This window comes from Peromyscus eremicus, chromosome 23 (assembly GCF_949786415.1).
Source record: "Peromyscus eremicus chromosome 23, PerEre_H2_v1, whole genome shotgun sequence".
In the NCBI taxonomy this organism is placed as follows: Eukaryota; Metazoa; Chordata; class Mammalia; order Rodentia; family Cricetidae; genus Peromyscus; species Peromyscus eremicus.
The window spans coordinates 16,180,826-16,252,914 of NC_081438.1; the positions used below are offsets into that span (position 1 = coordinate 16,180,826).

Here is a 72,089-nt window from a genome sequence, read left to right on the forward strand (position 1 = left end):
AGAGACACGCGCTCATTTGTGGCCCCTTATATGACACCGTACCTTTGGATATGTTTTTTCATGACTTGTTATTTACTATCTTGCAGTTAGAACAGAACTTTTATTTAATAAAATTGTCTTCTGACATACCCATTTAATTTAAATGTGTGTTTTTAGAGCAAATGGTTACTATACTGTCCATGGAAAGTCCCTCCCATTTTCTGTAAGAATATGCACACATCATCACCAGTCCTGGCAAGTCACTGTGCCTGGATTCTTCTTGTCTGTTTGTCTTGGTTTTTCTTTCTTTTCCTTTTTTGTTTGCTTGTTTGCTGTTGTTTTTTCTTTGAGACAAAATTTCACCATGTATCTTCAATGGTCTGGAATTAACTATGTGACCCTGGCTGTCCTGGAACTCACTCTGTAAACCAGGCTGGCCTTGAACTAACAGAGATCTGCCTGCCTCTGCCTACTAAGTGCTGGGATTAAAGACATGCTTGGCTCTTATTCTGTGTTTTAGAGACAGTCTCACACTGTAGCCTAGGCTGGCCTCAAATCACATCCATCCTCTTGCCTCAGCCTGGAATTAATATACATCTGAATACTTATTTTTGAATTTAAAATTTATTTTCTAATTGATTAATAATCATTGTGCATACACCCATGGGCCACAGTGTAATATTTTGGCATATGTCATATAATACATTTTAAATTTATTTTAGTTTTATTTGTGTGTGTGTGTGTGTGTGTGTGTGTGTGTACACATGAATGAAGGTACTGGCAGAGGCCAGAAGATGGCATCAGATCCCCTGGAGCTGTATGTATTCATAGGCGGTTGTGAACTGCCTGGCATAGGTGTTAGCCACCGAGTCACCTTTCTAGCCACCCCACCCCCAACCCCATGATACATGTTGTAATGATGAACTCAGAATCCTCTTAAACATCATTTATCACTTGTTTGTGGTGAGAGCATCCATGGTCTTCTACATATTTCTATTAGTATGGTTGTGTTCTCGTGTGTGTGTGTGTGTGTGTGTGTGTGTGTGTGTGTGTGTGTGTTGTGTGCATGTGAACCATTAGCCACTCTACAGTACCCACTAACCAATGCCTCCCTTTCATTCCCCAACCCCCACAGGCTTCTTAATCCCTGATAACAACAATTCTACTCCACTCCAAAGACTCAATTGTGTAAATTACCCACACAATTAAATTAAATCACTTAGTGGCACTGCTCCCCCACTCCCGCCCCACTGTCTGCACGTGGTCTATTTCAAATGGCACCCGTAGTCCATTAACGTTACAAATGATAGGATTTCTCCTCTATTATTTTCACTGCTGACTAGCATCCCATTGTGTGTTGTACTGTCTTCCCCTTCCATCCATTCTGTTGATAAGTGGCTTCATTCCACTTCTCTGCTGCTGTGAATAGTGTTGCAAGAAGCATGATGAGAGTGTGGGTGATTTTTAAATAAAGTTTTATTGATTCTTTGAGAATTTCATGCAATGTATTTTGGTCCTATTTGTCTCCCCTCACTTAATTCCTCCCAGATACACCTCCACCTCCCTCTCCACACAGCTTCAAGTTTCCTTCACCCACCCCTCTTCCTCCTCCTTTCCCTCCTTCTCCTTCCAAGCCATGGAGTCCAGTTGGTGTTTCCTAACTACTCTTGTGTGGGGGGCCTGCCTTGGAGACTGCTTGACCTATCAGGTGTCACATCATAAAAAAACAAAAACAAAAACAAAAACAAAAAACAAAAACAAAAAAAAAACCTAACTCTTTCTCCTCCAGAAGCTATCAAATGCCAAATCCCCTCAGCTAGGGCTGGGACTCGATGCCCATCTCCCCCTCCATACTGGAATTTTGTCTGGCTTGAGCTTGTGCAGGCCTTGTGCGCACTGTCACAACCATTGTATGTTCCTGTGGTGGCTGCCCTGTTGTGTTCAGAAGACCTTGTTTTCTTGTCATCATCTACCACCTCCAGATCTTAGGTTCTTCCCACCCTCTCCTGAGAAGAACCCAGAACTTTGTGGGGTGGTCAGGTGTCTTTTTAAAGTTATTTTGTATTATTTTGTATCCTTTGAAAACACGCCCTGCAGAGGATTGAGAAATCGTGCGGTAGGTTATGAGCAATTTGTGTGGCTTTTGTTCTACTGTCTTCTTTAGGCTTTGAGTTTGAGTCCTGTAGTCAGACTTTTTTTGCAGGCACCTTCCGCTCCTCAATAATGACATGCAGACAAAAGCTCGGCCGATAGCTTACGCTTGTTTCTAGCTAGCTTTTTAAATTTAAATTAACTTATTTCTATTCATCTATGTGCTGCCTGGAGGTTTGTTTTCATTATCTAGGTACTGTCCATCCTGGTTTCCTGCTTCCTCTCTATCCCCTGGCGTCTCTGCCTTCTTCTTCCCAGCATCCTCTGTACCTGGAAATCCTGCCTAGCTATTGGCTGTTCAGCTCTTTATTAAACCAATCCTAGTGGTATAGCTTCACAGTGTACAACAAGATTACTCCTGTCTCCTCTTAGAGAGAAGGAAGGCTAGTTAGTGCCTGACAGGCTTCATAGATGCAGAAACAGCAAAGGGAGTTAGAACAATCTCAACAAGCCATCCTGGAGAGATGGCTCAGTGGTTAGGACCTTTTTGCTGCTCTTGCAGAGGATCCAGGTTCTGCTCCCTGAACCCACATTAGGCAGCTTACCACTGCATGTAACTACAACTCCAGAGGATCTGATGACTTCTGACCTCCTAGGACACATGCTCACATGTGGCATACACTCACAGGGACACATAAAAGAAAAAATATATAAAATAAATTAAGAAAAGAATCTCAACATGAGTTGGAAAGTAACGGCTTCCTTGCTGGTCAGAGGCATTTCTTATTTCATTTTAATTACCTTTATAGGGAGTGGAGGAAGCCCCGAGTGGGTGAAGTTCTGAGGGAATCTTTATTGTTGATATGGGCACAGCCATTTGAGGACTCTAAGGCCTTGGACGCATGGGAAATTGGCAAAGCTGTTTCTCTGTGTGGCCAGGCTCAAGAGGGATGGCAATGGTTTCCTCGGGAGTCCAAGTGCAAGCAAGTAACCAGTATGTGCAAAGACTAGTGACTGTAGCTTCCTTCTCTGGGATGTTTACAGATTGAGAACACTGCTTACAGAGACCTCCTACAGAGACCAGCTTTGTATAATAAATGATAACTACACTGAGGTTCCTGGTTACTGGCCATAGCAGGTGCATTCCATCAGAGTGCACACCCAGGCTTGACTCCAGCTTTCCTGTGTGTCTGTCTGTTTTTTACACTCTGTTTGACCCTAGCCAGAATTCCAGGACCCCAGCTATATGGGTTGAGATATCCATGAAGACTGGTTTTCCGTATGACACTCAGAATTCTGTTTCTCCTAGTTGGTTTATGACACTACCGGATGCATACAGGAACAGAGAGTATCAACCCCAAAGAGCATGTCGTGATTGGTCAAGAGCGTTTGTGTGATTTCATTCCTTGATGGAACATGGCTCTTAGTTTGGGCCACCAAGAGACATCAAGGAATTCTCTGGAAATTGTTAGACTTCTCTTACATGAGTAAAAACAAATGCAAGGCAAGAAGATCTGTCTTTGTTCAGTTATATCCTATCCTGGGAGGAGCTGATGGCTGGATCTCTGGCAGCCATCATGTTACCATGAGGTACTGCAGTTGGAGGACCTGATGGATGATGAAGGCAGCTTGGGTCTTTGCTGCCATTTATGATCCAATATGGAATACACCTCCAACATCTTATTAAGTAAATATCCATTATTGCTGTGGTGAAAGGGCATCTTTATGGAACTCTAGAGCATCCATTGGTCTCTAGAACATTTAGTGACCATCTATTTATATAAGCCCTTCTCTGGTACTTGGATATAATAATGTATAAACTAGGTGTAATCCTTCCTTTAGTCTGTGGTGATATTCCTGCTGTATAACACCATCTTCTCTGCATGTATATGTAGTATGTGTGTGTGTAAATGTGGTGTGTGTATGGGTGTGTGTGTGTGCACTTGTGAGTGAGCATGTGGAAGCCAGGGGCCAATGTTGGATGTCTTCCTCAGTTGTCCTCCTCCTTATTTTGTGAGACAGGGCCTCTCACTGGACCAAGAGCTTACTAATCCATCTAGACTGGCTGCCTAGCTAGTCCCAGTCTTCCCAACTGAGATTACTGGCAGACGTCATCATCATCATCACTCCAGGCTTTTTATATGGGTGTTGGAGACCCACACTCAGTCCTCATTTGTACTGTAAGCACATCCTTCACCCCCTCCCAGCCCCTCCTCACATATGTTAATGGTATGCAGAGGTTAAAGAATAGAGTGATGTCTTAAGGACCTGCTGAGAAGAATCCTATTTGATTAAACACTTAATTCTATCCTATCTGGAGTCTGGGAAAAGAAAAAAGAAGAAACAAATGAACACAGCTGGCACCTTCCCGTCCCTGAATTTCCTGGCAGCACCTTTTTCCATCATCCCCTCCTGTCCTTGAAAGCAAACTTCAGGGGTGTGTCCCTCTCAGACTGCAGAATACTATCAACTTGTCGAGAGACTCAGGACACTTACCACCTGCTTGGTGCTTATCAGTCAAAGTTTGGGGAGTTTGGAGAATGGTTGTCACATGTGAATTTCTCCTAATGTTTCAAGAATCAGTTTCTCATGATAACCACCAGCGTGAGCCCAGCAGAACAACCAACCGTCCTCCAAGTTTTGTGTAAAGGGTGAGGCCAGTTCCAATGGCCTCTGATGACTCCAGTTCTGTGACTCTCCAAACAAGAGGATAAGGGAGAAAGAATGGGGAAATGACAGCCAGGCAGGTTCTCTGGGTTTATTCCGACAGCTTCACTGTTTTCTTAAGTGCCCGCTGTGCCAAATACCTGTATTTATGTTCAGATCGACCCGAGACCTCGAGGACTGGCAAATTCTGTGCTGTTCAGCACTGTAAACAGCCACGGCACCCAGTGAATTTCAGATTCTTATTGGGGTTGTTCGGGTGCATTCACAGCACAAAAGCATTTAAGAAGAAACCCCTTAGAGATAAATCGTGTCTCAAATGAAAATGGCTGGGGTTGGGAGTCTCCTGTCATTCCATGACCACTTACAGGACCATATGCAAGCTGGTATGTGTTCTACTGTGCAGTGAGAGCTGGGCAGGCTTCTTATTGCGTGTGTGTGTGTGTGTGTGTGTGTGTGTGTGTGTGTGTGTGTGTGCTTGTGCATGTGTATGTGCACACTGAAGCTAGGGGTCAACCTGTAGTATCATTTCACTGGAACCATCTTAGTGTCAAGACAGAGTCTCATTTTGACCCTAGGGCTCATCAACTAGGCTAGACTGGCTGGCCAGTGAGTCCCAGGTGTCACCCAATTGTCTCTACCTCTGCAGGGCTGAGATTACAAGTGTGCACCACCATGCCTGACTTTAAAAAACAGTATTTTACCATTTTATTGTGTGGGTGTTCTGCCTGCATGTCTGTACACCACATGTATGTCCGGTGCCCACGGAGGTCAGAAGAGGGCATCCGATCCATCGGAACTGGAGTTACAAATGGTTCTAAGTGGTCCCGTGAGTTCTAGGAATAGAACTGTGGTCCTCTGTAAGAGCAACATGTGCTCTTAAGCACCGAGTCAACCCTCCAGCCCATGCTTGACCTTTTTACATGGGTTGGTTGGGTCAAACTCCAGTCCTCATGCTTGCCTTGCAAAGCACATTGCTGATCGAGCTATCTGCTCAGCTTTGGCATTACTGCTCTGTCTTTTATCTTCCTCTTTTGCTGGAAGAGGTCTACCAATACAGGGTGAGGAGTTAACTCCATACTCAGTTAACATAAGAACCAAATAGAGGTTGTGGGTCAGAGACATTTTCACATCAGAACAATAACTCTATGGGTTGAGTCAAATGTATTCAACTCCAAACAGCAAGACATTGTGCCTATGAGACATAATCAAACCCCTCAGAGGTGGAGGCTCATGGGAGGCTGAATTAGAGACTGAGTGGCTGGCTGGTCGATCAGATGTCTGAAATTCCTGGACTGGTTTCTCTGTGGCTCTTGGAGAGTGGAAATGGACTGGTAGTCATCATGGGATCTTGCCAATGTCCCCCTGTTCATTTAAAAGTGGAGTTAAAACTTCACTGACATGAGATAATTAGAACACTCACCAGCCCCTGGATCTGCACACATGCCTCTGGGCAAATTCTGCAGCAATTTGCTGAACATTAAAAGTATAGCTGATAATGTCACTCTTCATATCCACAACAGCACTTAGCAGAAACATCTGGGAGGGAGCCATGACACATCTGTCTAACCGAATTTATTCAAATGCAATGGGCTCAGTGGGCCTATGGACATGGCCACATGGCACCATGGGTTGAAATTAACTTAGAATTGTACCCCAAAGAGAGATAAAAGGGAAACTATACATAGAAAATTGGCTGAAGTAACATAGCCTCTTCCCAGACATCACAATGAGAATAGATTGGAACATATAAATTAAGGAAAACCAGGCCATCAGTCCACAGGACCCTCAGTAACTTAACCCGGGAGCCCTTCCATCAGCCAAGCCAGTGACGTCCACACATCCACACATCCACATCCTCTATATACTGGGCTCTTTCTTCTTCTTCTTCTTCTTCTTCTTCTTCTTCTTCTTCTTCTTCTTCTTCTTCTTCTTCTTCTTCTTCTTCTTCCTCTTCCTCTTCTCCTTCTCCTTCTCCTCCTCCTCTTCCTCCTCCCCCTTCCTCTTCCTCTTCTCCTCCTCCTCCTCTTCCTCTTCCTCCTCCCCTTCTTCTTCCTCCTCCTCCTCCTTTTTCTTTTTGTTTTGTCAAGACAGGGTTTCTCCATGTAGCCCTGGCTATCTTGGAACTTTTTGTAGACCAGGCTGGCACTAAACTCAAACTCACAGAGATCTGCCTGTCTCTGACTCCCTAGTATTAAAGGCATGTGCTACCACCACCCGGCTTACTGGGCATTTCTTAATGAGCCTATGGGGCACTCTTCAAATCCTGAATTTCTCAGATGGTAAGACTTTAGAGAGAGAGAGAGAGAGAGAGAGAGAGAGAGAGAGAGAGAGAGAGAGAGAGAGAGAGAGGCAAACACGTGAAACACGTGGAAGACAGAAGACAACACGTAGGAGGAGGAGTTCTCTCCTTCTTCCACATGGGCTCCAGAGCTCAGACTCAGGTGGTCAGGTTTGGTGGCAAGTGTCTTCATCCACTGAACCACCTCTCCAGCTCTTTATATCAGAATATTTTGGTTGTGAGCCTAGCCTTTAACGGCTGAGCCATCTCTCCAGCCCTATATCAGAATATTGAAAGGTAAAATTAGGTGTATTTTTTTTTCTGGGGAATGTTATGATTTTCATGGTGCTTGAAATAATGGCAAGACTCCAGCTTTCTCTCTGTAGCCCCACTGGCCCTCTTTTAGCACACCATTCCACTGCCACTCCGCCTCTCTGGTATGTGTACTTCCCAGTAGGATACAGCCGGTATCCTACTCTGTCACTCTCAGCTTCATTCCATTGAGATGGGCCTCTCTCGTATCCTGGAGCTAGATGAGAAGCCAGCAATTGCCAGCGGTCTTCTTTCTTTCTTTCTTTCTTTCTTTCTTTCTTTCTTTCTTTCTTTCTTTCTTTCTTTCTTTCTTTCCTTCCTTCCTCCTTCCTTTCTTTCTCTTTCTTTCTTTCTTTCTTTCTTTCTTTCTTTTTCTTTCTTTCTTTCTTTCTTTCTTTCTTTCTTTCTTTCTTTCTTTCTTTCTTTTCGAGACAAGGTTTCTCTGTGGTGTTTTGGTGCCTGTCCTGGATCTCTCTCTGTAGACCAGGCTGGCCTCGAACTCACAGAGATCCACCTGCCTCTGCCTCCCGAGTGCTGGGATTAAAGGTGTGTGCGCCACCGCCAGCAATCTTCCTGTCTTCAGTACAACCTCTGCCCCACCCACACATACCACCGTAACACCAAGATTTCACAGGTACGTGTAGTACCAAGCCTGATTTTTTACATGGGTTCTGAAGATTTGAACTCAGATCCTCAGATGTGTGTAGCAAAGGTTCTTAGCCACTGAGCCAATACCCCAGCACTATTTTCTTTTAAGTTTCTTGTATCAGGCCATCATGTGTTAGGATGCCATCAGAAGAACATTGTCAAACAGCCTGCCATTTGTGATTCTTCTCTGATCTACCCTATTCCCAGCTACTCCTGGTTCCTTCTTGTAACCTCCCCCCTGAGTTTCTTTTCTTCTTCCATATCCCATGTTCTTCTGTCCACCTCCATCCTTTCCCATCATCTCATTTGTCTTCTCTCAATCTTCTTTAGATGTTATCCACATTTAACACCCATTGACACATATACAAGCATACATTACAGCCCAGGTTTCACAAAAGACAGAGAACACACTTTTTTTTTCTGCAACCATTTGCCAAATGACTGGTCACCTATACAGGCTATATGTTGAAGGTCATGCTAAATTTCAAAGGCAGAGAACAGACACCATCTTCCTACAGGAAAAAGAACTGGAAAAATATCAAACTATCTTTAAGTGCTCAGCACCTGGTGTTTCTCAGTCTGTAAATCTCAAGGCCACAGTGGGAGACCATTCATTTGGTACAAGCTGATGCTTTTCTCAGCCCTAGGACAGAAGCCAACATCCCTGCTATCCTGCTGTCATGGAGGCTGATGAAGAGGGTCTGGAAGATGTTCCTCTGAGGTCCCCCTGTGTGGCTTGAATCTCAGCCCTGCCTTTCGCTGGAGAGGTGGGATTGCAGCCAAGCTGTGACTCAGCCCCATGACACTCTCCCAGAGTCACCTGTCACTCCAAGCTGTTCTGCATGGAACAGAATCCTTTCTGGTTAAAAGGCACTTAATGCAGTTTAGGGAAATGAGGGGTGGGAGACTGAAAATTCATCTCCACTGAGTGAGCATTTAATCCAATATCTCTGGCATCAGAGGCACAAGCTGGAGTTGGTAAGGAGCACGAAAGTGTCCCAACTCTTAACTTTTACCCTGTGTGCATGGCATGCTGTTCCCATCCCATGCTCACTGCCTGGCTCTCTGCTGTTCTTCTGTGACATGGGTCCTTACTCCTTCAGGCTAGCCTGCTCAGGAGTTCCTACTTGCTGACTTCTTGGAATGGGGAAGGAGCTCAGCCTGTTTCTCATGTATTACATGGCTGCTGGTATCCATGTGACATTTTCCATCTCCTAGCAAGTGTCGTTCTATGCTCTTACCTTGATAATTCCCATGCAAGTTCAAGCTCTGAGGAAAGACTTTCCCACAAGAGCCTAACTTCTTCCCAGTGGTCTGACACTTGGGCTCAAGTACCTCATCCCATCGTCTTTACAGTGCTAGGGTTGGTAGTTTCCAGGAGTTATTAATTTCTGTGTTGCATAATCTTGCCTAGACTTTCCTACACCCAGTTCCTCATGTGAAATATATTCCCCTAATTAAAAAAAAAAGACACAGGGTCTCATGTAGGTTTTGAGACCAATATTGAGACTTTATATTGAGTCCAAAACCAGTCTCAAACTGGTTTTAGACTCAATATAAAGCCAAGAATGATCTTGAATTCTTGTGTCTGCCTCTGAGGCTGAGATCACAGGTTTTGCCACCACACCAAATCTGTGTGTCACTGAAATAATTGAAACTGGGGCTTCATGCATTCTATGGAGGCTCTCGACCAGTAAAGACACATCCCCAGTCCCCAAATTCATGATCCACAGTCTTCATCAACTTAAATTGATTTAAGGAGGCTATATAGGCTGTATGACTGCTGTGATAGAAATTCCAGTAGCAAAGTATTTGTCATCTCAGTCCCTGGTAAGGCTTCTCCTTCTGTCATGTAGCAGGGTCCTTTCTTACTGTATCCCCCAGAAATGGACAGAGACATGAAGTTCTCTGCTCTTTCTTCTTAGTAGCGTGCACCCCACTCTTATAACCTATAGACCTATTCTCTTCCCCAAGGCTCTGTCTGCATATTCCATCATGTGCTGATTATGACTTCTATATGTGAATTACAACTCTGTATACAGCACCCACTAACGGGCACATATTGCTCATTTCAAACAGGAACATCACAGAGGAAACTGGAATTTCAAACTGGAGTTTCAAATAGGAAACTCACAGAGCTTTAGGAGAGATGTATGGGGTTCACTTAACCATCCAGCAAGTAAACACTACTCTCTCTCTCTCTCTTATGAGTTCTTATCACAACTTTACACAGACAGAGCCTTCAGCCCATCCTCTCTCCTTCTGGACATGCTCATACCGTCAACATACACAGCTCATGAATGCTGCTGATGCCTCTACTTGCCATAGTCAAATGACTATGGTAAGTAAAATGAATTTATTTCTAATACATTTACATAATTAAACGGTATGCAATGGTAAAAACTGGAGAAATACAGCTAACATGATGATAGAGGTCTGTTACAAATGATAAACTCAACGAAAGAAAGTAGTCACAGTACACAAATGTTTCATGGTTCTATTTCAATAAATATATATAAAAGAAAACTTTTAGGAACAGCAAGATGGTCAGTGGTTAAGAGTACCCACATTTGGTATCTCACGACTGCCTGTAATTCCAGTTCCAGGGGATCCAACACTCTCTTGGCCTCCTTGGACACTGCACTCGTGTGCACAGGAACATAAGAAAACACCTTACCAAATATAAAAATAAAGCTATAAAAATGGTTTAAGGGAAATTTTCTATCATTACTAGAAGATGCAAGTATTACCTGTCAATCCCCCCCAATTATGAACTCCCTCACACAATAATAAATCCTACTAGATTTTAGTTGTTCACCAGATGCCTATGCCTAAGACCTTTCTCTTTATTAAATAGATCATACAAGAGTGGTACAGAGATTTAAGTGTGGAGTTAAAATGGCACTTTCTTCTTGCAGTCACACAAGACACTCAAAGAGAAACGGAAATGAAATTGGTTAATGAGTCACTTTAAAGAGTCATGAACTGTGAAAACTGGCTCACATTCTACTGTGCTGTGAGGCCGATACTTTATTGAATAAGGAATGGGAACTCACTGTGATTAGTGTCCAGTGACATGGAAGATTCTCTCTGATAAACAAATTAGTTTCTTGCCAGACAGCAAGGGAGACTCCTCAGGTGCCAAAGTATCTTTCCAGCCTCCAGATAGCCATATTGTATATTATATGTAAAGCACAGTATAAGAAAATAGCCCTTAAAAATGGTTAGAAAAAATCCTATAGCTTTGGAACTGGAGATATGGCTCAGCAGTTAAGAGCACTAGCTGCTCTTGCAGAGAACCTGAGTACCATTCACTACATACACCCACATGGCAGCTCATAATAGTCTGCAACTCCAGTTCCAGGAGATCTGACACCTGTTTTGGCCTCTGAGGCTGTTGCATACACATGTTGCATAGACACACATGTCACACAGACATACATGTAGGCGAAACACCCATACACATAAAATTAGTCTTTAAAGATATGAAATCCTGCAGGCCTGACTCACTGACCTCTACTGAAAGAATATACCATGGCTCATATGATATTCTTTCCGAAGTAGATTACAGAAAGAATGCCATTGTGAGAGCTTATTCTCTTATTTGCTCATCCTAAGGAATACCACTTGCAGTGTGGTGACCTGTGCTGTGTGGGGAGCCTTGTGGCCAGTAACAGAGGGAAGTCTCTAAGCAGCAGTCAGTGAGGGAATGAGGTCTCTGGTCCAGCTTTAGGAGAACCTGGACCTAGAAAACAGGTGAGTTCAAGACAGGTATGCCACAGTTGGCTGTTCAGGCGAGATGGGATGCACAGCCACAGTATGGCTGACCTTGAGAGGTAGGCACCTGCATCTCACCACTGACTCACAGCAACCCCCAGAACACAGAACGTGTGTTAAAATCTAAAAGGCAGCCATCAAAACAAAAGAATACTGCCACATTCTTGGATAATCTTGGATGCCACATTATTTATTGCCTGCGATGTTCTTGCCTCATTATTAATTCACTTAAATGTTTTCTGTAAGATGGTGTCTCTCAATAAAAGAAACTTCCAAGGAACAACGGTCCTGCAGTTTATCTGGCAATTTCACCGACGCCGAGATCACTGTGCAGTAGAGCAGAGTCCTCGGAGGTTCGCCTGTTGTCTTGTGTATGCACTCGCTCTCACTTGACAATTTAGCGCTGAGAAAAGTGTGCTTTCAAATGACTTGTGTTTCTTATAAAATATAAAGTCAATACAGATGGTTGGAATCTCATTTTTTCCCCTGTTATTGCCCAATTTATCTATTTCTTTTCTTATTTATCTTTCCCCTTGGTTGAATCCTGAGAGTAATCTTGGGATATTTTGGAAAATTGAAGTCTAAGGACAATTTTTTTTTTTAAAAAAAACCCAGCAATTTTCTACACTTCACCTGATAAAATAGCAGCGATCTTGATAACTGCATTTTAATATTTATTGGTGAATTCAGAGCTTTCTTTTGGGAATGCCCTTTTATGCATTATGTTAGGAGTTACTAATGAGATGAGATGTTCAATTATTTTCAGGTAAGGTATTTGAAATAAGAAAGAGATAGCAACATTTAAAATTGAGATACAACAAGTATGTATACATCCATTCACATACAGACATTTATCTTAATACTTGTTTTTTTTCCCTTTTACATTCGAAATATGTCCACCTCACGTATTAAGTAACCAGCAAGCAAAGGGATAGATCTACCCTTTACAATGAGACTTGCATGGTCCTTGCTTCCATCATGATTAGTAGCTCAGCAGAGAGTTAATGAATGGGGAAAATAAATAGAGGTGGATGCTAGTTCATGAATAGAGATGACAATGGGAATGGATTCTACAGAAGTGTCTAAACAAGATCCATGGCTTCCTGTGGCCCAGCAGTAGATCTGCTCCTAGGACTATCCCTCAATGCCCATCACTTCCCTGTGGACTGGGATGCAGGGGCTCCTACTTCTTGCCATGGAACTCTCCTGGATATCGTGGGACATCATCCTGGTTCACCACCTTCCTTGTTACTCACCATTGATGATGATGAGCTTCCTAGGCACACCCAACATCAGCTGATATGAGAAATGTGGAAAGGTGAGACTGTTGGAAACATTTCTCCTAGTTGCTGATGTTGGATGTGTCTCTCCTGCCTTCCCCTCCAAGGATGATTTTGCCTATTTTCTCTATGGCCAAGTCATTATTGAAAAAGTAACTATATAAAATGATGATACTAAAATACTTTATTGAACAGTAACCATGTACCAGGAATTCCTCTAAGAGCTCTTTACTAATAAGTCATTTTAACTTCAAAATTGCCCCATAAAGCAGGATCTATTTATTCCTTGAGATGTTAATGAGAAAGCTGAAGGAGTTACATGACTCCCTAGTTGACATGACCATCCATCTGGACATGACTGTTTACACTGTTAGATGTGTCTATATATACACAAATATGACCCCTCTATAGAGTGACATTATGCTGTGGAGCATGGGCAGGGGATCCAGACTGCTTAGGTCAATGCCTGAATGTCTTTGTCAAGGAAGGCTTTTAATTTTCCTCCTTAGTTTCTATAGCTAACTATGAAGAAACAAAGGGATATGTAGATGGATTTTTCTTTGGGCTGCCAACTCACAAACAATGACATGGAGACTATTAATTATGAATGCTCAGCTTTAGCTTAGGCTTGTCCCCAACTAGCTCTTATAACTTAAATTAACCCATTTATATTAATCTGTGTTCAGTCACGTGGCGTTACTTCTTTGTACTGCCTGCCCATCTTACTTCCTCCAAGTCTGGCTGGTGACTCCATCGTCTTCTTCCTAGAGTTCTCTCTCAGTCCAGAAGTCTTGCTTATACCTCCTGCCTAGCTACTGGCCTTTCAGCTTTGCATTATACCAATCACAGCAATACATTGTTATACAGTGTACAAATATCCCACAGCTAGGATAAATCATTAGAGAAGTACCTAGTTCACAGTAGTAAGTATTATACAGTCAGTAGCCTCATTGTCATCATTATTACCATATGAACATTAGCACCACTAATGTCATGGTCATCCTCACTATCATCACCACCATCCCTATCACCATCATCATCACCATGATCATTGGTATCAACATTATCACCACCACCACACCATCAATGTTACCAGTAACATCACTAGCATCATCATCATCATCACCATTATCATTACCATCATCCCAATTATATCTACTACCACCACCATCGTTATCACCAGCATTAACAGTATCACCATAATCATCACCACCAACCACAACTACCATCATCATCGTTATCATCATCATCTTTAGCATCACTCTCATCATCACCATCATCATTGCCATTATAGTCAACACCACCATCACCACCAATATCATCATCGACACCACCACACCATCATAGTCACTATCTTCACTCTTATTACCACTGACATATCACTATTGATTATTATGTTGCTTCTCAGCATTCATACAATAAGTTGTTAGATCTGACTACTATAACAAATTGCCCAAAAAAGGTAGATTAAATAATAATTATTTTCTCCCATTCCTGAGTCCATAATTCTGTAGTGCAGCCTAGGTAAAGATTTTTCAGTTGGGCTTCAGATAGCCTCCTTCTTGCTGTGAGCTCACTCTATGCTTTGACCTGCCAGCCTTGGACCGTGCTTGCTCTGACAAACTTCAGAACTACACGGCCCTCTCATGAAGTCCTTTCTGCACCATGGAAGAAGATCCTGGTCTCCATCAGTTATCATTTTGCTGCACCCAGCAACCTGCAAACGACCACTTTATAGCCAACTATTAATTTTGCTGCCCACTTTATGGAGCTGTTAGAGGAAAACGCCTTCGGCAGCAAGATTGCTCAACCTTTAGCTCCAGTATCACAGTTAATTCAAATGACAAGTTCATGACACATTGCTGGGTGACATTACATTGGTTTCGATGGAGCAAGGTGGAGACAATAAGGCCCTCTTGAAATAAGATTTTGCTCATTAACCGTAGAAAGACTTTGAAGATATAAGAAGGCTTGGCACATAGAGGATAGGTGGCCTAGAAAGTGCTGATAGGTAGGATTTATACTTAATGCCCATTGGAGAGTAGGGATGACATGTCTTCCAATTGAAGACTGAATATTGAGAGGTCAGTAGGATCTTGTCAAGGAGATTGAGCATCAGAAAGGATGGAGTCAGCATCACTGCTCCTTGTACCATCTCCTGGCTTCACCTTCCTTCTCTACGTAAGCACCATCTCTCACCCAGGCTCTGTTATGGAGTAGGAACAAGGTTGGAGGGCCCAGCTTATGACATCAGGGACAAAGCAGGGCAGGGAAAAAGCAGCACATTGTAGGGTTGTGATGGCTAACCTTTGTTGTCAACTTGACCGCCAGTCAGCTGGGCTCTCCTGGAGAGAGTTCTTTAATCAGGTCCCTTGAAGCAGGAAGACCCGCCCAAACCTGGGCCACACCTGATGGCAACGCTGGTGAAAGGATGCATGGGGAAGAAGAAAGTTTTGGTGTTTGCCTGCTCATCCTCACCCTCTCTGGCAGGTTCATCTAGTCTGCTGTTGGGGCTGGTATTACATCCAACTTCCTCAGGATTCTGGTGTAGTCTGAAGACCAGCAGCTCCCCAGGAATCCTCCAGGACTCCAAAGCCAGGTTGAGACTGCTGAGACATCCAGCCTTATGGACTTGAACAACTACTGCATTCTTGGCCTTTTCATACTGAGACAAACCAGACTATCCAGACCCCAGCCTTTAAGCCAGGCTAATAAATCCCCCTTTAACATATATTTGCATTCTATCAGTTCTGTTCTTTTAGGGAACCCTGGCTAATGCAGTGGGTGATCGGTTACCCATGTCATTTACATTCTTGCATTCCTGGGAACTGGCCTAGAGCAATGCTAACTACTGTGTTCTGTGTCTAGCAAGTCACAATTGCATGTACAGCTGTCTCTTCTCATAGTTTCTGATATACATATAAGAATCCCCAGACAGAAAAGAGAGATGATTCACACCAGACTTACAGCAGCATTTCCTCTGATCAGCTCCAGGAGTGGCTTGGGGTGGGGTAGAGGGGAAGAGTTAGGCTGAAAAAAATAGATTTGGGAAATCAAAGGAACTTTAGAGATTCTAAAACACAGAACATATGTGCTATCTTAACCTACATATTTTTTAAGACAGCAGGACATTTCCCTTCTAATAGCAGTCCTGAAAATACCTTAATTGTATTCATGTACCAAGTGGGTCACCAAATTTATTATGTTGCAAATCCAATTAACTGGTATTAATTCAAAGCAATTATTCATGCAGAACTCCCAATCAATTAATATGATCTGGGATCAACTATACTTTGCCAAGTATAAGAGGGGAGAATTTGTTGAGGTAAGAGATGAAGACCAAAGATGTCTCAGCTAATTTAAGGGAACAAGCATTTGGAAAAATTGATATATTGGAATAGTAATAGCAATAATGATTATAACAATGATTTCTGTTCTTTAGTCTTCCTCTTCCTAAAACTGTCACCAGATCTCCTCAAAGAACAAGAGAGGCAATTCAGAGTCCAGCTCTCTGTCTCCATATGTGGGCTGCAGACCAGGGTTTGTCTTTCTATAGTGTTCTGTCTCGATCGGTTCGTCTCGATCGGTTCAAAACTGACAGTTTCCTCCCTGTAAGGAGTAGCTTAGATGTCTTTAAGACCATGGACCCTAGAGCCATCCTTCTTGACTTCAGAAAGCCCCAGACCTTCATCCAGTGAGTCATCGAATCACTGATAACACACTCAGACTTTGCCTCAAATGAAACACCTGCTGAGTAGAAGCCTGTGAATTTGATATGAGAATGGGTCAGGATTGTGTAAGCAAAGGCATTTTACCTGTGCCTGGCATATGCTAAGCACTTGTGCAAAGGGTGGCTGGCATTGGTTTAATTACTTCCCTGCCATCGGAATTCTGTTATTAAATACCACTCGCCCTTCAGCAGCAGGTGGGTCCTCAAAGTAGACAGAGGGATATCTGTGTAGGGAAGCCCAGAGTCCAGGAACTGCCTAGAAAGAGAGCATCATCCTTGATTGTAAGGTCTTCTGGCCATAAAACATGCTCAGGAGTCCAGTCAAAGAGAGGGAAGAGGGATTCTATGAGCAAGGGCACCAAAATGGGGAAACCTACAGAGACAACCAAACCAAACCAGTGGGAACTCATGAAATTTAGATCAACAGCTGTGGAGCCTGCATGGGACTGGACTAGGCCCTCTGCATAGCAAGACAGTTGTGTAGCTTGATCTGCTTAAGGGGCCCCTGGCAGTAGGATCAGAATCTACCCCTGGTGCATGAGCAGGCTTTTTGGAGCCCACTACCTTGAGGCAGGGGGAGGGGCTTGGACCTGCCTCTACTAAATGTACCTCCTCATGGGAGGCCTTACCTTCTTGTAGAAGGGAATGGGGAGTGGGTTGGGAGGGGGAAGCTGGAGGGGCCGGAGGAGGGAAGAGGGAGGATCTTTGTTATGTAAGATGAATAAATTTTTCTTAATTAAAAAAATGCCCAACACAACCCCCCAGGCCAGGCCACTAATTCACGCATCCCTTATGTCTGAAGGTGTCTTGCTGGCTTTGTGACATTAGTTAAAGAAGCAGTTCTCAACCTGTGGGTCGTGACCCCTCAGGTTTAAACAACTCTTTCATTGGGTTCCACATATCAGACATCCTGCATATCAGATATTTACATTATGATTCCTAACAGTAGCAAAATGACAGGTATGAAGTAGCAATGAAAATAATTTTATGGTTGGGGGTCACCACAACATGAGGAACTGTATCAAAGTGTTGCAGCTTTAGGAACGTTGAGAACTACTGATCTATAGTAGTCTTAAAACACCCTGTGCATTTATGACGGAGCTCTTCCAGTGAGGATCAGAAGAAGGGGAAATTTGGGGTGCGGATGTCTCAGAATTCTCACCTTCCATCTTTTTGTCAATGTGGAAATAACAGCCTGCATTTCACATAACGGTTTGTGAACGTGATTGTAATCCTGAGACAGATGGCTAGAAGGCACAGGATCTTTGTGCCCATTCAGTGGTGGTCCTCAAGAGATACCCTGCATCACAGATATAGGGGGAAGGTGACCCTGTGGATATCAGAGAAAACTAAGAGACCCATCCCCGGGACTGAGCCACTGGGGAGGCTATAGGGAGAGCATGAGGCTTGACACACAGAGAGGTAAGAAACTCTCAGTTTATAGGGGCCAATCCCTGTACTGCAACATGAACAAAGGGGCCAATCCCTGTACTACAACATGGACGAAGGGACCAATCCCTGTACTGCAACATGAACGAAGGGACCAATCCCTGTACTGCAACATGAACGAAGGGACCAATCCCTGTACTGCAACATGAACAAAGGGACCAATCCCTGTACTGCAACATGGACGAAGGGACCAATCCCTGTACTGCAACATGAATGAAGGAACTAATCCCTGTACTGTAACATGAATGACAATAGAAAAGTATTGGGGCAAAAGACAGATCCCAACTACATTCTTCCTGCTCTTCACCAGGAACTCTAGGCTGTACCCAATCTTCCTGCCGGGGTTTCTCTCTCACTCTGCCTCCCAAACACAATAAATGTAGAGCTGTCCACAAAAAAAAAAAAAAAAAAAAAAAGGAAAGGAAAAAAAAAGAAAGGCAAGGAAAGAAAAGGAAAGAAAATATTTGAAATACATCTCTGCATATGGTGAGTTTTTCACCAGGGAAACTTGAGGTGGCCGCAGCTACATCTGATGTTCCCATAGGTACTGTGGTAGGATCTTCCCCAGGAGGAGCAGGCTGGTGTAGTGGCAGCCTTGAGGAGCCACCCCACCCCCACCCCATGCTCTTCTCTCCTGCTCTCACCCTGCCAAGAAGGAAAAACACCTAATAACTGCGGGGCTGAGTGGAGTCACAAGGATCCATGTGGTTTAAATAAAACCTAATGTGTAAGAAAAGCCCGCTGCACTCAGCAGGGTCATTTGCTGAGTGAAGGAACCGGTGGGGTGGGCAGCAAGGAGGGGGATCACCTTCTCTTCCCTCCCACTGTGAGAAGAGATCTGCTGCTGAGCTCCACTTGCAGAGGCTGGTCCTTGGTGTTCCCGATGCCTAAAATACAAGTCTCCAAGATCTCTCCAATCAGAGAGCGTAAGATGCCTTGAGAAACAGTGAGAAGCATGGAGGACCAGGCATATGTTGTAGCCTGCAGATTGTCTTAACCCTGCTCCGCAGAGCCATTTGCTCATCGGGAAGATGCGGTGAGAATCGTCATGCCTTTATTCTTCACTTCTTCTTCTCTTCCATGTCTCCTCCCTTCCTTACTGTCTCTGGTTGTTTCACTGTCCAGCATCTCACTGTCCCCTTAGCAACTCACTGTGGCCTTAGCAGGACAGCAGAACGCACAGGAAACTAGCTCCTCTCTTATGGGTTATCTCCCAGGGCAAAGAAGACTTACCTGAGCTTTGTGGCTTCCCAGACCATAAAACCCAAACCGGCAGCCAGGATGGATGTAGAGAGGGAAGCAAGCAAACAAAGCCTTCTTTCTTGAAAAGACATCAACAGAGACACAATAACAGATGCAGGAAGTTTAACAGGCTGAAACAAGCTGAAAGGGTCATACTTAACGACCAGGGAGTGCAAGACGGCACACGGCAGCTGCCACTCACTATCACAGCCTTTAAGGCTAAAAATGATGAATCTGATCTCTCTCTGAACTCCCGCCCTGACACAATTCTGAAACCTTATAAACTGACTTTGCTGTCTCTTCCATTTTTTTTTTTTTGAGAAGTGAAAGGTCTTTGCTGTTTATTTTTCTCAGAACCCTTGGCCCACTCAAACTTTGTGATCAGCAATGATGCCGGCGATGTCTTCTTACTGATTTTCTCCTGAAGACAAGGAGTCTGATTTCTCGGTAGGATTGCAGCATCATTTGGCTTGCACTCTTTATTCTGCCTTTATGCAGGGAGGGTGTATGGATGTCGACCCCACAGGGATGACTGAGGGGTTATCCCTGCTTCAGAATCCGAGGGAAGCAGATAGTCCACAATATGTTTTTTTCCCTCACCTGTGTACCCAAATCTCCATAGAATAATATAAATAAATTTTCCTTCACAAACAAAAGTTTCTCCATAGTCTAGGCTCTCTGGTCACTGAACTATCATCTTAGGCTAAACAATGATCTGAAATAATAATACAGTCTCATTCCCAGCACTAATACTATTTAAAATAGCTGACATTCATTGAGAATATTATATTGTAAGTGTGGGGTATTTTTCATGCAGCTATGACGAAACACTTGACCAAAGCAACTTCGGGAAGGGAGGGATTACTATAATCACAGTTTGAGGGTACAGTCCATCACGGTGGGAGAGTCACAGAGGCAGGAGTGTGAGGCAGATGCATACACATTGCATACACAACCGGGAAGCAGAGAAAGAATGATGCTGGTGCTCAGCTTATTTTCTTTTCATTCTGTCCTGGACTCCAGTCCATAGGATGGTGCTGTGCCTGTTCAGAGTGGGTTTTCCTACCTCAGTTAAAATTCATAGTCAAGCCCAGAGGACTGTCTCCTGGGCAACTCTAGATTCTGTCAAGCTGACACTCAATATTAACCACCAAACACTGTCTATGAAATATTTCAGATCTGCTTTCTACATACCATGCTAGTTAATATTTATGAACTCCCATGCCAAACACAAATTGCTTTACCACCAACATCTCATTTCATGTCTTCAGCAGCCACACAGGCAGGTAAAATCACTTAACATTCCTGTCATTGTCTTTATCCATCTGGGTTCCGAGTTTGACATGCTCTTCCAGCAGCCATGTTCCTGAGTTCTGATTCTGTTGCTGGGAGAAATGTGTATGATTTCTCTTCCTTTGTTGGTTGCCTGGTGACAGAGGATCTAGTCAGGTCTGGGGAGAACTTAGGAGATGGTAGACCTAAATGCCAAAGACCCTGGTTCCTTGAGTGATTATGTGGAGAAAAGTCCACATGCTAAACTGTGAACTGAGCATGACGAGGACCTTTATTTTTATTTAGCTACCAAGACTAGGTAGTATAGCTTGCTTACTCATTTCATACAATTCATGTGCCCATTTCTCAGACAAGGAAAGAGAGACCCTTAGAAGTGACCAGCCTCTTCCACAGTATTTTGATGGTAAGTTGCAGAGGTAAATACATGCCTAGATCCACTTCCCTCCAGAATCCATTATTGCAACTGAACTAATAAGGGAATAGTGATGATGATGAACGGTAATGTATTTGTTTATCTTGATAGACTTCACATGATCTCCTATGGCTCAATGTTGCTGACTTGACAGTTTTCTGTCTCTCTGCAGGAGTGCTTCTGCAGGAGTCTTATTTCTTAATTTAGTTATTGTGTGTAGGAAGGGGGTGTGAGTGTGTGTGTGTGGTGCTGTGGGGTGAATATACGTGTGTGTATGTGTGTGTGTATGTGTGTGTGTGTGTGTGTGTGTGTGTGTGTGTATCAATGCAAGTGGTAAGTACGTGTGAAGGCCTGTGAGTGACATGGTACCTTCCCTATTTTTTTGATATAGGGTCTATTACTAAAACTCAGTCTCACCAATTCAGCTAGATGAGCAGGGCCCAGGGGTTCCCATAATTCTATAGTCCCAGCACCCAGATTTTTATGTGTATGCTTGGAACCCAAAACCAAATCCTCATGCTTTTATTCTGTACTAACTGAGACATCTCTCTAGACCCTGCTGATGGCCTCCTGAGGGTAGGAGTTTCTGAGGATACAGTTTTTCTGCTCCTGCTTTGAATATACCATGGTATGGCCTTAGCCTCTCCTCTGCACCAGGGTCTACACATATGACAGGCATGTGCTTGAGGACAGGCAATTGCCATACATGCACATGTTTGGGGGAATACCCATGGCCCACATACTTCACAGAGGTTGGTTTGGACTCACACTTGACATGTGACTTGTAACATAGTCTGTTACTTAGTTGTAGTTAAATGTCACTCATGGAGTTCTTGATGGATGTGGCACCATGAGTTTGGATCCATAAGGGGCCCAGACAAACTATATCATTTGATGTTTCTTGTAGAGAAATTTGATGTCGGATGTTTGACATCTACTGTTGAGAGAAGAAACTTGGAGTCACTGTAAAAATACAGAAGTTGACATAAAAAAAACCCACCATGCTTTGGAAAACATTTCTTTGAGATGTTAGCAAAGAGTAATATCATAGTACCAGTCATGACGGCCCATTTCTGTCACTAATATGTTCTGACATATTCCTGTCATCTTATAACATGTCTTTCTGTCGTAGAAGCTAGCATAGCTTCCTAGAGCCTGCAGCTTTTGGAAATGGAAGACAAGCTCTAGTTACCACTTAGGCAGCACCCTGAGGATGGAGTGCTAGGAAAGGATGCAGAAGATGCAAGAACAAATCTACCAGCATAAGCAGCATGTCCTCTGTGAGCACAGGCTCTCCTGGACACTTGTGCTCATGCTTGTATTCGAGTGCTATTCTGCAATAAGGTAACTTTGATGATGAGCACAGAACCCAACCAGTGGACAGTAGATTCATCTCCCTGTCCGGTAGGGAGGGAGGAAAGCAATCACTGATGGGGCTGGAGAGATGGTTCAATGGTTAAGAGCACCAGCTGCTTTTGTAGAGGACCTGGGCTTGATTCCCAGCATCCATACGGGAGCTCACAACCATCTATATCTCCAGCTCCAGGGGATCTGATGCCTTCTTTTGGCCTCTGTGGCACTGAATTCACATGGTACACACACATACATAGGCAAAGCACCTATACACATAACGTAAAACAATAAAATACTTGGCACATTGTAGATGCTGAATACAAGGAAAGAGTGAAAGATCACCCCCCCCCCCCCCGCCCAATACCACTGGATACGTCTTCCAGAGATTCAGCCAGATGAACCTTCCCATGCCTCATTCTACTGGATTTCAAGTGGACAGGGGCATTTAAAGTCCATACTCAAATGAAAAAGTAGCTGAGCTGTATTTACATTAACTGGGTAGTAGCACAATCCATTTGTTCATTTCTTATTGGTTGCACCCGGGAATCTGATTTTCCTGTTTAATGGATGTTGACACTGAGGTTTCCAGGGAGCGTGTAAGTTATTGTAATGGTTAGTCTCCACTGTAACCTTAAATAGATTTAGAACCACCTGGGAGATTGGTAAGGCACACTTCTTGGCTTGTCTCGGAGGGCATCTGGAGAGAGCAGAGGAGGAAAGACTGTCTCTGAATGTGAGTGGCACCATCTCCAAGGGGCAGGAGCCACAGTAGAGTGAAAGACAAAGAAAGAGAAAGCCGATTGTGTGTAGGCATCGTTTTTCCATTGCTTCCTGCCCTGAGATGGTGAGAACTGGGCTCACCCTCCAAGCTTTCCTCACCATCATAGACTGTGCACCCTTTCCAACTATGAGGCAAAATAAATTCTCATCCCTGAACTTGCTTTTTGGTCAGGTTGTTTTATACAACGTAAAGGAACAGAGCATGAAAATCTCCTTATCAATTAAATTATGAGCTTTTAAATACTTTTTGACCCTTTGAAGGTATTCCCATGATCCCCCAAATATTATGCAGTTAATGTCTGGATGGCCTCACGGAGAGAAATCTCTTCCACAGGAAGCATGACTGAGGTGGAATGTGCAGTGAGCTTTCCCGGGCCCTGCAGGGTTGAGACACCCTGAGCTCACATGTTCTCCATTCAAGGGTAGAGTGCATTTGAGATTCATACATATTTATATCCGGTAACATATTAGCGTAAATGTCAGATATTTCTGTCCCCTTCTTTCTCTTACTAAGGTAACAAACAGAACAGAGAAGCAAATGATCCATGAAACAAAAGAAATGATTCTTCCACCGTAAAAGCTTTTAAGTTTGCAAACATCTTGCCACCTAGTAGAGGAGGTCATAAAGATAGTGTGGTGCATTGTCTTGGCAGAATTACTACAAGGATTTTTATGTGAGCTTTGCTTGGGGATTAGAGGTTGATATTTGTACTCAATCTCATTCTGAAACCGTCTGTGAGGCTGACTCATTCTACATCTGTATTAGCCTCCTTTCGCCTTGTTGGGATCAAACACCTGGACAAAGGGTAGCTTCAGAGAGGAAGGAGTTATTTTAACTCACAAGCTAGGAGGGCGTGATCCATCATGGTGGGGATGTGTTGTGGGGTGGGAGCAGCTCACAGCTGTAGGAGTGGGAGCCTGTTCGTTCACATCAGAGCAGATCAAAAGCTGAGATGGGATGAAGTGGGGCCAGGCAATAAGCCTCAACCTGCCTCCTAGGGACCCACTTCCTTTAGTTGGGATTCAACTTCCAACCTTCCAAAACAGTGCCACCATCTGGGGTCCAAGGGTTTAAACATGAGCCTAGTGGATGAATTTTGTATCTAAACCAATAACATCATCTTCAAAAATGTTTGCTATCTTGAGATAAATAATAAGCAAATATTTCTAAGGCTATTCTTCAGACCAGATGGTAGCTATTCTCTCTCTCTCTCTCTCTCTCTCTCTCTCTCTCTCTCTCTCTCTCTCTCTCTCTCTCTCTCTCTCTGTGTGTGTGTGTGTGTGTGTGTGGTGTATGGTGCACATGTAGAGGTGAGAGGCAGCTTCAGCTGTCATTATTTAGACAAGGTCCCTTACTGACATGTAACTCACCCAATAGGCTAATCTAGCCAGACATTAAGCTCCAGGATCCCCCAGTCTCCACCTGTCCCCCGCCCCCAGTGCTGGGATTACAAGATCACTCAACTACTTGGTTACATGGGTTCTGGGACGTGAACTCAGTTCCTCACATTTACATGGAGCCATCTTCCCAGTTCTTCTTTTGGAAAGATGTTTTTGGCAGGAAGTTTTAATTCAAAGTTGAAGGCATGGTGCTCACCTACATGGTGTGTATTTACTATCCAAAGGTCTGTCCTTAATTCTTCTAAAACAATGTTAAACTCAGACAAGAACATACCATGAACTCTAAAAGCATAACCAGATATTCTCTGGATGTGGGACAAGGAATGCTGTCCCACACAGTCATGAAGGACCCAGGTTTCTGTCATCCGTGGCTCTGTCTGAGGTGTCCTTCACTTGGCTATTGGCATCTTGCCAGGTGATAGAGAGAGAAAATGATAAAGTGATAGTGCAGGAAGATGTATCTAACTATACACTTGGATAGAATCTCTTATGACTTGACATCCCCACAGCAGAATTACTGTTAATTTAATTTAGAATGCCCCTGCCTCCTTTTTGAGTCAAGGTATTGTTATATAGTCGGTGCCTGCTTAAAACTCATCATCCCCCTGCCTCAGCCTCCTGAGTACTGGAATCTCATGCATGCTACACTGTGTCCCACCATGTCTTTCACACTAAAAGAAGCTAGCATATTTTTCAAATTCGAAAACCATGGCCACCATTCATGAATTTCCCTGCAGTTATCTTCCTGAGCCTTAACAAAGAATATCCATGTGTTTTATACCTTTCTAAAACAAGTTTTGTCTCAATTTAGAGAGAATAGCTTAATTATCTTTTCCTCTTTTTCTAGTTGGTGCCTGGGGTTGGGAAGGAGAGTACATGTCATTGTGTCTTTCAAGTACATCGAAGTGAGGGCCGCACTGTGCTCATCCCTGGATCTTTTCTGAGAATTCCCCCCCACCAAAGACCTCTTGAAGCATCAAACTTAATCCATTGTTGATTATTTACAGAAAAGATTTTTCCTAGATTATTACCGCAGAACACGTCTCTTTATCAAAATCCTTGAACAGTTTAATTCCCACTCAAACTGAAGTTTCTTTTCCTCATGAGAGCTAGGGGCTTGTAAGAGCTTGTTTGTTCTGGAGACAGCCGTGCAGGGAGAGGAGAAGATTCTAGACAGGGTATTTTATAGCCCAGGCAGCATTAATTGGGTTAAAACAAAGACTTTCATGGGTGACACTGGACGAACATGTACATCTCCCCTCCTGATATATATGCCACTCCCCCAGCCCATTCCCCGGTTGACATTAGGTGCAACTTACTACTGGCCTTCTGTTTCCTCCTTCACTTCTTCAGAAACTTCCTCCCTCCTTCCTTTTCCCCTCCTTCATTCTTTTTCCTTTCTTTTAAAATTCTTTTGGGGTTTTTAATGAATATGGTATGGATATTTGCATGTATGTTTGTGTACCAATTACGTGCCTGGTGTCCAAGATGGCACCGAGAAGACATAGAATCCCTTGGAACTGGAATTACATAGGGTTGTGAGCCACCCTGTGGGTGCTGGGAATTGAACTCAGGACCTCTGGAAGAGCAGCCAGTGCTCCTAACTTCTGAGACATCTCTCCAGCCCCCACAACTGCAACTATAACTTTTGTCTGCATTAACTTTTCGAGGATTTCCCAAATGCTGCGGGGGGGATGGAGGTGTTATCCAGACACCCCACCCCACCCCCAAACACACACACACACACACACACACACACACATACACACACACACACACACACACACACACACACACACACACTCACACCCAGAGGTATGTTTTGGTCAACAGCTCTTCACCTTCAGTTCTCCAACTCAAAACGTGTCTAGCTCTAGCTCCTGGTTGAGACACCTGAAAGACTCCCACCTCAGCTTGACAAGTACTTAACCACACCTCTGAGAGATTCAGCCTATGCACTTCCACCAAAGCTGATTCTTTTTTCTTTTTTTTTCAACACATGCAACCATTTGTGATTTTAAACACATCTTGGAGAGAATCCAAACAACCCATCCCATCAATATTATTTTAACAGCTTCCCTTCAGTGTCAAACTGACACAGGAAGAATTCCACCAGCTTTGTCTTCCTCTACTTTTCAAAATTCCCAGTAATGAACTTGTATTTTATGGTTCTTGTGGGCTGGAATAGTACAATCCATTTTCATTAAAAAAAGGAACTCATTTTCGTGTCTGAACTGCAGGATGTTTGTGAGTTTCAGCACTTCAGTTTTGCACCATTAATTTACTGTCTTTATGCTAAACACGCAGGTTGCATCATTTGGAGTTGTTCTGAAATAGATTGTCAGGTTTGGTTAGGTAACCTGGTTTCTCTGGCTTGCTCAAATGTAACAGGTTTATAATGCTTCTTTCTTACTCATGTTCTAATGGGCCTGGACTTGAATTCACTGAAGTTTTATCTGAGCAGGAGACAGAATAAGGACATAATCATTTTACTATGCAGTGACAGGACCCACCCACGGCTGCCGCAGAATGTGGCTTTGTCATGAACAATTCAAATTGAAGAAGAAACTCACATTAGGTTTTCTAATTTTTTTTCATCCTTTTACAAGCTCACCCATCTTTTTGCATGTGCATATGGGTGTGCACAAGTGTGCCTGCTTATGTGGGCACTTGCATGTGGAGGCCAGATGTTGATATCAGGAGTCGTCTTCAATTGCCCTCCGCACCTATACATGGAGGCAGGGTCTCTCACTTGAACCCGGAGCTTTCTGATTGGGCTCATCTAGTTGGCTAGTATGCTTGCTCCACCATGGATCCCCTATCTTTGCATGCCATGCACAAGGATAATAGGAGGGGGTCACATAGTCTGCTCAGCATTTGTGTGGGTACCATGGGTCCAACTCTGGTCTCCATGTTTACATGGCAAAAATGTACCCACTGAACAATTCCCTCAGCCCTCACCTGAGAAAGTTTTACAAGACCTCAGGTCTACCATAGGTTAAAAATCAAACAGTTCCTGATGATAAATTATAAAGCAACTTTTTTCAATCAATTCCTTGGTATACATATGGTTTTACCATTTACTAGAGTTGAAAGCAAATTAGTAGTACACTAATGAGATGCATGAGCTCTTTATTTTTACACAAATAATTAAATCTTGGCATAAAGAATGTAGAGTATCTTCAATGTTTTTCAGAGTTGATGGATATTTTGTTTTATAATAGTCAAAGCTGAGAGCACTGCTTCATATAAATACACCAGAAAAATGGCAGAAGTAAGTTTAGGATCATTTTAGGAATGGTTGGAAATTCTGTCCTAATCCCACGCCAACATTCATTTAACATTTTTTTTCCCCGTGAACACTCATCAGCAATTCAATCAGCAATTTTAAAAACCAGTCATTAATACCATGCAACCCAAAGACAGACAACTGTGATGCTGAGGAGCCAACACCAGGAAATACTGAAGGCCTTTTTCTGTGTCTGTGGCTCAGCACTGCTGTAGATCAGTGGAAAGTCAGGGTGGTGTCATGAGGGATTGCTGACGCAGGTTCATTTCTACAGGGCTGGGATTTAGGCTTTTCCCCCATCTCAAGCAGGAAGCCTTAAAAATAGGAATCAGTGAGAGTGGATCTACCAGAATATGCAGAGAGGAGCCATGTGGACACAGGAGGAAGGTCCCCAGCATACAGTCTAAGGCAGGGGGCTGTGTCTGGGTAAAGGAGGGCAGTGCATGCTTTCTTGAAGTGGACTGATGTTATTTGATCCTGAAACCATCGTGGATCCCATTGTCATGCAGGATTACTGATCTGGGCGCTTTCAGAGGGAATTAAAAACAATCTCCCCAAAACTACACACAGAAAATGACATCTTTGCAAAATGATGTGACTTGGGGCTATGACCAATGAACTCATAAATTATTTAAAATTTAAAATAAACAATATAAATAAAATTTCTCCCTTTCTTCTCCACCTCCATACCCCCTTCATTCCCTCCCTCTCTTCCTCCTTCTCTTCTGTTCAGCATTTTGCATAGAAGAAGGATTTTTTTTTTTAAGTAAAATAAAGAGAACAAGATGGAGAAAACCATACTGTAAATGTGCTCAGTCCATCCCCAGCTTTACAAGCCAGGCATCTGCTTCAATTTTCCACCTGCTGTTTCTATTTTCTGAAGTGCACACACAGCCTCGCTTTTACTCCCCTCTCCCATCAATACCCTTACTTTAACTTTATCTTAATTTTGCAATGATCGCAATCTGGTTCCTGAAGAAAGAGACGCTGGGAAGGGAGATGGCTGAGTAAGCTGATGAAATCTCACACAGAGAGACGCATTGCCATTGCTGTGGAGGACCCAGGTAAAATGTGGGATGGGTGGTTCTCAGAGCACAGAGGAATCATGGTGTGTACAGTCCACGTGATGCTCCCACATCAGGGTAAATCACAATTGCCATTTGATGTCTTGGGAAAGTTTTCAGTTTTTTTTAGATGAATCTAAAGGACTGCTTATCTTTTTGTATTTACTCTTTATCAAGAGCTAGGCCGTATAGTATGGCCCATGGGGAGGTTCCCTGTGTCCCCGTGGGTGATCCTCACATCTATGCACTGGTTTCAGTAGGTTAAAAACCTAAACAATTGGGAGGGAGATGTGATGGGTGGTGAGTGGAGTTAGAGGGAGTAATGAGAGTAGATATTGTCCTAGTTTGCTATCTATTGCTTTGATAAACACCATGACCAAAAGAAGCATGGAATGGGTTTAATTGACTTATATTTCAAAGTCCATCATCTAGACAAGAACTCAAAGCGGGAACGTGAAGGCAGAAAGCGGGAACGTGAAGGCAGGAGCTGATGCAGAGGCCATGGAGGAATGCTGCTTACTGTCTTGCTTCCAACAGCTTGCTCAGCCTGCTTTCTTGTACACCCCAGGACCACCAGCCTAGGAGTGGCACCACCCACTGTAGGCTGGAGCCTCTCACAGTAATCATTGAACAAGAAAATGCACCCATGGACTTGTTCTCAGACCCATCTGGTGGAGGCCCTTTCTCAGTTGAGGTTTCCTTTTCCCAGATGACTCTAATTTGTATCAAACTGACAATAAACACTAACCAAGATACATTGTCTTACATGCATTACATTTCAAAGAATAAATTTAAAAAGAACAACAGAGGCAGTAAGTGGACACTTTCTCTATAATCATGGGTTCATCACTTGTGGTCAGTCTTTGAAATGGAGATTTGCATTGTATCATTTTACACCGTGGTTAATTTGGTGTGTGTGTGTGTGTGTGTGTGTGTGTGTGTGTGTGTGTGTGTGTGTGTGTGTGTATCACATGACCGTTCATAGCAAGAGCAAGGATGAAACCCATGCCTCTGTGACCCAGAAACTGCACTTTCCACCAAGGCAGAAGACTTGAAAACTGTCCATTCCACAGCAGCAGAATGCTCACAGGCCAAAGGAGAACCAGCATGGTGTACCCTCTGCCAGGGAAACTGCATCAGCCTAAGCCACCCTTCTGGATGGCAGGCAGGCAGCTGCTGTTCATCACACCCATGAACCACACATGTGCAATTCATGGACTGCTACAAATCAATTTTGATAAGCAACATATTTATACGTAAGTAGCAGGAGTGCACATACAAGTCCATGTGCTCAACGTAAGTTGGAAGATATAAGCATTTGAAACACAGCTCTTCCTGTAAACCTATTGCTGGCACTTCCCCATCAGAAAACACAGTCCATCAAGTCAAAAAAGGTAATTGTTTGGGCCTCTAGTAACCTTTGAAGAAACTGACTCCAAGAGTGAGTGACTGCAGAAGTGATGGAAACTTTGCAAAGGGTACTGATTGGTACCCAGGAGCAGAGTGATTGGAGGGATACTGGTCCTGCTTGGTGTTTGCCGTTCTAAGAACCTTGTGTATAAAACCACACATGTACATAGAAGAGTCCCTCAGCAGAAATCAGGAGCCCCTGGAAACCTCATCTTCCCTTAAGCAAATATCCACTGTGATATGAATGAAAGCTTTGTATCCACCAGGTAGAAAAAAATGGAGGGAAAGAAAGTGACTCTTCTGTGCTCACGAGGGAAATGGCAGGAGGGATCAGCACACCCATCCAGGGGCTGGTAAAAGACAGAGCTGTGCAGTTCCTTAGCTATCAGGCTCAAAGATGCCCGCTGGGTACCTGCCCATGTATACAACTCCCCTATGGCCTTCAGCTGAGGCAGGACTCAGAGACCTGTTTCCCCTTTACTCAAGGATGTTCCCTGTGAAACGGCATGTTGGGTCCTTTCCTTGTGTTGATAGCCCCCCTCCCTGAGGGCCTGCTGACTATCGAGTCTCCAGCTGTGACAGAAGCCAATGCATCCTATTTTTTTTTTTTTTTTTACAAAACTCTTCTATACTTTTATATTTACCAGAGTCTTCACTTGGCCAGTGAGTATTTACAGCACAAACACACAGTTTTAGCCTTAAACTAGTTTTTGTAAGTTGCGTGTCTCTAATCACCACTGAATATTACACAGGTAATATTTTGATAGGTGCTGTGAACGATCCTGGTGGCTTTGTTGTGTGTTTCAGCTTCATCTGTGCTCTGACCACTCCATAATTCATTTCTAAATATCTTCCATTATTGGCTGTGCCACCAGCTATAATGTGCCACTGAAAAATAATTCATACAAGTCCACATGATCCAAATCTCTTCTTAGGGGCCAATGGGATGGCTCAGTGGGTAAAGGCATCAGTCACCAAGCCTGACAACTTGAATTTGATCTCCAGGACCAACATATTGCAAAGAGAGTCCTGATCCTTGCTGTGCACCCTCCACTCTGACACACTCGTACAAAATCAATGTTTGTAATACAGTAACAGGAACTGGAGAGATGGCTTGGTGGTTAAGAACAGTTGCTACTCTTGCAAAGGGTCAAGGTACAGTTCCTAGAACCCACATTATATCAGGCAGCTCAGAGTCATTTCTGACTCCAGCTCCAGGAGATCTTACTCTCTCTTCTGGCCTCTGTGGGTATTGCACACATGTGGTATACACACAGATAGGCAGGCACACATACATCATACACACGAATAAAAATTTTGTGATATAATGATAATTTAAAAGATTTCTAATTGGAAACATGTTTTCTTGGTGTTCAAACTACCCTTTTCATTTGACAGAAACTCTCAGTGTGGCTCACTTTAAGTAACATTAATAATTAATAATAGATTATTTTAAGTTGGGATGAATATAGGACAAAGTTAATACAGACTGTTCTCTAAGAAGTGTCCTGTCAATACTCCCAATGGTGAATGATTTATGAGAGTAAGTGATGTAGAATGTGATGAAATAGATTATCTCTTTATGAACTATTAGTGACCATTAGTTCTGATACCTGTGTGGACATTCTACTTTATGCATGATCTCACGTAGTCTTGTGGGTAATGTGTTCACACTGTGCTACCAAAGGAGTATCTCAAATTCATAATTAAAGATGCTACCAAAGGATGATTCAACTGACTTGGAGGCAAAGGTTACATCAAAGGAAAGAAGGGAGGAATTGAATGGGGAAGACCACCTAGGAGCCCCCCACAAAACAAGTGCTACCCTATGTATGGGGGTCTCTTGTTATACTTCATGCTTGTAACAACGAAAAATAAGCAAAATCAATCAATATTTTAAAAAATACTTAAGATGGCTAAGTGGGGAAGAACATTTGCTCTGCAAAGACCTGAGTTGGAATCCCCAGCATCTGTGTAAAAAGCTGGGCATAGCTGTACACACATTTGCAGCTCCAGCATTGGATGGGGTTTGGGGTGGAGGCAGGCAGATCTAGAGAACTCACTGGCCAGTCAACCTAGCCCAATATTTAGCTTCTAATTCACTGAAAGACACTGTCTCAGGACAATGAGATAGAGAGGGATAAGGGAAGACATTGACAGCCTCCTCTGGCCTCTGTAAGTGATGCATTTATACACTCATGTGCATGCAACATACATGCACCACATATGTATATACATACACACATTCCACACTCCTCTTGCTCCCAAACTCTTCCCAGAATTGCACCCCAATACCTCCCTCCCAGATTCATGTTCTATCTTTCTTTTTTTAACTCACTAGTCTAATTAGTGCTGCACATGTGTGTGGATGTGTGGCCATCCATTGGAGGATGTGCAACCAACTAGAGACACAGTTCTAAGGAAAATCGACCCACTTCTCTGCCTGTAGGCTTCAACTCCCAACAGCTCCTCAGTCAAGAATGGAGTTCTGCGGACTCTATGGATCCCGTCTACGCTGGACTGTTGACTGGCATGATGTTGTGCAGGCAACCACTTTTGTGAGGTCATGTGTTCAACAGTTCCGTCGCATCTGGAAAATGGTGTTTTGAAGCTGTCTTCCCTGACTTCTGGCTTTTCCAATCATCCCGTCCCCTCTTCCTCAATGATCCCTGAGATTTGAGGGAGAGATGGCGACGTCCCACTTGGCTGAGCACTCTGACATCATTTATTTCCTTCACTTTGGTCAATTGTGGGTTTCTTTTTTACTTGCTGTTTGTTTGTTTGTTTGTTTGTTTCGAGACAGGGTTTCTCTGTGTAGTTTTGATGCCTGTCCTGGATTTTGCTCTGTAGACCAGGCTGGTCTCGAACTCACAGAGATCCGCCTGGCTCTGCCTCCCGAGTGCTGGGATTAAAGGCGTGTGCCACCACCACCTGGCTAATCATGGGTTTCTAATAAACTGCCATCTACTACACCGGTTGTCTCCGGTGATGACAACCCTTCCTTACATCTTCTCCATGTTGTTATTTTCAGCCCGTATGCCTCTTTTCTTTCATTCTTTTTTTCTTAAATAACAGATTTACCAAATTTTTGAGAACTCCATACATTATATTTTGAACATGCCACCATCATTTTTTTTTTTAATTTTTATTTTGCAATACAATTAAGTTCTACATACAGGCACAGATTCCCTTGTTCTCCCCCCTCCCGCCCCCCTCACCTTCCCCCCAGCCCGCCCCCCATTCCAATCTCCTCCAGGGCAAAGCCTTCCCCACAGACTGAGATCAACCTGGTGGACTCAGTCCAGGTAGGTCCAGTCCCCTCCTCCCAGGCCGAGCCAAGCGACCCTGCATAGGCCCCAGGTTTCAAACAGCCGACTCATGCAATGAGCACAGGACCCAGTGCCACTGCCTGGATGCCTCCCAAACAGATCAGGCCAATCAACTGTCTCACCCACTCAGAGGGCCTGATCCAGTTGGTGACCCCTCAGCCATTGGTTCATATTTCATGTGTTTCCATTTGTTTGGCTATTTGTCTCTGTGCTTTATCCGACCTTGGTCTCAACAATTCTCTCTCATATAAACCCTCCTCATTCTCGCTAATTGGACTCCCAGAGATCCACCTGGGGCCTAGTCATGGATCTCTGCATCCAGATCTCTCAGTAGTGGGATGAGGTTTCTAGCACAACAATTAGGGTGTTTGGCCATCCCATCACCAGAGTAGGTCAATTCGGACTGTCTCTCGACCATTGCCAGCAGTCTGTTGTGGGGGTATCTTTGTGAATTTCTGTGGGCCTCTCTAGCACAGCATTTCCCCATAATCACAGTTCCTCATTGCATGGCCGTTTTGCATAGACAGCTGAGTAATTTCAGAGTGGAAAATTCCATAAACAAACTCTTTATATTGTGTAAAGGTTGTACTTTCTAGAATATTGTGATGAACAATCCCACTTCTATTCATCCTACTCTATGGCTCCATAGGCATGAATCTATCCAGAGTATCCACCCTGTATATTCTACTTGACTGTCAGCTGTACTTACCTATTGCCTCCTCTGCCCAGCGTTGTCAACCACTAGTCTGCACTCTGTTTCTGGATTTACCTATTCTGAACATTTCATACGAGTAAAATCTTGTGACATGGGACAGTTTCCATTCTGCTTGTTGAATTTGACATTAGAATGTGGAATATTTTTAACTGATTAAACAAAGCAATTGGTCCAATTGTTAAAATGGGCCATATGACTCCAGCTCCAGGAGACCTGACACCCTCTACTGGTCTCTCTGGACACTACACTCACAGGCACACACACACACACACACACACACACACACACACACACACACACACAGAAACACATGTTATAAATACATCCTTTAAAATGGGACATGGGGATAAACAGACACTTATCCAAAGAAGTTATTCACATAGGTAGTGGGTACTTAAAAAGAGCATAGCAGTTTCTGGAACAAAGTCAATCATTGTATCTACTGTGCAATTGACAGATGCCAAGATGCCATGACCCTTGTTTTCCAGGTGTTTGTGAGGATTGCTCACACATACCCTTCAGCTGGCACCCAGGATGGAGGCCTGCAGCTTCCTGAACACAGAAGAACTTCAAGAGTCTGAAAGGAGTTGCAGACGGTGTGAGAACCAGTCGCTCTTCAGACACTCCCACTTGGCTTCCACTAGGCTCAGTCTCCACTTCAAACACGATATATTTTAGGAAACCGACTACTCACTGCTACTCAGCCCCATCACTGAGGAAGCTTTCTTCATTTGTCACATGACAAGATGGCAGGTGAGAAAGAAGTTAATGATGAGGGACAGCATTCACAGAACAAAGAGATAAGCTGTGAGTGTCTGAGCGCCCCGGATCAGACTCAGCTTTGCCTTTTCAAGTGAGCAGAAAACCTGTGTGTGTGTGTGTGTGTGTGTGTGTGTGTGCATTCACAAATGTGCATGCACACATACATTCCTGTACACATGTGTGCTTGCATGCATATGATCGTGTGTACCTGTTTTCACAAGTATATGTGTGTGTGAGTCCCTGGAGTCCCTGTATATATTTGCATGAGTATGTTCAGATGTGTGTGTGTGTGTGTGTGTGTGTGTGTAAAAGGAGGAATGTGTTTTCTTCAAGTTATTCAGGCTTCCACATGGTTCATAATTCTTCTACTTTGGGTTATTAATGCACAATCTAATTTGTTTTCTGTATTATTAATAGTTGTCTCTCTAAATTTGGAAAAATGGCTTTGAAAATAAGAGATGACACCCTGGGCTACACAGCACCATTTACATGGACGCGGAATCATTCTTGTGTAGCAGAAACCTGCAAGCAGGTGGCTGGGCTGCTCCTTTATCAACTCGGTTAGGTTGGCCCTGAGCTGCTTTGTGTCCAATGCCATTCTTAACATTCTCCTTTCACACTGAGCAATGTTCTGTGCAGATAATAAATTATTTCTTGGTGCTAATTATAAGTTTCTTTCAGGGCCCTTTGCTTAATGGTGTTTTAATACATCACTTTGATTCCTGACTCTTTGAAGACTGCTATTCACTGAAAAAAACTAAAGTTGCAGGTTCCTCCCCATGGCCATACAATGAGGAAGGAGGGAAGGGGGGAAGGAGGGAGGGGGAGCAGGGTGGCTCAGCACAGACTGCACCTTGTGTGCAGGCTGCATGAACTCTGGGTGACTTGAGGCTGGTTTGAAATGTGTGTTTTGCTTAAGTGAAAGGGACTAGGTTCCTAAATGGACCTCACTCTAAATAAGAGGGAGAAACTTACATTGCTTTTAGCAAATAACATGAAAAAATGTAATTCGAGAAAAACATGTTTTTGTTGTCTTTAAAATAAAATTTATTGAAGGGAAAACTGTGTCTGATGAAAGTTCCTGGTCTCTAACAGAAAGCTCACGCTTCCCCCTAATTGTGGCTGGGGAGAAGACTCAATTGGTCACAACACTTACCCCGCAGATGTGATGACATGAGATCAGATCCCTAGCACATGATTAAAATTGACCATGACAGTTCATGTCTGTAATGCCAGTGCTGGAAGGCAGAGACAAATGGATTCCCGGAACTCACTGACAGCTAGTCTAGCCTTCATGTTTGGAGGGAGACTGTGTCTTCAAAATTAATCTGAAGTGTGATTGAGGAAGTACTTGATGTTAACCTCTGGCCTTCACAAACACATATGTGTACACATACACTCACATACATAATGCAAAAACACTCACAAGAATGCATACATATACCATATGCACAAACATACATATAAACACATATACACAAATGGACACATCTCTGCATATACATACAAACATACACATAAAACGTACATATATTAATAAACACGCACACATAAATACACACACACACACATGCACACGCACAGTCGTGAATTTGAAAGAGGGCAAGGAGGAATGTATGGGAGAGCTTGGAGGCAGGAAAGGGAAAGCAGAAATGATGTTAATTACTTTATAATCTGAAAAATTATAGGAAATAATTAAAAAAACATGCCCAAGATTAAACTAACCAACGCCTTAAGTAATAAATACATTTTTTTTCCGAAAATTGACATTGTGCATGTTTAAGTGTGTGGCATCCTTCTTAATGGCATTTTAAAGTCTTAAGCATTGTTAAATGCCCAATTCCACCTCTATATCTTAGTGTTGCTCTGAGAGAATTAAAAACACTCTGCCAACAATAAACAATCAAGTCTCAATCACCCTTTCAAATGTATTGAGAGGCAGACACATAGGCACAATCATATGCTCCCAACTTACTTCATTCAAATAACCAAAGGTGTTTATTCCTGATCTGTTCTGTATACTTAAAGATTTTAATCTGTCCAAAGAATTTCAGTTCCTGGAAATAAAATTTGAATTTTTATTAATTATTACTTTTTTGTTTTGTTTTGTTTGTTTGTTTGTTTTCTGAGACAGGATTTCTCTGTGTAGTTTTGGTGCCTGTCCTGGATCTCTCTCTGTAGACCAGGCTGGCTTCAAACTCACAGAGATTCGCCTGGCTCTGCCTCCCGAGTGCTGGGATTAAAGGGGTGCACCACCACGGCCTGGCTAATTATTACCTTAATTGGTGATAATCATTGTGTGTGGAAAATGTCCTGTGTGATTAGAAGGAGTAGACATGGGGCCACCTTGCAGCCGTCTGTAGGACCATCTATACCTTCCTTCACGAGCGTTCCAGTCTCTCTATGAGGGACTATTCCCATGCAAACTCCAACATCAATAACTAGGAGTGTCTACCTACATCAGAATAGGAGAGTTATAGGAGACACCTTCACCCAAAATATTGCTATGAACTTGACATTCGCTAATAAAGTTTATCGAATATTTAAGAATCCAAAGCAACAATGATGAATGATGACTCAGTCTGCTGTTTACTCTTCATCTTAGAGTGAGTGGGGCATCAGTAGCCATCAGCTCACTAGACTGTGAGCTAAGAGAAGGCTCCCACTGATGTAGTTTGCCAAAGGGATTTCAGACTTCTACTGTCTCTCTGGCACGAGGAGAGGGGATGCTGTTTATCCACAGCTGGAATCTGGAGGTTTAGAGATGCTTTGACAGATGTTCAAGTGAGAGGTCGCTGCCAGATACTTGCCCTTTCAGGTTCATCCCATCTCTCTGCTCTTGGACCCCTCTGGGCCATCTGTAAACAGGTAACTAACCATTGAGGTATGATCCCCAAACATCTCAGCAGAGGGCCAGCACAAGCTGCAAGGCACCTGGTGAGGACACTCGGTGTTTGGTGACTGTGAACACCTGAGCCCATTTCAGCTGAAGCCTGGCCACGTTTCAATCCCCGGAATTGTGGGCAGGCAACTTTTTCTATTTGAAGCCGCTTTGCAGATAGTGGAGCTTGCTAAGCAGGAGAAGCAAACTGACACAGTAAATATTTGTGGAATGAATGAATATACAAATACTAGACATCTGTGTATTCACATTTTCTTATTTTTACACATATACGCAATGTGGATACTTTACATATGTGTTTCCTTCTGGTGTGAGTTGAGAAAATACAATTCTTCCTGGGAAAATGTTCACTTTGTCAGTATAATTCTATAGACATCACTTACTGAAATTATTGGTGTTAGGTATTGCCAGTTGGGAAAAAGAATCCCATTATTGTCAAGTCCAGGGTCTGCAATCTAGCTGCATAGGGAAGACTTGGGGTATATTCAAGGATATGTGGTCACTGGCAATAGCTGAGTCTCAAATGCAGAGCCTGACAATCTGGCAAGGAAATCCTAAGGCTCCCAAGTTCTAAGGGACACAAAGCTAGCACCATTCTTCCTTGGGGACTTGGGGAGGCCCTTGGTGGATGCTCTCAGGTAAATAAGACTGGACGTGGTGGTGACTGGCATGGCAGTGTGTGGTTCATGCCTCTCCCATGAACCTCAGGGAAAATCCTGGTGCAAAATATGGCATTACTCAGAAGGGTGTGTGTGTGTGTGTGTGTGTGTGTGTGTGTGTGTGTGTGTATGTATGTGTGTGTGTTGAGGGCACAGTGGCTGTGGTTCTTATCCAAAGTTCATTCTATTCCTCTATTGTCTTAACAACTTCCACAGATGCTAATTGATACCTGTGTGGAAAAAAACACCACACACACGGACACACACACACACACACACACACACACACACACTTGAAAATATACACGGCACATATGTACACATATATACAAATACACACACACATACAATACACAGAGTTTATTTTGCATAATATTTCATATTATCAAACCTTCTATTGTTTTGTTAGTTTCTGGTTCCTGTACCTATCTTATCCTCTATAGAGATTTTACATTTTGTTTCCATTTTCCTTTCCAGAAAGAAAACCCTGGTACATCATGTCCTGAAGAAGAAACTTACAGAAACTTAGCCTATGAATTTATGCTTTGCCAACAAGCACCGCCGTCACAAGGTTTCTGCTACAAAGAAAGCCAATCTGTATAAATATTCACTGTCATAATAAATGGAAATAGAGGGGCTAGAGAGGTATCTCAGTGGTTAAGAACACTTCTTACTCTTGCAGAGGACCCAGGTTCAGTTCCTAGCACTCATACTGGGCAGCTTACAACCATCTGGAACTCCAGTTCTAAGGGGAAATCCGATGCCCTCTTCAGGCCTCTGTAGGCACTGCATGCACATGGAGCACACCACATACAGATACGCACATATGTGCATAATTGAAAATGAAATAAAATCATAAAAAATAAAAAAGCCAGTAACTTAACTGAGTGAAACAGCAGTCAATGAATTCTTCAATTCAAGGAAAGATAGATAGATTGCATTTTCTAAACAAAATGTAAAATTTCTATAGAACAATTTCCCCCCCTGCAGAGAAATGCTTGTTCTAATTTTTCAGTTGGTGAGCCTACCTAGCCAGCACCTGTCTTGGTCAGCATGAGGCCACTGCCCACAGCCATCTGTAAACCTACCAGTATTCATTTGTAAAATGACAGCATGATGCCCAGGTTGGAAAGCAGCTGGAGGAGGCACAGGCTAATGTCCAGTGGATCTCAACGGAGCAGTCATATTGAGGAGATACACGTTGGCATGGGAGGGTTTCAAAGCCGCCTGTGAAACTTTATCAGAGACACAGAGCATCACAGAGATGCCATGGGCAGGTTACCATTTCCACCGGGATGCGGCTGCGCACAGCACAACAGATGGTCTGTGAGCCAGTGTGTAAAATATCCCTGACAACCCGCACAGGATGAATCAGAGAGGCCTCTGATTCACTGCTTCTGCATGTTATATTTGGGTTGAAACTTCACATTTCTGCATCTGGGACACGTTACTTGAAGTCAGATTTACTTAGATTACAAAGAAATCATTATTGCCAAGGTGGGAAACCCACATACTACTTTGTATATATTTTTAGAAAAGCCACAAAAATCCAATGTGTCTTACCTCTTGATGGCAGAACACAGGTATTTAATCTTTACTTCTGTTTTTATTTTCATTTAGCTTTTCCTTTTTTTTTTTTTTTTTTTTGTCTGGAGAGGATCTCATGTATCTTAGGCTAGCATCCAGCTGGCAATGTAGCCGAAACTGGCCTTGAACTTTGGATCTTCCTGCCCCAACCTCCCTTGCACTAAGATAAAGTGTTCACACCAACACTCCCAGTTTACAGGGCACTGGAGAGGGAACCCAGGGCCTTGCATACCTAGGCAGGAACCCCAGGAACTGAGCTACAGCCACAGCTTTCCTTGCTTTATATAACCAATACATTATTATTATTATTATTATTATTATTATTATTATTATTATTACAAAAGAGATTGTAGCTCATGTAATTATGTGAATGTAAAAGCAAAATGCATTTTTTTCTCAAAAACAGACTGTTACAAAGTAGAAAATGAGTCTGCAGGGATTTTTTTCTTATTAATTTGAGTTTGCATATCTGCTGGATTAGAGCTTTTCCCCAGTCTAACAGGAGGACTCCTTTCCTCTGTGGTCAGCTCATATCACTTTAGAGTCGCCTTGGATTAGATTCATATCTCACAGTCAATCCCCGACCCTGGAGGAGTTGAAGGCACGAATCACTGCCCAGCAGCTTTCTGACATAGTGAGTTCCTTGCTCACAGCAGAAACACTTGGGAGAACCCTGTGATCATTTACTTAATAGCCCAACCAGGTCCTTGGAGAGAAGTCTCTGCAGTTAAGAGCACTTGCTGCTCTTGCAGAAGACCTGAATTTGGTTCCCAGTACTTGCTTTGGGTAAATCACAACCACCTGTATCTCCAGATCCAGGAGAGTCAATGCGTCTAGCCTCTGGGGGCACCTTCACACACATATGCATATAGTAACACATATTAACACATAACTAAAAAAATTTATAAAAAGAACCTGTTGTGGGGTATCCATCAGAGAAGACATCTTGGACATGGGTTTAAGACAATAGAAGGTCTTTATGAGCTGGGCCAGTGACTACACTGGATGTTGGGGATTTCATTTTAGCCCCAAGCCATTCTCTGGGTGAGGTTTTAAACACACAAAAAACACGCCCTGGTTTGACATACTTCAGTTGACAAGAACAGTTAGCCAGGAATGGAACTATAGAAGTCAAAAAGCAAAGGTTAGTACATTCAGAGACTTTCCCAGAACTATGGACTTTGATGGATTAGGTCTTTGTTTTCATTTTGGCAGGTGGTGCTATGTATATGCGGAGTTTTGTGGCCTGAAATGGTACTTCCATCATGGAGTCGGTTGTGCTAAGGTCTGGGGGCCTGTTACAAACCTAATCATAGAGTCAGCCACCAACCTATCCACGTGGCCTCAGTAGGCCTGATTAGGGAGTTGTGAATTCCAGGGTATGTCCATCTGTGCCACCCACACATGACAGACACATAGTCTGTTGTTACACTCTTACTACTGCCAAGGCACTTGGATTTTTGAATGGCTCTGTTTAAGGACACACTTATTAAATTGCCACATTTATAACTGTGTCTGTTTCAGTTTGAGAAAAACATTTGACAGTTTTTTTTTAAATTCTTTCCATTAAAAATGTATTCTTTGAGAATTTCATTGGTGTATACATAAATATGAAAATATTCATCCCCCACTTCCCCTCCAATTCCTCTTGCATCTCCCTCTAGACACCCACCCCAACTTCATGTTTTCTCCTTTAAAAAATAGCCACTAAGTCCAGTTTGTGTGTAGGTGTATGTGCACATCTCTGTGTGTGTGTGTGTGTGTGTGTGTGTGTGTGCATGAGTGTGCACGCATGTGCACACACATGCATGTAGAAGCCAGAGGACAAACCCAGGTGTTGTTTCTCTGATACAGGTCACATCCATTTTTCACAGAAAGAGGATCTCTCCCTAGGGCTTGGAGCTCACCGATTAGGTAAGGCTGATTGCCTAGGGACACAAAGGTATCCTCCTGTCTCTGCTTCCCTGGCACTAGGATTATAAGCACACACCACTATGCCTGGCTTTTTATTTTCTTTTCTAAAATGAGGATTAAACTCAGGTCCCCACACATGTAAGATAAACACCTTATAGATGCAAATCCTTCTACTTCCTGATTTTCTGGCCTTGGGAATTACGAAGTAAGCGTATAAAATCCCAGACTCTCACCAGTTCGGGGAGGATTGTTGACTAGCATTGTTGTAGTTAGCTGTACTCTCTGTGTCCACATGCCACACTGTCCTGATCATTTCCCAGTCACTCTGCAGCATCTTTGTTAACCAAAACGGAAGCTGGAGATGAACTTCCAGGAATGCACATCCCCAGTGAGTATTCCCACTGTTTGATGTGGTGATTTCAAGGCTCCTCCAAGGCAGGGCTTTTTTTTTTTTTTTTGCTTCAGGCCTTTTCTTAAATTGTTCTCTGACTGCCCTCTACTTTGCAGACCTTCAAAGAGTTGAATTGTGGGCGGGCTGGCTTTTGGCTCCCTATATAGTTTTATATAGGAACCACCATTTATTAATTTACGAGATATTTTTGGAGACGGAAAAGCATGCCTTTCTTTCTATTTTCTAGTATCAGGTGACCCTGGAGGCCAAGTCAGGTAACAATAGGGACTTGGTAGGTAAGAAATCACAGGTAAGAGCATGGGAGGTCTTAAAGTGACATTCTACCTAGATTTGAAGGAAGTAGCTACACGGACTTTAAATCTCTACAGCTTCAAGAACTGTTTTTGATAGCAATTGAAAAAACAAAAACAAAAACAAAACCCAGCTATTGGGACTGGAGAGATGGCTCAGTAGTTAATAGCCCTGGCTGCTCTTGCAAAGGATCCAGGTACGAGTCCCAGAACTCAGATGGTAGTTCACAATCATCTGTAACTCCAGATACAGGAGATCTGACACCCTCTTCTGGCCTTCCTGGGTACCAAATATGTACACGATGCATAGACATAAGTGCAGGTAATACCCATGAAATAAAAATAAAGTGTAGTGGGTAGCTGATCCAGTTTTGACCTGGAAGTAGTACCCCTAGTGAGGCTTCTGGTAACTGCCATGCCTACCTATGATCTGCCCCTGGGGTGTGGCAAGGACAGGAACCCTTAAGACCAGAAATCTGGATGTACTGGTTCTCTTAGTTCCTCACGGTCTTGGATGCTGGATGGTAGACCGAGTCAGAGTTCCCCAGAGAACCCCGCTGGACTGCACCTCACCTCTTCCAGATCCTGTAACCAACCCCTTTACTGGCTGTAAGTTACCCCCAAATAAACCTCCTTTGTAACTACATGAAGTTACCTTGTTAAATTCCCCCATATTAATAAAGCGTTTTTAAAAATAAGGTAGAAAAGCAGTTAATTGAATAAGACATCTTGAGATCAACCCCTGCACAGGTGAACACCCCACCTACCCACATACACAGAAAAAAAAGGCCAAATTAATACTTTTTTTTTCTTTCACATCATAGACATAGTCACTCATGCATTATCTCATTCATTACTAAGCTCCACCCTTGTCCCAGTAAACACATTAAGAATCAAACAGGTCCTTGCACTCTGGAGATGAAGACACCTCCCACCTGGACAACAGTCACCTGGAGGAGGGTCTGTGGATCCTTGTAATCCACCCCAGATCCCAGGAGCATCTCTGAGGAAACCAGCCCCCTGCCAGCAGAGCTCTCACAAACCCTACTAACTCTGAAGCTGAGCAGCATCAGCCATCAGCATCTCAAGGAAGACTTCACCTCACGTGGCATGAGCTACAGAGCATCCTAGACAAAATTTATCTTACTCTGACACAAGATGACCAAAACATCTGGAGAAACAAATTGAGGTGAGCCCTTTCCAAGAGTGCTAATGAAACGGGAGTTGTCAGGGTAAGACACAGACAAGATGAGGCCAAGGAGGCTTGGAGCTTAATTGATTTGCTTACCAGGGAAAATAAGGTGTGGACAGCATGACTCTCAGACACACCAGGTGGAACAGCCATTAAAAGCTTATTAGGATCCAGGTAACAGGCCTGAAGCAAGATGAGAGAGGATAAAGCTGGTTCCCACAGCTCTGTCTGACCCGATTTCCTCACTGAGCTCTTTCCTCTTTCACTCTGCCTGAAGCAATTAACAGACTCTAATAGAATCTCCATTGAAGCTAAAGGCTTCTGGATGGATGTATCAGTTGGACTTTGTGTTGCGGTGGTGAAATGTCTGACCCAGACAACTCATGAGAGCGAAGGGTTATTTCAGCTCATGGTCTCGGAGGGTTTGGTTTAGTCCATTATCCTGGTCTCTATTGACTTGAGGTCTGTCATAGTGAGGCAGAACGTCAGAGCAGCATGAGCGTATGGTAGAGGATACTTGCCTCCTGATGGACAGGATGCAGATAAAGACAGACAGACGACAGACAGGTAGGTAGGTAGATCGATACGGGTAGCAGGGGGAAGACAGGAAGAGACAGGACAAGTGTGTGTATGGGGGGAAGAAACTGGGGACAAAATTGTCCCTTCGATGGCCTACTTCCTCTTCTGAGGTCCTACCTCCTAACATTTCCAGCAGTTTCCAAAAGAGTGTCATCAGTTGGGGACCAAGTGTTTCATGAGCTTGTGGGGAATGCTTCCTATTCACATGATAAGAATAGGTGAGAGAAAACTTGTCTTCCCAGACACTAGGTTCTATGAGAGAACTGGGAATACACAAGGGAATTCCCCAGGTATGGTGTCAACTCCAAAAGTCACTGGGATGCATTGGGTTAACGCCTCCGACATCAAGGAACCTGTAGTCAAGAACGAAACAGTCCTTCACACGTTGCATGTGTTCTGTTCTGTAATTTCCAGGCTCATCCTCAGGTACCTCAGGGTCATTTGAGTTTTCCTGGCCAAACGAGAAATGTCTGCCGTTTCTGGAGTGAAGTATATAAAACTGATACGCTTTCTCCATCTGCCTCTGCTTTCTGTTCGAGGTCAGTGGAGAAGGCAGATGGCAGTCATCAGGACCCAAGATCCAAGATGCATGAGGAGTCATGCATCCAGTCTTTGAAGGTCCTGCAACTACCCTAGGATGCAATGGTAGCTGCTGATGAATGCCCTGGCCGATTAGAATGCCTCTTCCTGATGCTATTCCAAAACCTACTCCTATAAACACACACCCAGAAAAAAAAGTCTTTTTTTTTTTTTTTTTTGGACGACACAACCTAGAAATAGAAATTTTGTGTTTCAGCCACAGGCTGCTGTGGAGGTGGCAGGATTGTTAGTTACCAGATTCTAAAATAGACTTGGTATGTTCGCAGTGGCACAATTCCCAAATCGAATGGAAGGCTGGAGTTCTGGGCTTCCTAGTGATGGATGATGTTCACACGGGCTGAGGAGAGCCAATAAATCATAAGAAATTTGTACTCTGAACAGAACTGGAGCCTGCAGCCTGACATTTCACACACCTTAAATGAAGAATAATGGTCCCTTCTCCGATCATTTACCCAATAGGTAGAATAAAATACCAGCACTGAAGGGACTTTTAAAGCAATCCTGATGAAACCCTTTAGTTTAATCCAGATATTTTTTTCCCTATGGATTCAATGGACTCTGGGAGTAAATGAATAGAAGATACCCACTTTTTTTTTCCTTTCGGGAGGTTCTGTTTTAAGCCAAACTCACCAGGAGATTTAAAATTTAAAGACGCATGCATTAGGCATGTGTAGAACGTACTCTGAGAGCTTTGGGAGATGAATGCTTAGCACATCCTAGAAGAAAGAGGACCCACCTGGAGCACGGAGGATGGCAGGCATGTGTATGAGATGGGCTCAAGGAAGAGGGAGTTTGAGAGTGAAAGAATGAAATACATACAGTGTGGTAAGGACAGAGGAGGGAAAAAAACAGTTTTTTCTGTAGATGCCCCTGAGTCCTTTCTGTGCATGAACTTTGTCCCACTTAGCTGGGCATGTCTGGAATCCAAGGTAGGGGGATGGTAGAGTTGGGCAGTTTTGACCAGAAGAGAAATGTCCCTGCATGAAGATGAGGTGTGTTTTGTATTGTTACCAAATGATAAATTTGTTTAGAGGGCTTTATGGGCATGCGTGTTTGATGATAAATCATAAGAAATGCACAGGCTGAGGGTTCTGGTGGAGGAATTCATCCCTTGTTCATAGAGAACTTTGTAACATCTGCTGGGAGGTGGGCTCCACGGGGGCACATCCATGCACCATCACTCAAACATGTAGCACCGTTTCAAGGTGAGGAATAGTGAGTTATTTCATCAGCAGGATTTTAATCTACCTTTGTATTTTCCTTGTGTCTTTTTTTTAATGCCTCTATCAAGACATCATATATTCACCCCATGCAAATAGCCAGACCCTGAGGAAAAGTGTCTCCTGATTGCCTACAGATGGCCTGATTCGCAAATAGAATTTCAGCATGGAATGTCATATGTTTCAAATGTTGGAACATTTTCAATAGGGAGAGAAATTCTTGTAAGAAATATTGTATCCATATGGCTAAATATTAAACCTTTGTGGAGATGGAACTTTATGTGTTTCCAACCATGCCCTAGTATACCATCCTGTGGTTAAGATCCTAAATACAGAAAGAGCTCTAGCATGTGAAGAGACAAAAAATAAAAAAAAAACCCAAAGATATGAAGATCTCACTTTCCAAAGAAGGAATGGAATTGAGATGTACACTTCAACCTCCCAAATGGCAAATATGCCATCTATATATATCTATATCTATCTATCTATCTATCTATCTATCTATCTATCTATTTATCTATCTATCTATTGATAATATTTTTACAGACATTTATAAAATTATATACAGAAAAGACAATAACCTGCAGTTATCACATATTATCAATAATATACACAGTATAAACTGCTGGGTAGGTTGTACAGTAGTAAAAAAATGTCTTTCTGGGACAAGGTCATACACTTAGACTTGGCTGGCCTATATTTTCCCTCTGTAGGCCAGGCTGGCCTTGAACTCACAGTGACTCATCTGCCTCTGCCTCCACCTTCAGAGTGCTGGGTTCAAAGGCATGTGCCATCACACCTTAGCAGGGGAAACTTTTTATGTGACTCTTTCGTCCTATGCCTCAAAATGTTAACTTTTAGCTGAGCTGTCTGATAGATTTGGGGGGAGAGTCTAGAAAGGCTGCATCCTGGATGTAACAGAGCCATCCTAATGTGAGAAATCCATGGAGTCTGCTTCAAGGGCAAAGGAATTTATTAGGGGAGAAAAACTCACTGTACAGAACAGAATTGTCACAGGTTCTGGAGTGCTGGGGCACAGTCTTACACGGTTCTGGCCTTCTGAGTCAGTCCTGCATCCAAGCCCACAAAGGAGAGCAGAGGAGCTGTGTATGTGCATCTCAGGTCTTAAGGGTAGCTGAGAGGCCATGCCCCAGGGGCATGTACTTCAGGGTTATAGCAGGTACAGTAGTTACCTGCTACGTTTCCAGGGCTGTGCTTCAGGGTCATAAAACAGCTATGCGCTGCAGCATCCCACTCCAAAACTCACAGCAGCTGTGGTTTACCTGCACAAGATAACCCAGTCAAGATTCCACAACAGAATGGCTCCTGAGTCTCCATCCCTAGCAGAAGAGTTGTTGGCTGTCAACAGCTACTCCTAGAGCGAGAGGCAGTTTTCCTCAGCATTGTGGAGACGGGTGGGTTGCCTGTGCTCCAAAGGATGACCTCACACTCATGTGGAGATTGGCAGCATTAACTGGACTCAGTGGATTATGAAGGAGGGGGAGATGAAGCTGGGAAGTGCAGTGGGTATCTGGGAGCAGTTGGAGCAAAAAAAAAAAAGAAGGATGAATATGATGGAACCAAATTGTATACATGTATGAAACTCTCAAGCAATAAATACAACATATATCTCTTAAGATAAAACACTAATAACAACAAAAATTAGCCCTAAGATTTGACTCACCAGTTGAACATATTTAAGCTCAAATGTGAACATCACTCAGTTGCTTCCAATAATTAAAACTGTGAGCTGAGAGCATTTGAGAAACTTCTGAGTAGGTTGAATCCACACCGAGGCTGCTGACTGGGAGTCTGAAGGAGAGGCAAGCCTTCCAGGCAACTTCTCCCTGGCCAACTCACTGATTAAAATAAAGCACACTGATTTGTCAGTACAGAGAAATAAGCTTTCAAAATGAACTCTGGAGCGTTGGATTACCTTGAAAGGCCAGAGCATCCATCAACAATGTGTTCTAAGGAGTCACAAATGAGCTGCGTGTGAACACAAAACAACCTCTTCAGACTGTCTCAGAACTCCTTTATGATGGAAATACAAACATTCCCTTTACAAGTCTGCATCCTATAAACATTAGAGTTAATGGCTCTAGGTTTTGCTTTTAGCTTTCATGTGTGTGCGCTTTGTGTATTGCATACACATGAGTATGAGTACTCGTGCACCCAGGAATACACACGCAGAGGCCAGAGCAAGATGTGGGATGTCCTTCTCATATTGCCCTCTGTCTTATTGACTTGAGAGAGAGCCCTACACCGGAAGCTCAGGCTCAATTTCTGCTAGATTGGCTAGCAGCAGGATCTGCCTGTCTGACTGTCACCACCCTCCCACCCTTCAGTGCTGGAGCTTCAGGCACGTGAATCCAATGCCCGGCTTTTTACATAGGAGCTTTACAAGGGCTTGAACTTTGGTTCTCATGCTAGCAGGGCAAGTACTCTTACACACTGAGCCATCTCTCAAGTTCATGCTACACTGTGGGTCTTGAGTTATACGATACCAAATTCATGCACAGAAAGTGGTGTACCAGGGTTATCTAGAGGACAGCATCATAAGGACAAATGCATATATGTGTGTGTTTATGTATGATATGTGTATATATGTGATAGATATGTACACATATATGAGTTATTGGGGTGGCTTACATGCTTGGGAAGATAGTTGGTCCAGCAATGGCCATCTACTCACTGGAGAGTCAGAGAGCCTGGCTCCCAATCCGGAGAGTAGGACACCTCAATAGTCCTTCAGCAGGGCTAAAAGCCTGGGAAACTCCTGGAGACCTGCAGACATGGGGTCTTCAAGGCTGAAACCCCTGGAGTCTGATAGCAGCACATTAACAGCATTCCCTCGGAACAGCCAAGGGCGTATAGGCACTTGTGGCCCCCCCTTCCAGCTTTTTTCATTGGGGTGGCCACACACTAGAAGATGCTGACCAGTTCAGGGTGCATCTCCCCACTCTGCTTGCTGTCCCACGTGTCAAACCTCTGGGGCATGCCCCACCCCACTCCCAGATACATGAGTGAGACCCGCCAACCCCAAGCGCTTTATCCAGTAAGGTTTCAAACAAGTAGTATGAACCAGGCACAGTAAGAAACACAGCACGAATATTTAACAAAAGATTCGGAAACTGTTCAATGTGTTAAAAACCCAAAACTGCAATGTGATTACTTTTTTGATCTCAGACAAGATTCACTCTAAAATCTTTTTTTTAAAGATTTTTTTCATTCATTTTACATAACAACCACAGATTACCCTCTCATCTCTACTACCACTCCCCCTAGCCTCTCCTCCCCACCCACCATCCCCTCCTTCAAAAGGGTAGGGGCTCCCATGGGGAGTCAGCAAAGCCTGGTACATTCAGTTGAGGGAGGACCAAGCCCCTCCCCCCTGCATCAAGTCTGAGCAAGGTGTCCCACCATAGGTAATGGGCTCCAAAACGCCAGCTCATGCACCAGGGATAGATCCTGATCCCACTGCCAGAGGCCCCTCAACCAGACCAAGCTACACAACTGTCTCCCGTATGCAGAGGAGTTCCTAGTTCGTTCCCATGCAGCTTCCACAGCTGTTGGTCTAAAGTTTGTGTTACTCTAAAATCTTAAGGGATGTTACCTAGCTGGAGTAATCATAGACTGGAGAAGTAGAATGTGAGGGGCAGATGTTGAGGGCAGAGGTGGGTACTGGTGAAGTCAAAAGTCCAGATGAGCAAAGGAAGAAAACAGAAATGGCGGTCCATGCTGAAATTCAGAAGTAACCTCTTAAGATTTTGGTGCCACGTGCATGTCTGTCAAGAGTGCATCTGGCTGCAATGGTCTCACAGGACTGATCAGCTTCAAGTGGCTAAGATTCAGGCTTTCTGGCTCCTGTACTGTTCTTTCGCATCATGGTAGAAATGAACTTTCTGCGTCTCCATTACTGGATTTTAACTCCTGTACAGGGCTGCCTTAACACTAGGCAATGAGTCTCAGGAACCAGACATATAACCCTAAGAATACCCACCAGGAAAATACTTTCCTCTAGAGCAGGGGAAAGAGGGAGAATCAGCTAAAATGAGAAGTTGTTCTTGGAACTCTCAGTGGGTTTTTAATCTGTCTTGTCTGGTGAGTCTTTTCTCAGGGAGAGAGAAGAGGCTACATCCCAGGCATACATCAGGGCATCTCACTATGATAGTTGGCATACACACACACACACACACACACACACACACACACACACACACACACACATATACACACACACACACACACACACACACACACACATATATAATGACACAGAGAGGAGACTTTTTATTAATTATGAAAGCTTGGCCTTAGCTTAGGCTTGTTCCTAACTAGCTCTTAAAACTTAAATTAATCCATTTCATTCTGCCACGTGGCTCGTTATTTCCTTTCCTCAGTATTATACATCCGGTCCGACTTCCTCTGAGTCTGGCTGGTGAATCTTCCACACCTCCAGTTCTTTCCCAGAGTTCCCCTCTCTCCCTGGAAGTCCCTCCTATCCTTTCATAGCTATTGGCTGTTTAGCTCTTCATTAAACCAATCAGAAGGTGCCTTAAAGGCAGGTGAGGTTAAACAGAGACACATCTTCACACAGTGTACAAAAAGATTATCCCAGCACCTTACTCCACAGACTCCCCAGCCTATCCTTTCTGTTTCTAACTATGGCACTGAGATTACTCCTTTCTGGTTTTGGGAAACCCAGCCTCAGATGGTTTCCAGCTCTGGGCTTTCAATTCTGAAGGAAACAAAACAATCAACTCTTAATGTTTGCTGGGCATTACATTCCGATTAGCTGGAAAATTGAGAATACTGTTACAAACCTTTAACTGCATACAACTGAAAACAGATTGTGAAATTTTGGCAGTAAGGAAAATTATTAAAACAAACAAATCTTACTCCTCTATAAAAAAAACATTTAAAATGTATTTCATTACCACCACCACCACCACCACCACCACCACCACCACCACCACCATCACTACCACCACCACCACCACCACCACCACCACCACCACCACCACCACCATCACCACCACCATTATCATCATTATTATTGACAGACTCTCACTATGTAGACCTGGCTGGCCTGGAACTCACAGAAATCCACTTGCTTCTGGCTCCGAGTGCAGAGGTTAAAGGCCTGTGCCACAGCACTCAGCCCATTATTTTTTAATCATAGTACAAATTCCATTTTAATTATAGACTATAATTAATATATTATATTTCTGATATAATGTATTAATATATAATTGTGTATAATATAATATATATTATAATAATCCCTGTCATTGCAGTTGTATTTGCCTACCCCTCAAAACACTTTAATAAGCAAATAAATCCAGGCTGGGTTCTGGCTCAGAAAAGGGTAACTTTTCTTTCCTTTTTTTTTTTCTTTTCTTTTCTTTTTTTCTTCTTCTGCCTTTTTCTTTCTAAAGCTGCCCAAAGCCTAAGTATTTGGCTTTCCTCCTTCAGCTTTCTCTAAAACCCCCTCCTGGCCATATGGCTGTTTGTCTGCCATGTGGCTGACCTCCACGCTGGCATGTATCAAACAGTGTGACTTTGTCTCTCTTTCTTAAGCTCCCATGAATAAATCTATAATAAACTTTTCTCTAAAACTAAAAAAAAAAAAAGAGTCAATGAATCCTTTTGGCCTGTCCCATGTTGTGGACGGGACCTCCTTTTGCTTTAGAAGCAAAGACATCCTCTTTGCCATGTGTCCCAGATGAATGGCCTCTGCAGCCATAGGTGTGCTAATTCCTGCTGAATTCCAAATAGCTCCTGTCTGTTTTCTGCTTCATCAGCTGCTCCACAGAGACATTTGAGAAACAAATCCAGGAACTCAAAGAGTAGAGGCGCCGGTGTTTTCCCCTGAGTGTTTATGAACTCTATCCCATGGGAGGGTTCTCCAGGGCTGTGAACTGCAGCCCAGACATCTGCTTCTTCAGGAAGGAGTAAGACAAAGGGGCAATGGGTATTAAATACAAGCTGGTCACACATGAAGACAGAAGGAGCGGATGTGTGGTGCTTTGGGTGGGGTCTTGTCAGCCCCTCCCCTCTCCATGCTGGAATGTCGTCTGGATGGGTCTTGTGTGCGCAACCACAGTAGCTGTGAGTTCATGGGTTCAAAGGCCCTTGTCCTGTCCAGAAGACATGACAACATCCCTCCTCTCTTACAGTCTTTCCACCCCCTTTCCTGGATGTTTCCTAACCCTTGGGGGCGGGGCTGAGACAGACATTTCCCGTTTAGTGCTAAGCCCTGAATGGTCACTTGTTCTCATGTGCATTTGGATAGCACTAATTGGATTCAGTGGGCCATGGATGAAGAAGAAGAGGAAGAGGAGATGGAAGAGGAGGAAACGAAGTTGAGGGAGGGAATTGGGAAGTGGTGGTGGTTCAACAGTGGACATGGTCTAAATACATAACATTCATGTACAAAATCACCAAAAATAAATAAGTACAATTTTAGAAAAATAGAAGAATTTTATAAATGTTTAAGGAAATAGATATCACTAATGTGATCTGAACACGATGAAGTGTACACATGTCTAATCCTACAAGATACCACTTAATAAAGACAATTTTTATGTTTGATGTATTTGTTGAACACAGATTAAAAATAAATTAGTAAGAAATTAAGAGATTTGAAGAATTCAGTAGCCTTGTGACGTAAAGGCACCAAGCAGGACTCTGTCCAGAAGGAAGGCAGAGAGGCTGGTGTCCCATCAGCAGCCACAGCAACATGCCACTGCTTTGCCTGGGGCTCTTCTGAGACAGTTTCCCCCACACTGAATGGCAGGCCAGCAACAGGCTGAGCAGCGCAGCTGCTTCCTATTAAGCAGGACAATGAGGAGATTAACAAAATGCAAAAGCGCTTCATTCTCCTCAGTAATTGTTGTCAGAATAATATAGTTATCATAAAAATATGTTCTGTGTATTGCCGTGTAATGGGTTTAATATTTTTTAAATAACAGATGGCATTTAAAACATTTCTCAGTGTTAATTTCTGATGTGCCAAATAGCCCTTGCGAGAATCTGCAAGGAACAAAAGTTTCATGGAGTCCTTAGGAGAGTTGTGTAATAGAAAGGGGTTGAGGACCTGCTTTAGGGCTGTGGGCAGGGCAAACAGGTATAGGGTATCAGCCTGTAGCCCTAGTTACTTAGAGGCTAAGGCAAGGGGGGTCCTTGAGGACATGAGTTTGAGAGTAACCTGGGTGATAAGGAAAACACAGAGAGAGAGACATACAGACATACAGAGACAGAGACAGTGAGAGACAGACAGAGAGATAGACAGAGACAGAGAGAAAGACAGGGACACACACACACACACACACACACACACACACACAGAGAGAGACAGACAGATAGACAGACAGACAGACAGACAGACAGAGACAGAGAGCACACTATGACTTTTTCTGAACTCAAGAATCCCTGAGCATGGGCTGGAGAGATGGCTCAGAGGTTAAGAGCACTGCCTGTTCTTCCAGAGGTCCTGAGTCCAACTCCCAGCAACCACATGGTGGCTCACAACCATCTATAATGTGATCTGGTGCCCTCTTCTGGCATGCAGGCATGCATGCAGATAGAACACTGTATACATAAATAAATAAATCTTTAAAAAAAAAAAAAAAAAAAAGAATCCCTGAGCATTCTGCAATGCAATTCTACAGTGCCAATATATCCAGTTCTTTATTAATCAAGTGTGTACTTAACAGGTTCTAAGGTTACACAAACCTTAGAACACATCCACACATGTGCTTACAGTTCCGTTTTGTTAATTTGTACCTCTGTGATGATCTGGGTGGCCAACTCGGCAGTATTTAGAATCACCAAGAAGATTCCTGTGTGTGACCTTATGAGAGTTTTTTTTTTTTTTTTTTTTTTTTTTCTAAGAGGGTTTTATCTGCGGTAGGAAGAAACCGCTCAACACCCACTGTGGGTGGCACCATCCCATGGGCTGGGTTTCTGGACTGTTAAAAAGGAGAAAGTGAGCTGAGTACCAGCACTCATCTCTCTCCTCCTGACTGGATACAATGGGAGGAGACACCTCATGCTCCTGACCTCTATGCCTTTCTCACTATGATGGACTGTACTCTCAAATTGTGAGCAGAAATTAAACTCCCCCTTGAGGTTTTTTGTTTGTTTTTTGTTTTCTTGTCACACCTATGAGAAAAGCAACCAGTAGCTTCTGATGCACAAAGCAGGTAGTCTTTACAGCTCATCCAATGCCCTGTTTTTACAAATGTTAAATATGGCATCCTAGTTAACCATGGCTGCCAAATTGCTTGGGCTGAGGAACTCCTGAGAAACCCAGATGTGTCTGAGGTCATTTTGTGAGATGACTGTGACATGGGTCAGTATGATGAGTCGAGAAGTCCTGCTGTGAATGTTGATAGTGACTTCCCGTAGTCTGGGGGCACAGATGGGCAGTAACATGGATGAAGAGGATGCTTTGGCTGCTCCGGCCACTCCTTCCTGACTGGGTACTTTTTCTGCTGCCATGTCTGGATGTTTGGGTCCAGCCTTTTCAGATTTCAATGTGGATTTGAACCCACAGTTCTCCACAGAATTTTCAGGACAGGACCATTTGCCTCTTATCCTGAGGCTTTTGTCCTGCTGGGCCGAACAGCTGGAGGTTTCTCTGGCTCTCTAGCTTGCACAGGCTGCTGGGGGACTATTCTGCCTGTTTGTACGAGTCAACTTGATTAAAAAAAAAAAGCAAAAAAAAACAAACAAACAAAAACCCCAACCAAACACAATCTTATAATTGTAGATTCTCTTCTGAACTCTGCCTAATAAGGAGTGTCCATCTCCACCACCCACTAGCTTGCAGATGAAGAACCCAAAGCCTGGAGAAGCTGTTGGCTTGGGAGCCCTACAAACCTTCTTATACCATGCAGACTACAGGTTTCTGCTACTGCCAGGCACCAGGAATCCTTCCTGTTTCTGACTCTGTCCAAACTTCTCCCCCAGCCCTTAGCCCGCCCCCCCCCCCCAGAACATCGATGAACTTGTATATAGCCATCCCCGTTTCCTGTAGACACCGGAGAATTCCCTATTCTGGAGTGTTTGAAGAGGGGGACTTACATTCCCTCTTGTTATATAACCAGCGGTTGGGGATTAAATCCTCACCATTTTCTAGGACCTTTTACCCCTGAAGCCGACTGTGTGGGCTCTAAGCTTTGTTTTCTCTGCAGCACTCAGACGTAAGTAGGACACTTTTCCAGCAGAGCTGTGGCACCATTGTTTTCCGAGACCTATATTTTACCTGGAAGCTGCAGCTTGGTCATAGTTTGTTTTTCTTTATGTGGGTGAGTTTTAATTAAATTTTTCTAATGGAATTTCTAATGAACTGTAGTCAAATGAGGGAAAACTTAGTAAATCAGAAAGGGTTCGCTTTCCACTGATTGGACAAGGTCTTCATTATCATCCATTCTCTTAGTCAACTTTTCTATTTAAGGGATGCTGATAAAAACCGTTCAAGTGTGCAGGGACGTCTTTTGCACATCCAGTCGAATAAAAGGGCCTTTGTTCCCCATTCTCCCAGTGGCCTGGTTTGCTTCTGAATCCCTGGTCTGCTGTGCCTGGAGAGGTAGTAAAGCACACTGCACATGCCTGGCCCCTTTCACGTCCCTCTGTTTTATGAGTTTTTACCCTCCTCCCTGCTCGGCAGGAATTGCGTGCAGGTAACCACAGCCGCTGTGAGTTTGTGAATACAACAGTCAGCAGTTTTGAACGAAATGAAAAGAGAGGAATGTTTAGAAAGCCACAAAAATAGCTAGTTTCTTCTTATCTTCCTGTCAAACTAAAGCTGGTTACCCCCACTCCCCCAAACTCACCAAAATCTTGTATTTAAAAGAAAATTGGAAATCAGGACCCTGAATCACTCTTTGAACTTTTCAAAAGAATATAAGGAGACTGAAAACCAGCCCAAAAAAGGATCTGGCTTTGCTGAGCTGTTGAGTTTTTAAGCCCCAGCCTCTGCTGCACTTTCTGTAAGTGTGGGAGTCTCGCTGTCATAGGGAGGAGAGACGGTAAAAATGCTTACAGTCACAGCATCTCCAGGCATTGTTTGGCAATAACTGTCAGCCCCAGCAGTACAGGATTCTCCCCTGGAGGAGGAACATGGGGGCACTGTCAAGACATTCAGCTCTGACTTCAAACACAGCCCAGGAGGGGAGACATGCTCACTGTCAGGGAAGGAGACAGGGGACAGCATTTGTGTAATCCGCAGGACCACAAGGCCAGCAGGAGCCTAAACTGAGAGCCAGGCTAGAGCAGCTATGCCGGGGTAACTGTCAGTCAGGTCTGGTGTCACAAGGATGTTTACCTCCCCTGAGGGAGAAAGGGAAAGACAGGGAAGGGAGATACATGCATCCCATGATAGTCTTCGTTATGCTCTCCCACTGGAGACAACCAAACATGTACATATGATATATATATTCATAATAATACATACATATATAAAATCTAAAGATACAGTAAAAAGTTTGTGTGTATGTATGTGTGTGTGTATGTGTGTGTGTGTGTGTATGTATAAAGGAACCATATATATAGGGACCTCACCATAATCTCTAAGAGTGTATTTGATATGTGCAGTTACCCCAAATATTAGCTTAATTGTGCAGGTGTCCTTTGGTCACAGTAAATACAGGAAACATAGCAGAGATCCATCAGACACTCCTCCCGCTAAAAAAAAAAAAAATCGCCGGGCGGTGGTGGCGCACGCCTTTAATCCCAGCACTCGGGAGGCAGGGCCAGGCGAATCTCTGTGAGTTCGAGGCCAGCCTGGTCTCCAAAGCGAGTTCCAGGAAAGGCGCAAAGCTACACAGAGAAACCCTGTCTCAAAAAACCAAAAAAAAAAAAAAAAAAATCAAGAAGAAGCATCAGGTCTGTTGTCTCCACCTTTAATCCTAACTGAGGCTGAGGCGGGGAGATGAGAAGTTCAAGGCCACTCTGGGAAACATAATGGAACCCCATCTCAAAATTTAGAAAGTTAAAAGCCAGGTCTGATGGTGAGTGCCTTTAATCCCTGCACCCAGGAGGCAGAGGCAGCAGGAACTTTCTGAGTTTTGAGTCCATCCTGATCTATGTTGTGAGTTCCAAGCCACCCAGGGCCATGAGACCTTGTCTCAAAAAAAAAAAAAAAAAAAAGAACATTAAAATAGGCTGTGGATATATTTCAATGGTAGGACTCTTACTTAGCACATATGAGACCCTAGGTTCAACTCAAAACAATAAACAAACAAGTGAATAAATAGTGAAGATAAGCTCTGTCTCTCCTGATGGAGATTTTGTCTGAGTCATATGGAGTCCTGGCTTTCTACAGATGCAGAAGGACATGTAGAAGCAGATGCTCCCCTCATCCCTGTGCACACACTGAGCTTCATGGACAAAGCTACAGCTTTCCTCATGGGAGCCCCCGGAGCTCATCACTCACTCGGTTTTACTCTTGGTCTATTGCTATTCATTAGCAGATTACTTCTTCTACTTGAAACCCACTTCCATGGGGGCTTCCAGACGCCTGCCTCCTGAAGAGCCTGGGTTAGCAGAGATGCTGGCTGATTTCCATGGCTGTGCACCCCTGAAGATGAGGAACACAAAGAACACAAAGAGAGGGAGGCTCATCAAGCTGGTGGTTTACCTCATTCTGGAGTCCTGTCCTCAGCAGGATCAGTGATGTCATAGGAATCCCTGTGGAGTTTTCACATGGAGGGGTCTGGGGCATCAAATATGGAACAGCACAGAGAGGCTATTTACATGCTGGTCCCGGGAGAAACAACAGAAAGACCTTAGCAGTTAGTCAAGGATATCAGATGTGACGCAAATTCCAACCCAAGACAGTTGGTCACCTGTAGTGTTCCCCCAACATTAGTAGAAAAAAAAAGAAACATAGGAATAGTTTTCTTACTCAGACCCTAAAGGATCCATCCAGATCTTGTTCTACCTCCTCACCTCTTCATCTATGGAAATCTGCTTTGAACCTCGCCCCCAAGAAGGTTAGAATGATTCAGGGGGATGGAGAATTCCCACAGTACCAGTGTTAGACCAGTTGTTTTTACATTCAAGGATGACATCACTGTAGGTCATTAAAAAGGTTTTGGTGATGTAGAAGAGAAAGAGTGTGGACTTAGGAGGCAGCAGAAGGGATTTTAACAAGGGTCTATTAAACAAGACAAATGTTCAGTTTGAATAAGATATCTTATGTAGCTGAGACTTTGCACCCACAAATAAGTCTGGTCCTTGGGGCAGGATTGAGAGTCTCTACAAGTGACTGTAGCCAAGTGGCTACAAAAAGTGTAGGAAGCCATAATTCTCTTCACTGAGGCAGCTAGCCTATTATCTGAAAACACTATGACCCACATCTATATTGCAAACTGAAGGAACTAAGAAGGGAGATCCTGGGAAAAGGTTTTTAAAAACCCAAAGCAGTTAGTGAAGCAGCAACCTTCAATTTATCTGTCTTCCTTGCCGTATTAAAAAAACCAAGTGTTGTCAAAGATGCAATTGTTTTGTTGGTCTAGCCCACGAGCTTCAACTCCATTCACTCAGTGAGTGGACCTTTCCCCAGTGTTCTTCCGTGGAAACTTCATAAACTAGATGAATTCTTTCAAACATGGGGATGCAGCAGACTGCAGCTAAGAGGAGGGAGATGAATCTGTTCACTCGCAGACGCAGGAAAGCACAGTTCATCTGGAGACTTTATGCTGTGCTTGAATGTGGAATGTCCCCCACAGGCTCTGGGTTGAAAAGCTTGATCTCCAGCTGGTGTCCCTGTTTTGATTGGCTGTGGAGTCACCTGGGGGTGAAGACTAACTGGAGGGTCCCTCTGCTCAGGCTTGGTCATTGAGGTGTATAACCTTAATGCCTTTGGTTCCTGGTCTGCTCTATTCTGAACAGGCAGCCTCTAGGTCATGCTGGCACCTACCATAGCCAGGAGCTGTCCCAGCCTTGATGCAGAGGTTTGTACTCAACTCAAAGTGAATCCTTCATCCCTTCAGCTGCCATTAACGGATGTATTCCACCGTGAATTTTGTATTTTCTGTTTCTGCCTCTTGTTCCAGTGAAACAGGAGATTCCTCCATATTTCTGCTGAACCCATTCCTTACTGTTCCTTAGCATAAGATATTTGTGTTAATGTCCCCAACAAGGAAAGCCTTATGGTCAAGGTCCCTATAAGCATTTAATATACAAAGACAAGCACCAAAGAAAGCCCCCAGAAACATTACCTGTGGAAGTCCCACTTGCCTTCAGAATACCTAGGGGAGCCTGTCCTCAACAATCTAGCCAGCCAAATTTCTAGGGATCCTCTGTCTCAACTTCCCAAGAGCTGGCAATACAGGGAGGCAGCCATTCCCAATCAGCTTTTATTGGGTCCCAGGGATCCAAACCGTGGTCCTTATGTTTTATCTACAGAGACACCTCCCCATCTCCAATGCCTTGTTAAGAGGCATTGCAAGCCCTTTCCAAGCTCTGATACCCAATAAGAACCATCCCTTTCCAGACTCAGCACATCTCCGTGGGCAGCACCCTTTCTTAGAGAATAGCCTGTACTTTATGAGAACGAGAACATGAGTTTGTCTTCAGTATTGATCTCTCTCTGCTTTGTGGCTGCAGGTGCCATGCGACCAGCTCCCCCACGCTCTTGTTTCCCTGACTTCTCCTCCATGATGAAATTGTATCCTTGAACTATAACCCCAAGTAAGACCCCTTCCCTTAAACTGCTTTTGTTGGGGTATTTTGTCACAGTGTAACAGGGAAAGAAACTAAGATGGAAGGATTGAAATTTAGGCCAGGAACCTAGAACCTGCGGTCCCTCAGATCTTCAGTCTGAGCTCATGCGGGATGGAGACTAAGGAGAGCAGTGGATCAGACAAGAGAGGGGTCTTAGAGCCCTCCATAGTCCCTTGCTCACAGATGGGGCCTGGCTAGCTCCTTGATGGCGGGGCGATGGCAGTACCCAGGAACCTCCTCTTCTTAACGACTCCCAGTTCTTTGAGGGACACGGTTTCTATTTTAAAGTACCCAGATACAGATTCATAAACAGAAATATTTATGACTGACGCAGAAGACTGGAAAAGTGTTTTTGATCAGGACTAATTTTCCTCTTACGTGCTAACTCTGGGAAAGAAATTATGGTGTGTTTAATACATGATTTTGTTGTATCATAATTCAGGAAAAGTTCCCTGAAGGTACTCGGAAAGTGAATAAATTCTATCTCTATGCTAAAGCACAGTTAGTCTCATAGATGAAAATACAAAATTCACCAGGTGACTGATAATTCAAAGCATTATGACCATAGTAATTATAATTTTAAAAGCGAATGTCTGTCAAGTGCTAATAAGATGTCAAACAACGTTCTAATTCCTTCATACAAGCCAGTTCACTTAATTTTCCTAACAATATAAAGAGGCAAGTACTACTGTGTTCTCTAGCTTTACAGAGGAGGAAGCTGGTGCATTAAAATAAAAAAAAAGGCAGTAGTTCTCAACCTGTGGGTTGTGAACCCCCAGGGATCACGTCAGATATCCTGCATATCAGATATTTACATTATGATTCATAACAGTAGCAAAATTACAGTTATGAAGTAGCAATGAAAACAATTTTATGGTTGGAGGGTCACCACAACATGAGGAAGTGTATTAAGGGATCACAGCATTAGGAAGGTTGAGAACCACTGGTCTAAAGTCATACAGACTGTGAGAAAAATCAGAAATTAAATCTAGACATGTCTGACTTATAATAATATGGTCTCCAAGTCGCCGATGAGGTGTGCCAAGTATTTTAGATGTTTCTGGGGGGTAGAAGAAGTGGTAAAATAGCTGACAGGTGGGCCTGGGTCTGCAAGGTGCAGAGGAATGAGGGAATGGCAGAAAGGACTCCATGGAACAGTGGAACCATGGAACCATCGGTGTGAGATCAACAAACAGGAACGTGTGTGAGGAGGTGGACGGCATAGGAAATACATTTAGTTTCCATTTGAGAGGCTAAGAATACAGAGTAAAGTCATCCCTTAGACAGTCAGGAAGCAACTACTGAGTGTCACAGAGCCTAGGGTATAACACAGCAAGACAAACCTGCTGTTCTTCTTCCTTCTCTCTGCACCCTATTCAACAAAGCAAAAGCCTACAAAGTCAAGACCTTCTCACCCGCCAGGCCTTCTAACAACAGCATCCCTTTCAGTGATGTAAAGTCAACTGTGTGAGGTGAAGTAAACTGAAGCATGTTTACTTGTTTGTTTGTTTTTTCTTTTTATCTTTTCTCTTTTGTAAATTAAAACACCATGGAAGATTTGGTGTGTGTGGGTGGGGTGGGGTAGGGGGCGTTGCAGGGTTGCAGGTTGGCAAGTGAACATAGCTTAGGAATGATAAGTCTATTTCCATGTTATCATTTATAGATTGGTTGTTGCACTGGCCAGCCGCTTTGGGTCCTGAACTTGCTATGTGGAAGTCACCCTGCCAACATCATGGACCAGCTGAGTGGCAGGGCTGTGTCTACTGAGCAAATGTCTGAATTTTCTACTTGGTGACTTTATTAGCATTCCCATCTAGCACTCACATGTTGTAAAATAAGAAGACTCAGATATTAGGTTAATAATAAAATCTATGCTTTCATTAAATGGTTACTGATCAAAGCTATTTCAAAGGAGAGGTCCCCTCAGGTAACATTTTGAAAATAATTTGAAAGTGGTGATGGGGCATGTGAGATATGGGAAATAATTTACCTTTAAAGATTAAAAAAAATTGTTAAGTGTCTATGTGTGGGTATGTATTTGAGTACAGTACCCAAGGAGGCCAGAAGAGAGTGTTGGCTCCCCTGGAAATTAAATTATAGGCACCTTTGAGCCACCTGATTTGGGTGCTAGGAACAGAACTGATGTCCTCTATAAGAGCAGTATGGGCTTTTTCCCTATTTATTTATTTATTTATTTATTTATTTATTTATTTATTTATTTATTTATTTGTTTATTTGCTTATCTATCTATCATCTATCTATTTATTTATTCTATGTGTCTATTACATCATATATCTTGATCCCATTAATTTCCCTAGGATCCTGCTAGGTGACTGTGTATAGATCATGAGTTTCTGTGAAATTTCACCAGCCTATGAAAAATCTGTACTTAGCCACAGAGAGCATAGCAAGTCAGCATCTCCTCAGGCTGACCATCATGGAGAACCAACATTGTGCAGCATTAAGTGGTCACTGTGTTTTTTATTGTTTTGTTTTCATTATGATAATTATTTGTGAGACGGGGTCTCATATAGCTCAGGCTAGCCTTGAAGTTGCTACATGGCCAAGGGTGGCCTTGAACTTCTGATCCTCATGGTCCGGTCCACGTTCCCAAGTCCTGGGGTTACAGAAGTGCAGCATTATGTCGCAGTGCTGGGGAATCAGACCCCACGGCCACATACTATGCCACATAAGCATTCTTCCAACTTAGCTGTCTCCAGCCCTGTCATAATCATGTAAAGTAACCTAGATCCCCACAGATGAAGTTTGCCTTGATTTTATCCATTATGTCAAACTGGATTCCACACAAAAACCTTTCATGGAGAGCTTCAACATCTACCTTCTGCAGCCTGCCTGCATCTTGCATGTCCCCCTTAGCTTTGTTAGGTAAACATTAGGCATCACTCTTCTCAAGTGCTATTGATTAATTGCTGTTTGGGCTACTGTCATAGAAACCTTCGAAAACACATAGAAAGCAGTATGATACCAACACACAAACATGTCATGGAACTTAGGAAACCCAAAGTGACTTACATCAATAAAAAGATAAAACCTCAGCATTATGGTTCATTTTCACATCAACTTCCCAGGAATCAGAATCATCCGAGTAGGGAGTCTGGATGCAAGAAGTGTCCTGAATGCCTTGATGGATGTGGAAGACCTTCTGGTAGCAGCCCAGGTTAAAATGGCATGGCCAGAAGGAAGATTATTCTCCTCCTTTCCTCTGGCTGGTGAGTTGTCTGTCCTGTTGCTGCTGCTGATTCTTTCTTTGACATCAGGCCCAGCGTTTGTTTCCAGGCTTCCTTTGTGGATAAGGGACCAGCAACAATCCAGGAAACTTTGAGGTTTCAGGTACTGGATTAGAACAGTAGAGGCACTCAGCCTTATGGACTGAGTAACTACTGGGTTGTTGGTCTCTCCAGTGAGAGACAGCTACTGGGGGCTACTCTACCTGCTAAGGCACCAGGCTTCAAGGGCAGAGAGACTATCAGTTATCAACCTCTCAGGTGTGAGGCAGCTGGTACTATTTCAATATAAGCTGGCTTACTAAATTCTTACATACACACACACACACACACACACACACACACACACACACACACACACACACCCCTCTATTCATCCCATTGGTTCTGTTCCTGTAGAGAAACCACAACTAATACACTTAGTGTTGTTTGACCGACGATAACCTTATAACCCAACCCATTTTTCTTCCAGTGTTGCTTATAGCAAAGAGTGCTGAAATGCCAGGAAACAGAATGGGCCAAAGTAAAAGCCTGGTAAGTGTGTTGTTGTTTTAGGAAGTGAGTGTGGGCTGGTGTTTTTGTATTAACTTTATATTTTAAAGCAAAAGAGTTCAAGTGATAAGATGATATTAAGCTGGAATTAAGTGGCTATCCAAAAAGGAAAACAAGCCCAAATAGCATCTAAAGGCATAAATAAAAAACTTAACAACTAAAAGAAATATATATACACATATATATGTATACACATACATTCATATATATATGTGTGTATATGTATGTGTATGCATATATGTATGTGTATGTATGTATATATATGTTGTAGTGTGAGATTATATATATATAATATGTATATATATTATATATAGTTGTAGTGTGAGATTTTAACAAACTCTTCTCCCCTGTGGATAGAACAATCGTATCAAATCACCAGTAACACAGGAATTTGGAACACGATTTCAGGCTTGAGCCCAATGGTGTATTTAGAAAGAGTAGCCAACAATAACAAAATATAGAGCCTTTACTCAAATTGACCATTTTCAGGACTATCAAAACATGCTGAACACATTGCAAAGGGATAAAATACAGGACTGTGTCTGTCCACTGCACAATACAAAGCTAGGGTGATGATGGTGATGATTGTGATGGTGATGATGATGCTGGTAACTATAACGATGATTATGGTGATGATAGTGATTGTAATGATGACAATTATGGTAATGGTGATGATGATGACCATGGTAACTATGTGGTCCTGAAATGTATGCAATTAGAAAAATAATCTCTTAAATAGAGCAGGTAAGGAGAAAGAAATCACACTGTAAGTTAAAAAATCCTTTGGATTGAGTATGCTGAAAAATGCTCCTTCTTGACAAGCAGCTGAAACTATATTGCCAGGGCAGAGCATCCCCGTGAATGCACATTTTAGAACAAACTCGCTCAGACTTGGGGTATGGAGTGACCTCTCTCACTCAAGGACCTGAGCCAGCTAAGATGTGTTCCTTCTGCCACTATAGACCTCCAACTGCCCGCTGACACAAATTTCCTCATATCTAAGAAAGACTGTGGCCTCTCACTCCACAGCAGAGCCCTGCCCATACACCAGGGTGTCAGGAGAACTCATCTTGCCTGGGAGCAGCAGTGTAGCTCTGGGGTCTACGTGGAGAGAAAGAGGAGGGTAGAGCATAAGGCAGGGAGGCATCTCCAGGTGCTGTGGAACATCACACCTTAACCCCCAAACCCAGATGCTCAGGTTCCTCCTTCTCTTCCTCTTCCTCAACGTGATGGGTCCTTAGCATCCAGATTTCTACCCAAGAGCTTTGAACCCTGAAGTCAGCCAGAGTCACACACTCATTATCAGCAATCCTCTATGACTCTTCCAGTCACTTGGTCCCTCTTCCTCCTCTGGAAGCTCTGTCTCTGAGACACACGCACTTGTCACACATATTTTCTGGACCCCCTGTGTTGGCCATGCTCTGGGTTTAGCACAGGCCATGTTAGGTTTCCCTGTATGAGGACCTTCAGGACAGAGGGATTCAGAAATATGGTGGTGTATAGCATATAGTGAGAACAGGGAGGTCAGGAGGTGAGGCAGAGCTGAGAAGGGAGGGCCCAGGACAGAGGGACATCTAGAGGGACCGAAGCCTTCAGTGAATAGGGACACATGTGGTCTCAGGCTCGGGTGGATGAAGTGTCACTACACTGGCGCTGGGCATAGGGATGTTTTTTAAAATTACAAGTCAATCATGCCCATTGCAGTCAACTGAGAAGGAGCAGATGGGGAACACCGGTATCTTCCTGGTGTGTGGAACAAGCTCTGACTGACAGTTCCAGTGTTGTGAGTCATGTTCGTTCTAGTGTCTAGTAAAGGTATTTGCCAATTCTATTGATTGTTTATCCATTAAATACTCTTAAATGTTCCCCAAGATCTAGACCTATAAATAGCTGGTCAAGTGCCTTCATTGGCTATGACAGAGATGAGCTGCCCACCTTTTGTTTGTATATGGTATACATACACGCTCTTGTGAGTTCATATGTGTTTTGTCTGTGCTTTATGTGCATGTGGTCATGTGTGCATGAGATGTGTGTGATATATGTACACATTCATTGCATTTGCACATGTGAGTGCATGTATTGTGTTGTATGTGTAAATGTTTTTGTGAATTCCTGTGTGTGTGCGTGTGTGTACTCATGCATATGTAGTAGTAACACTGCACACCTTCCTCAATTGCTCTCTCCTTTAATTTTTGAGACAACCCCCTCTCACTCAGCCTGGAGCTCACAGATTTGGTTATGTGTCTGGTCAGTGACCCCCATGATCCATCTGTCTTCACATTCTAAGTACTCACATTACAGATGTGTTACATGATATGCACTGCCATGCCTGTGTCTGGTTTTTTTAGGAGGGCTCAAAGGATCTGAACTCAGAATCACCATGTTTGGGCAGAAAGAACTTTACCTACAAAGTCATCTCCCAGTCCGCCAAGTTTTGCTTGGCAACACTCATTATCTACTTCGTGTGTAGGGCAGCAGGTCTAAGAAAAACAATATCGTCTTTTCCTTGTGTGTCTCTCAACAAGAAGTTGGAAGAAGTAAAATCAATATCTGTGCTCATCATTCTCCATCCAAACTAAATGGTTTGGGGAGGGCTGAGAATACTCTCCGCAGGCGAGAATTGGATTATAAGTGGCAGAGGAGAGAAAAAGAAAATTTGAGACCAAAATATGTTCCTCTCTTCACGGCTGCACAGTCTGCTGAGGAATTTTTGATTTCATATGTCACAGCTTTAAGAGAGGCAACTCACTTCTGAGCTTGGCTCCAGGCTCTGTGCTTGCTAAGCCTTTGTTCTTATTTTTTCCTCTAAGGGAAGATCTATTTTTATTTTATATGTATGAGTACTTTGCCTACATATATGTTACTACACTGCATGCCTTCTTGGTGTCTTTGGAGGCCAGAAATAAGCATTGGAACTCCTGGAGCTAGAGTTGTAGATGGTTGTGAGCCATCTTGAAGGGGCCAGAAATCGAACCCAGGTCTCCTGGAAGAGGAGTCCATGATCTTAGTCACTAAACCAGCTCTTATTCTTGGTTTTTTTAAAAAAATCTATTATTAACACCGTAGTATATTATTTTTCTAGGAGATTTTTAGATGAGATACACACACACACACACACACACACACACGTGCGTGCGCGCGCACACACACACACACACACACACACACACACACACACACACAAATGCGAAGTCAGATGAGATTACATTATCAGAAGGTGACCAGAGATCGGATATATCACCGCTGGTCACTATGTCAGGAAGGAAAGTGAGACAGAATCATGGTGTGAGGCTCCTAGTGCATCCCAAATCCATAGCCAACGTCCTTCAAGTGACCTGGTTTGCTGTTGTAAGACATTTGGTCCCAGCTAGGAGCAAAGAGAAACGAATGGCCTAGAGAGCTATCTTCACACCAGCAAGTGATTTGAGTTAAAGATGATGAGGACAAGGACATCTTTTTACCCAACTTGATGTCTTTCATATAACATCCCTGTTCCTATATGCAAAGCAAGTACTTGAGAAAGATCTCATCAGCTATTTACAAAACACATCTGGTTTGATTCTTTAAGATTTATTTTGTTTTCTGTGTTATGGGTGTTTTGCCTGCATGTATATCTGGGGGTGGGAGCTGGAGCTGGAATTACAAGTGGTTGTGAGCCACCTGATATGGGTGCTGGGAATTGAACCTGGCTCCTCTGAAAGAGAATCCAAAGCTCTTAACCACCAAGCCACCTCTCCAGCACCAAGAAACAGATCTTGAGGATATTGTAATGACCAGAATTTGGGTTGCTCTCATGGCATCATCCAAGTAAATTAGTGAGACCCATCTCCTGAATAAGTGGCCCTTTGAGCTTCGCTTGAAAGTCTAATTGTAACTCACATTTAACCATTACTCGTGTGTATTTTTAGATGGAAACGATACAGGGCAGACTTCGGAGAGGTGGATGCTCATGAGTCTTGGTGATGCTCTGAGTGATTCAACAAACTTGGATATACTAGGGGCATGAACTCAAGGCTGTGAATGTTAGAAAATTTTAAAGAGTTTGACCCTTTAATACAACGGCTAGCAAATCAGAGCACTGCTGGGAAACCACAGAAGTGCAAATGGAGCATCACACTTCCTAGATACACTGTGGATGTTTTTTTTTTTTTTTTTGTCTTTGCATACTCACCATCAAAGCCAAGCAACATGCATCAGACTGACAGCACTTTGAAACTTTGAATGCAAGAACTTCATTATCTTCACAGAACTCGTTTCAAGTGTTACCTTGACACTCATACAAGGCTTTGAACATTTTCTGTCTTATTTGGGAAATTTCTCCTGTGTTTTAAGTGTCCTTATTTGGAAATCAACGAGTGAAAGTTTTCCTGTTATTTAGCACATTGTCCTGCCTCCCATCATCAGGTCCCTTGAGCCAATTAAGCAAGAACTTTCTTGTGACTCTGATCCCCCTTTCAAAGATGCATTGGCCCTTCATGCTTCATCACTCTGCATTCATTCACAGGATCCGTGTAGGGAGTCAGTGGGGATGTGACCGTGAGCACTCTGCTCACAGACCTCCCTTCCAACAAAACAAGAAAGTAAAGGACTTCAGAGTGACCAATGCTGGGACAGAAAGGCATCAGCAAATGAACCAAGTCAGTTGGATGGATAGAGCCTAGAATAGGGTGGTAGGGTTGGCATATGGTTGTCAGGGAAGGATTCTAGGAAGTGACAGGGATCTTTTTGTCTAAGGAGGAAGAAAAACAATGATCCAGTCAGGCCAGGCACCAAGGTAAGAAATTCTAAGGCCAGAGCTCGGCGTGGGCTGGCTCAACAACTGAAGACAGTCTTGGATGGGTTTACCTTAGTCAAGTATGAGATAGCTATACAATCCCAAAGGGATGTTAAAATGAAAGCAGACAAAGCTGATGAAGAGATGTTGTTGTGTACTAACCTCCTCATTCTTCCTCCGGTGTGAGGGGGCTGACAGAAACAAGGGTCTTCTGAAGAGATACCCATGTCTGTCAACCTGACTGCTGAAACGGTGGAGCCCACAAAAATGGAAATTTCCCCAGGAATCTTATGCACCAGCCGGAGGAGAACTTATCTTCCAGAAAGATTCACAGTTCTAGGAACTTGGCAGCCAACCTTAGAAGAGGAGGCTGAAGCCCAGAGAGGGATGAGGTCGATGCTGGGTGGGAATCACATCTTTATGAGACTGCTTAGTTGTGTACATCCTTGGCCCCATATTTAAACTTCAGTATCACATCAGGACCCTGGACTTAAAAAAGTGTCCCTGGGTCTCTGTCCCTATTTCTCCAGTACCTACATTGAATAAATCTCTTTTTTCTTTTTTCCCCCTATTAATTTAACTCCTTGATTGGATTATTGAGGACAGGTTGCCGAATCTGGCTTGGAGCACAGGCTGTGACCTCCAAGATCAGTAACACAACCGTGCATCACTAAATATCACAGGGATTCGCTAGTGTTCTGAGTTACTGGCGTCTTTGTGGACTTATCCAAAGTAGCTTAGACTCTTGCTTCAAATCATCATTATTTTTTTTCCTGCAAAGAATTTAGCATCTGTGTAAGCCACAGTAGTTGTGAACAACACAACTGGGGTTATCCTATGACAGCCACGGACCGTTTACAATCTTCTAGAAAACTGTATTCTTTTTTCTATTAATATCTGGGTAATCAGTTAAAAATTGAAGCCAGCACCCTCTAGACAAGTCTGTGAATTAAGAATGTGATCAGAGCCTTTGTTCTGCGCCTTACCGCTGTGGTTCTTACCTAGCTCATTGTTCACGGCCATTTTCGTCCTTTCAAAAACGGATTTCATTTCTTCCAGTCAAATGCCCCCATTTGCCAACAATCCGCTAGTGTATTAGCCATTTAAATCAAGCTAATCCTTTTTTTTTCCTTTCTGGATGATTGAGTTATACAGCCTGTACACTGCAACAGAAAACAAACTCTGTCAGGAAAGGCAGGTGTGGACAATCGGGCAGCAAGGCACCAAGTAATGTGATTTTCTGAGTCCAGTGGAACAGTACAGCCTAAAGACTGGCATGCACGTTTGTGAGAACAATCACATCACCTCCCATATTAATATCTGTAGAGAGAGCGCTAATTCTAATTGGAATAATGTAGCTTAACATTTAAAATAAAAATAAAACAACATTCTTACTACAAAAATGACGATAACAAATGACGGTTTGAGGTATAAAAATGGCACTTTTGTTCACTTAAAAAAATTTCTTTCAAGGCTGTAGAGATGGTTTAGCAGGTAAAAAAAAATCAAGTTTTGGTTTCATTGGTATATATCCCCAAGTTTGAGTCTCTAGCACCTACATAAAATGCCAGGCACGGCCATACATGTATCTACAGCCTCAGCACTATGGTGGCAGGGGTGGGGGGCTCAATGGGGCTTTCTGGCTGGCAGCTTAGCCCCAGGTTCAGAAAGGGACTCTCCATCCTGTCTCAGATGGAGAGTGATGGAGCAAGAGACCCATATCTTCCTTAGGTCTAAGAGCACACAAGAGGGCATGCAGCAACACACATGTGCACATATACAGCACACACACACACATACACACACACACACACACACACACACACATACACACACATATTCCAAGGTAGTTCTTACAGAGAGCCCCACGTAGCTCAATGCTATAGTGTTTGTCTAGCATGTGTGGGCCTGAAAGAGCATACTAAAACGTTAAAGGTACAGAATAAAAATAATTTTGTGAAAGTTAGCCATGGTCACCAGGGAAATATAGCATTTTTTTTTTTTTGATGAGCTTGTCTATGCAATGTAAACAATGCCCCCCAACACCCGGCCTTTGCCCGTCTCTCTTCTGTCTAACTTGCAGCCATCCTATCCTGTGGTTGATTGGTGATTGGGATACTTCCTCCTTCCTCAGCTTATGCTTTTTCACTTACAAGGTCAGTGTGCCAACCCTCATGCAGGAAGGGGCTGGAAGCAGATTTTCAAGGAAACACACGGAGAAATCTCTGCTTTGCTGCCATTAGAACGTGTTCCAAGACAAAGAACTCTGCAGAGCCTAGAGTGTTCTAACCAGAACCTCTAACCCCCCACAGAGACTTTCCTCCTTGCAAAAACATATATAGTCTTCATTGGAGTGAACAATTTCTACCTCATTTTTCCAAGCCTGGACTTAACTCTGTTTCCTCTGCCAATCTGCCTACGGTTTGCCTTGATGGAGAAGGTAGGTATTAGTTGGACTTCCAGAGTGCAGTGGTATGAGACCTTGGATTTCATCCTTGGCATGATCAAAACAAAAACAAAAAAACAATTAAACATCCAAACAACCTGGGTGCTTTAGAAAACAACCGAGGAATTGGAGAGGATGGTCAAGGTTTGCAAACCTCTCCCAACTCACTTTCATTTCTAAACATTTTTTTTTCTGTCAGATGACAATAGTGAACTTGCCATGATAAAACTCAGACTCAAATAGTGCAATAGAATTACGGCTACATTGGGATGTGCCATCTGTAGATCTTCAGACATCACTTCTGTAGGAGCCACTATTAAGTTCACATCTCTCTTTTGAGTGAGCAATGGGGAATCTCTTTCAGCCAGTCCTGACTCCCACGTACAAGACAGGTGTATAAATGTGCTTTCTGGCCTTAGTGGGACAATTTAACTTAATGTACTTAAGTTGCATTTGTGGGAACAGATGTGTGCAGGTACACGTGGTCGTGTGAGCATAGATGGAGACAGAAGTCAACATTGAAGTTCTTTCCTAATAGTCCTCTGTCTTATTTCTGTTTTTGTTTTTGTTTTGTATGATACAGAGTTTCACTACATAGCCCTGGCTAACCTGGACTCACCATGTAGACAAGGCTTGGCTGGAACTCACAGATATCCTCCTGCCTCTTACTCTCAAGTGTTGGGATTAAAGGTGTGGGACACCACACACCAGCTGCC

The 72,089-nt window shown here is 43.3% G+C and overlaps 2 long non-coding RNA genes across 2 annotated transcripts; one reads left to right on the forward strand and one right to left on the reverse strand.

Moving 5' to 3' along the window:
• Nucleotides 1-11,921: 11,921 nt before the first annotated feature.
• Nucleotides 11,922-20,750, reverse strand: LOC131898092 (uncharacterized). The gene is made up of 2 exons (XR_009375844.1): nt 20,648-20,750; nt 11,922-12,189 (listed from the first exon to the last, which is right to left on the reverse strand). It is a non-coding gene; the product is annotated as an uncharacterized LOC131898092 (long non-coding RNA).
• A 140-nt stretch (nt 20,751-20,890) lies between these two features.
• LOC131898335 (uncharacterized) lies at nt 20,891-39,619 on the forward strand. Its single transcript, XR_009375901.1, has 3 exons — nt 20,891-21,149; nt 34,988-35,252; nt 39,300-39,619. It is a non-coding gene; the product is annotated as an uncharacterized LOC131898335 (long non-coding RNA).
• Nucleotides 39,620-72,089: the final 32,470 nt, after the last annotated feature.